Raw genomic sequence first — 72,089 nt, 5'->3', positions numbered from 1 at the left:
TACGCACTAGTAGGTCACGTACGTGTACTACTAGTGCGATCCCCTTACGTGTACGCACTAGTAGTAAACATACATGTACGCATGTGTACTACTAGTGCGTACACGTAAGGGGATCGCACTAGTAGTACACGTACATGTATGCACTAGTAGTACACGTACGCGTACTACTAGTGCGTGCCCGTAAGGGGATCGCACTAGTACTACACGTATGTATACTACTAGTACGTACACGTACGTGTACTACTAGTGCGTACCCGTAAGGGGATCGCACTAGTAGTACACGTACGTGTACTACTAGTGCGATCCCCTTACGTGTACGCACTAGTAGTACACATAAGTGTACTACTAGTGCGTACACGTACGTGTGTTAAATGGTAGCGGCAGTTTCAGTCGATAACCTTTCAAGTATTGCCCGGCGGTAATCGCCTCTTACACCATTCGATGATTAACCAACAAAAGAGGCAGGCGCCGGAGACTGGAAGGCAGGAAACAAAGTTTTATTCCGTCGGAGCAGAACACATCAGATCGGACAGCAAGGTATCGTTTCGAGGTGCTCTCTCTGCATCTCTGAGACCTGGTTTCTTATACACACGTTTATGACTTTATTGCAGGTTTATCATACATGGCACATTCTTGAGATCGCTTTGATACATGAAAGAACATCCTCAGAATCCCCGGCACAGATCCGCTCCCACACATACCTACAGTAGAAGTCCCCACCCCACCCACAGTAGGAGATGGCTATCACACAGCTGGACATTCCGCCAATTCCCGGGGGTGTGTGCGACTGGTCGGGTCTCAGGGGGTGGGGGGGCCTTGATCTACTGTAATCCCTTTGATGTGGGGTGTTTCCCTTACAGTAGGGGCAATAAACTGCATCCGCAGGGCTAGGTGATGGCCTGGGATCGGTTCGGACAGTCGGGCGCAGAGGAAGGGGGTTATCAAAGGGATGGATGACCATGTATGGGATGAAAGAAGGTGTCGGTCAGGCATGGGATGTGGTTCCATGGCAGGGTCGCGCAGAAGGAGAGGGTTTATGGCCCATGTATGAGAGAGCGGGGGTGGTCAGGCGCGCGGGGGATGTTCGCAGCGCCAGAGGGACGCGCTGGCGATCGGCAATGAGGTCATGGTGCCTAAAATGGCCGTCGCGCGTTTTTTCGCGTGTGGCGCTTGGGGAGAGAGAAGATGGCGCAGATAATGTTCAGTTACGAACTAAATTTCCACAGTCCTCCCTTTTAACATATCTCGCCAGCTTGTTTAGTTCGGATCTATCCCCATAATACCACGAACTTCTACCTCGTATAGAGCTTTCATATGTTCTGCTTCAAAGTTCAGAGTTTTAGGGCGGACAGGAATAATCTGACACATTTGTACATAATTACATGTAGTTGATGGGATAGGCGAGGAGGTAGCGCATACAAAATTACATCAGCTGCGTCATATGTCAGACCCGGAGATAGGAGGAGGGAAGCTCGCTTGAACACAAACATGATACCGTAAAGTAATAAAAATGTTCTGGCAAAACAAGGAATATTACGTACATTACTTAAGGCCTAGACTTCGTGTGGATCAAACTAGACAGCATAGTCATGTGCACGGCTGGTGTTATACAAGTGTCATTATACAAAGTTAAAGTTTCTTAACTATCAGTGTACAGTTGGAAGTGACCGATGCAATATCATGAAAACTCGATTGGAAGATAGTCAATCCGAAAACGGTTGGGAGAGATCAATTCAACTTAACATGAGTTACAGTCAGGGAAGGGAGTTCTTCTTTCCAGTGTCCTATTATAACGAGCCATCACTGGTAAGCTCTCATTGTTCTTCTTTCATTGGCACTGTTGAGCACCGGCGGTGGAGCTAAGGTCCAGCTCAAATCCAAGTTTTCACGTAGCAGGGTGTGACCATTCGTTGTTCTCGGATCACAGTCCTGTTCCCTAACTCATCTTATCATAGGTACCTTGAGACGGGGTACCCGCATTTTGTTCTTCTGTTGTCAAGTCAAATTCAAAATCCCATATAAAAGAGAGGGGGGGAATAGGGGCGTGCTTTGGGAGGCCGAGGGAAGAGGGGGTGGAGTGGGATCGGATCAAAAAGCGGACCAAGGAGAGCAGAATCTTTTAGCACTGAGCCCATCAATCGGGCTCGACGGGCTAGGACTTCAGGCACGAGCTGATCAGTGAGCAGGGGCTTCGGGATAGCCCTTCTTTCTATCGCTTTCCATGCTGAGAATGGTGCCTCGTCCCGCATCTTTTTGCTCCGTGGCTCCTCCTTGGTCGAGGCCATAGATGTTCCATGATCCGCAGCCAGGCTGTGCGTCACGTCCGACCCCTCTCCTCCGATGACCGCATGTTATCTTTGAATGAGTACAAGAAACAAAATCTTAGAGAACTGGTAGGGAAGACCTTTACACACTTCATTCTCTCTCCCAACCCCAAGTAGTGAGGGAAACGTTTATCGGTCACTCTATGGTGGATGTCTATTAACTCTTATGTCGGTGTACGCTACTAACTCATTAATCATTGCTGTGGTGCAGGTTTGCGAGTGTTCCTGCAAATTTCCATCACCAGGTCTGCTAGGTGTTGATTACTGTACCTTATAAACGTAGCAAGAAGTCTGACATCTATCAACTTCCTGGTCTATCAAAATTCGAACCGGCTTCTCCGGCAGAGACTCGTCTTTCCAATGCAAGCCCTGCTGATTCATATTTTTCTCCAGGGACTGCTAAGTTTATGAAAAAGTGCGAGGTGCTACTGTCATGAGCTCACAAATATCTGTCTCGGGGAGGAACACGCGCTAAACATTTTTCTTGCTGGAGACAATAGCTAACCTTTATCAGTTCTAGGTGATGTATCTTTAAAAACAAGGTAATCAGCTGTATTGCTTAAAATATAACTAGGACTATTCTGGAAGGACGGGGTGTTTAGGCGCTTTATTTCTGTGCAATGGGCGGGGCGATTCTGAGTGATGGAGGTGGAGTCGTTAGAGCCCAAAAACGACAAAAACCACTGACATATAGTTCCCGTATAAGGGCCAGATTGGGAGACATTAGTCATCTTACCTGTCCTTTCTTTCTCAGCCAATTAAGTTCCATCATCTACAGAAAGGAGAGGTAGTAGTGTGGCAAAATACGGTCGTTTTGCTTCTGTCAATTTGTTCGAACACTGTCGTGTTTAGGCCAATTATACATATACCGAGGCGGTACAGTGTTGTCATCTAATCAAAAGAGGGCAAGGGAGCCCTCAGCGAGAGAGAGAGAGAGAGAGAGAGAGAGGGAGAGAGAGAGAGAGAGAGAGAGAGAGAGAGAGAGAGAGAGAGAGAGGGGGAGAGAGAGAGAGAGAGAGAGAGAGAGAGAGAGAAAGAGAGAGAGAGAGGGAGAGAGAGAGAGAGACGTGTGCATCAAGTAGGCTATTGGGTACACGTACGACACAAAACGAGAGAGAGAGAGAGAGAGAGAGACAAACGTGTACGATAATAGGCCACTTGGTGTACACACAACATAGAGCAGCACGGGTCAGTTTTTCGTACAAAAACACAAGCTGGGGGAAAACATAAATTCAACGTTCACGTACACACAAATACCGGATAGGGTGTAACAGTACATACATCAAGCACAGCAAGTTTCCGGTGTAAGTCACCCTCCAATTTACTAGCTTCCGGGAGAGGGAGAGTCGTTTCTTCAAACGAGGAGTTACCATATTCAGGCTTATTTTCCCATCCCCTTGATTGATAGACAAGTATTTCAGTCATACAAAGACGTTCTTTCCAGCGACCCAGGCATATGCAATACATACACATTCATACCGTTCAATCAGGGCACATATGCACAGTCATACCATACAGTTTTTCATGTTCCTAGTGATGGTCTGCACTCCACGCACTATCTCACAGCGCATGTCTATGTCTTTCCCTACATGGAACACGGTGCGGTCTATGTCCACTCCATTCTTCAGTCGGAACTCCGATGTAACCTACAGAGAAGAGAAGAAGGGGAGGGGAGGGGGGCAGCATTCAAAGCACATCAGCGCGCAGAAACACGAAAAAAGTTCTACTTACCACGTACCAGACTAGCTGCAGGAACGTACAATACCACAGATCTTGACTATCCTTTTCGCATCTTTCTTTCTGTGTACTATACCCTTCTTTTCTACTATACCAAAATTTCTTCATTTTTATTTTTCCCTAAATTCGAGTTCCCCCTTCGTGCATTTGTTTCTCAATTAGCCGCATATTATTGGACAACATACCATACCTTCCATGGATACAAATTTTCATCAATCCAAAATTCAGGCAAAGGGCCTGCATTATCTGTCTTCTATTGTTTGGGAATGACAGCCGTTATTCAAGACCCTACCAACCTAGACGATTGTTAAGACGCTGATTCCATAATTCCTTCGAAAACCCTTTATTGTGAAAATGTCAGTATACAAATACGGGCCTACAACCGTATAGGCCGGCCACGATGCAAGAGGCGTCGAGTATCATGAGCAATACTACCTTAATGCGAAAATAAAAATAATCAATAATGAGAAGACCAGCATCAATAAGGTTGTCCGCATGTCCAGTCAGTACCCTCCCTGTCCCCCGCCCGCCATGTGTAAAAAGACCGTATACATATCCCTTAACATCAATGCTAAGTAACCTGGAACGCCATAAGGAGTTGTAGGCCCCTCCTACATCGGCGCCATTTTGGGGCGAGGTCGGGTGGGTCCAGTGTACAGTCTAGATGTTTCCACTAGCTAACGGTCGGACCAGAATCCCCTTTGGCAGTCCAAAAATTTCCATTAATGACAACAGAAAGAACAGACAGCATGAATCGTGACTCGAAGGTGGGGAAAGCAAAGTTGTTTCCTACCGGATCATGCTGAGGTTCCACCAGAACTGCTTCGGGTTGGTAGACTTCAGTGTCTCCTGGTAATTCAAACAGAAACTGGCGTCAGCATGAGGGCACCACCATCTTGCAGCGACGCCGTGGTCTTTTCGGAGAGCGGGACAGCAGGCGTGTCTCTCCGCCGATACCCTGAATCAGTCTCTCTCACGGCACCAAACGAAGACAAGGTGGCTGCCGCCCGGGGCAAAGGCAAGTTAATGTGGAATGATCGAGTGATAGTGGCGGTTGCCCCCACCGGAAGTCCGCGGGAGTCGAGGGCCAATGACTCTCGTAGAATCTGCAAAGCTGAGAGGACGTCTTCAAGGGTGGGGCCCACGCCCGAGCAGGCAAGCTTCCGAGTTCCGGGGTAGCCCAGAGCCATCTTAGTGGACCAGGCCGGAATCCGAAGAGCCGGCCGCCATCTTTTTTTTGAGACTCCTGTGGCAGTAGCAGTTCTCCACCACGGCCACCAGAGTGGGTCCCCGACCAACCAACTGCGGGGGCCCACTTCTTGGGTGGAACGTCAAGGGCAACCTTGGTGCAGAAAGGAACTTCCGCCCGGGTGGTCGTCCGGCAGGTGAAACGTTTAATGGCTGCCCTGCTGCAGCTGGCTGGTGAGTGAAGCGTTAAGGGGTGCCCTACTGCAGCTGGCTGGTGAGTGAAGCGTTAAGGGGTGCCCTACTGCAGCTGGCTGGTGAGTGAAGCGTTAAGGGGTGCCCTACTGCAACTGGTGAGCCTCCACCTGGGGAGGCGGGGGAGGCCCGTTCGCGTCGCCTCCCCCCCCCCCAGGGCACCCCTCGCCGTCTTTCGGTGCTGTATTGTAGGACGGCCAGGCCGGCACCACAGCTTACTGGACACCACCTCGATGCCGTCCGGGTATCGGCGCATCGTGTTGCCTCCGGCCTCTTCGCACAACGGACCGTCACTGATGCCGTCTCACAGGCGGATGGATTTTGTAGGCCCTTTTTATAGCCCAAAGCCGACTAAGAGACAGCAATGTTGCTACTTCGAAGAAGGAGGGGCGGGGACTGTGTTACGCGGACGGTGAATGCTTTGGGGGTGGATGTTGCAGCAGGCTGCCATGTAAATAGTTGTGTTTTAATGTGTTTTACCCTGTTGAAGTGTTGCATATACCTACAACTTATTAAAGCGTTTTAATCATACTATTTTGTTGGAGTGTGGCATATATATGTTGGGAGGGATCGTATGGAGGGGGCATATAGGCGATCGGAGAACCTAATAGTAATTTGTCATTCACTCGTTGCTTGGAAGGTAACTCAGGGTAGAGCATAGAGGGGGTCCTAACAGGGCACTGGCCTGACGTTTCAGATTCTTGTTTTTGTTTAGCTTCCTTTTCTCTCCTTTATTTCTTCCTCTAACTTTCTAACGACAAGATGAGCTGCCTTTCGTAGTTCTTTTTCTGCCTTTACTTCTTCTCTCTTTTTCCGTTGCGTTGTTTCTTTGCGCCACATGCCGAAACTGTCGAGCATAGTGGGCGTCGTTTTATTGCTACGTAGAGCTATTTCTAGCGTTTCTATTTTATGGTCATCAAAGGATCCCATCAGTGGCCACTGACTTTCGGAGTCCTTCTTTGTATATTTATGCCATAGTTTGCTATAGGCTACAGCGACTAGTCCATATTTAGTAAACATGTCCTTATTAGGGGTGCCTTCCAGTGGAGCCGGATGGTTCATCTCTAATAAGCGGTCCGGGCAGAACCAACTATCAATCAGTGGGGAGAAGATAGGCATGACGGGTTACAACGGGGACAAAAGTGTGCACTACCTATCTTTTCACTGCGTGCAAAGACTAGACAGAATATCTCTATTCCACGTTATTTGTAAGCAGAGAATACCTCCAAAGTACCAATATCGAACAACCAGTGTTCGGACAATCAATCAATCAATGGTGAGAAAGAGATAGGCACGACGGGTTACAACGGGGGACAAAAGTCCGCGTTACCTACCCTTCACTATCTGCAAAGACTAGACAGAATATTTCTATTCTACGTTATTTGCAAATAGAGAATATCTCAAAGAGCACTATTCTTCAAAAAAAACAATCAATGTTCGGACAATCAATCAGTGGGGAGAATAATAGGTACGACAGATTACAAAGGGGGACAAAAGTCCGCGTTACCTACCCTTCACTATCTGCAAAGGGAGAGAGAATATCCCCATTTGTAGACAGTGAATATCTCAAAAAGAACAATCAAATAAGCAATACTAGTATTTTCAATCAATCAATCAATCGTTTCGCAATTTGTCGTGTTATACGACCTTACCCGGACCACATGGACAGTTTCTCAACTTCCGCCTCCAGCGCCCGATCGTCCTCTACTCTCCGTATTTGCCACAGCACTCCTGATGGTTCCCAGTCAGGACCGTAGATCACTCGAGAGAGGTCTGCTCGGAACCAGTGAAGTTCGGATGATCGGCTGCCAGACGAGGGTCTATCAGGCAGGAGCTCTTCCCGATCGTTGCAGTCGTTCACTTTGTCGTCAGGACCTCTCCCACTGGATCCACGTGTCGCTGATGGGCCCCACGCTTGGGACGCCAATTGTTAAATGGTAGCGGCAGTTTCAGTCGATAACCTTTCAAGTATTGCCCGGCGGTAATCACCTCTTACACCATTCGATGATTAACCAACAAAAGAGGCAGGCGCCGGAGACTGGAAGGCAGGAAACAAAGTTTTATTCCGTCGGAGCAGAACACATCAGATCGGACAGCAAGGTATCGTTTCGAGGTGCTCTCTCTGCATCTCTGAGACCTGGTCTCTTATACACACGTTTATGACTTTATTGCAGGTTTATCATACATGGCACATTCTTGAGATCGCTTTGATACATGAAAGAACATCCTCAGAATCCCCGGCTCAGATCCGCTCCCACACATAGCTACAGTAGAAGTCCCCACCCTACCAACAGTAGGAGATGGCTATCACACAGCTGGACATTCCGCCAATTCCCGGGGGTGTGTGCGACTGGTCGGGTCTCAGGGGGTGGGGGGGCCTTGACCTACTGTAATCCCTTTGATGTGGGGTGTTTCCCTTACAGTAGGGGCAATAAACTGCATCCGCAGGGCTAGGTGATGGCCTGGGATCGGTTCGGACAGTCGGGCGCAGAGGAAGGGGGTTATCAAAGGGATGGATGACCATGTATGGGATGAAAGAAGGTGTCGGTCAGGCGTGGGATGTGGTTCCATGGCAGGGTCGCGCAGAAGGAGAGGGTTTATGGCCCATGTATGAGAGAGCGGGGGTGGTCAGGCGCGCGGGGGATGTTCGCAGCGCCAGAGGGACGCGCTGGCGATCGGCAATGAGGTCATGGTGCCTAAAATGGCCGTCGCGCGTTTTCCGCGTGTGGCGCTTGGGGAGAGACAAGATGGCGCAGATAATGTTCAGTTACGAACTAAATTTCCACACGTGTACTACTAGTGCGTACCCGTAAGGGGATCGCAATAGTAGTACACATACGTGTACTACTAGTGCATATACGTACGTGTCAAACGCACTGTACAACTGGTGCCGTAGGGGTACGTGTGAAACGCACAGTACCTGTGTGTGGATTTCAAAATTACATAGGGGACACATAAGGGACAAGTGTTAGGCCATACATTCATGCTGGTTGTCATGGATACCGAGTTTTCAGTTGAAATTTGTCCATCAGGTGTCCTGGAAAAGTCAGTTGGCCACAAAATACAATGTTCAAATTGGTTGTTGACTTGACATGATGCTCAAATTTTGAACGATGCAAATGCTGTCACTCGTGTATGTTTAAAGGGATTGGAGTAATTGTACGATGCGAATGATTCAGACCAATCACTATGTACTCCTCAAAATGAATGCCCCTCAGCAAGACAGATATAAGGCAGCCAGAACCCATGAGAGGTCACTTGCCTGTACAACTTTAGAGTCGACAACACTGCTGCTCACTCTGCTTCCTCTGGCCATGTCACGTGCTGTGGAGAGGGCCCAGCCATTCACCATGGAGGAGAATGAGGCCTTGCTGGACACCCTTCTCCCACAGTACACCAGCCTGTATGGGAGACCAGGGGAGCCTATGCACCTGTTGTGTGTCAATATAGTGTCCAGTTGGGACACACATGCAATGTTGTTTAGAGTGTGTCCCGGTGGGGTATGCTTATGGCTCTCATGCAGAGCATGATGTAGTTCCTGTGTGCACTTCTCACTTGCATAGTGCTTACAGGGACATTCACTGCATAGTTCATGACACATTCAGCCTGGCAAATTCTTGGTGGCTTTTTTTCCTGTTGTCCTGAGGTGATTCAGTGGTCCCCCCGGTGTGACAGGTGACTGTACCCACACTTGTGTATGAGTTGAGTGGACCTGTGGTGAGAGTGTCCAAATGATGTGTACGGCCTCATGGACATTGATGTGTGTGAATGTTCCTTGTCATGTGGGTGAGTGTCTATGTGAAGTGTTGCACCACAGCTGCATGGTGGAGGCAACAGATCTACCCATCTCATGTGACAAGTAAGCCGTGCTTTGTGTCTGACTTGCAGAGCTAGCATGACACCGGTGACTCCCCACTGGCAAATGGCACATGCGCAGAGTGAGGGTTGTATCCGCTGTTGTCAATGACAGGCGAGTGATCTGTGCCTGGTGTGTCTGTCTCGTCTGCTGAGGGTGCGTCAGTGGAGTGGGACATGTGACTGCTTGGCATGTGCTGGCCATCATCCTGCTGCTGCATGTGCTGCACAGTGTGTGGCATGATCAGTGAGTGTGTTGCACCCCTCATGCCACCTGTTGACTTTCAATGCCATGTAGTGCATTGGAGCTTGCACACAGGGCTATTTCTTGTTGTGAATGAGGCAATTCATGTCAGAATCTTATATCCTGTTCAACATCTCAAAGATGTTCTAATCTGTGTCTCTGGGACATGGAGCAGATGTATTGATGTTGTATCACTTTGTCATCCTGACAGGTAACTGCCTACGAGAAGGGGGTGATCTGGAACAACATCGTCAGGGCCGTGAGAACTGCGGGGGAGCGTAGTCGGCACTGCCACAGGTCCGCAAGAGGTGGCAGGACATCCGGTGCTGGACCCGGCGGATCGCCCACGTCCAGCTGGGGCTCGACCTTCCTCGCCCCCACGGCGGCCGCCGATGCCTGACCCCCCACATGAGACGTGTCCTGGTGGTGGTCTTCCCCAACCTCGATAGGCAGTTACAGGAGAGACTGCAGCAAGGAGGGGGTAGGTACATGGCTTTTGGTCGTGTTATGTGTCGCCAGCTTTTGAAAGTGCTCTTTCGCATGAATACACTCCCAGAGTTGATATGTGCAGTGCATTTTCTGTTCCCCAATGTCACCAGGGGCTCTTTTTCATCCCTTCCCCTCCTTGACATGTGTCCCCTGGTCTGTGTGTAATCACATTTGCACATGGTCATCTAGGGTGCCAGTAAATCTAAGTGTACAGAGCTTTCTGCATCATGTTGGTGGGTGGTCTGTGGCTTGTGTTGGTACCTTGCCTGTACCATCACTATGTTGGGGGTCCATATTTGTTGTCACTGATGATGATTCTCAACATAGGAGTGTGAGCTTTCAACTGAACCCCCTTGCAGCATGCATGACCAATGTTGTGGCCTTAGACATGATGTGCATGAGTGGGAGATATGCATAGTGCCATGACGGTTGAACATGGTACAGTCAGCTCATTCCAGGACCACGGAGCAATGTGCCCACTACAGTCCCCTGAGACACCCTGGCCTCCTAATCATGTGTGTCATCCAACACTGTGCACATTCACTGTGGGTTCAACATAGGTCTGCCTCTGTGGCATTGTTACCTGGCCTAGTTTGTATTTTTCAAATGTGTGCTACATGTGTCCACTGGACAGGGATACACCATTTTGCTTGTGCATACTCACACTGGGCAGTGACTGTGTGGCTATTCACAACAATCTGTTGATGGTTGTTTGTCACAAATATGTGTTGCCAGCCCCACAAGGTGATGTGGTGTCAATGAAGCAAGTTTTCAAGCACAGTTATTGTAACCCTGAATAAGAGGTGTCACTTCTTGATCTGGATCAGTCACATTAACTCAGGTATGGGGGGGTTGTGCGGGAGGGGCATAGATGTGCAACCCTGATTTTTCATTGCCAGGTCTGACTTGTGTGTGAGAATTGGCTGTACAGAAAATCCCCGTGCAGTGCACCTGTGATGGTGGCCAGTGCTTAATGTTCGTGCTTTGCAGCCTGTGTCAGGTTTTTTAGAAACATGTATCGTGCTCATACATTTTTTGCACCTGTATGTGGTTCAGATGCAACGCAGTTTTGACTTTGTGTGCTGACATCTGTGTGTACATTCTGGCTTGCCATGAGGGTGTCCCCACAGTACAACTAGGCTTTTTTTCAACCCAATTGCAGGCCCATTAGCTTATGCATTGTCCTGGGTGTGGACATGTGTGCCACTCAAGATGGCAGGCAGTAGGTCATATGTGTAGCCAACTGTGTAATCAGGTGACGGATGGCCATGTGACAACTGACATAATTCAAGTTGTTACTCTTAAACAATTGTACCTTGGCACTCACAGCACTTGTCAACAGTTCTTCATGTTTTAAATGTGGTAATTTGATGATTTGTGTTAAGAACACTGATGTGCCTGCATGAAAGATGTCTCCCAAGGAAGTGCACACCAAACAACATTTCCACTTTCATGGAACACGCTGGCACCTTTTCAAAGAAGCCACTGTTGGAATTAAATGGTGTTGCAGATTCTCCACATACATGTTCCCACAGTGGTCTTGATTTTGTGAGATACCTTTGTTGTTGGTGATACAAACTCACGAGTGTCAAGACATCAAGACCTCCTTGGGCACATGTATATGTACTTTCTGCAACACTATTTATTTCTAACTGTGGCTTCTTAGAAAAGGTGTCAGCTTCTTCAATGACAGGGTAAATGTACTTTTGTGTGCACTGCCTTGTGCGACATATTTCATCCAGGCACATGAGTGTTCTTTTCACGAGATGGCGAATTTCCACATTCAAAACATGTCGATTGTGTAAAGTATTGTGAGTCCCAAGGTAACAAAATTTTTTTGTTTTGTGATCCAAAGTACTTACAGGTCTCTGAGTGTGGTGACACCTTGAGTATTGAGGTGTGTTAGTTTACCTTGGGTGCACCACTACTTTTTCTTTCAGGGTAAACAAGAGGTGGCATGACTTCATTGTATTGCTGTGCTCACTGGTTCACAGACACTAGCTTCTCAGTGTATTTCTCATTCAAGTTGTGGCCTGGTGTGTTCTTTTTTTCATGGTGTCCAAGTGGCATAGTGGGTCTACCAACTGGGCAGTACAGGGTATACATATGTGCGGAGTAATGTAGCTGTTACTCATGATGCATTGCCCCGGATATGCACTGTGACCAATTGTTTTGTGCTCATGTGTCAGATGTATACAGGTGACTGATGCATTTTGGTTTCTTCTCCTTGCCCACAGCATCATCAACCGAGACCGAGGGAGACACCTACATGGACCTGGAGGAGGGACCCAGCAACAGTGCCGCCAGTGCTGTGGAGTCAGCAGGAGCCAGTGGCACGGATGACAAGGAGAGTCAGTTGGAGGACCTGTCTGGAGCCGAGAGCAGCTATGACGCCGACGGGTCAGAGGCTGAACACCCTGAGGAGGCGGAGGCTACAACACCAACTGGCAGCATCCCCACATCTGTCCCCGCCTCTTCCATTGCCATCTCCGCCCTCCCAGTTGCTCCCGTCCCTCCTGTCCATGCAGCGTCCCACCATGTCTCCTTCGTGTCAGACACCGCACCCCATGCCCCTGTCACCCCTGCTGCCCTCAGTGAAGAGTCTGTGGACATACTGCGGGAGTTGCAGGTTGGGCAGGCATCAATGCTGAATGTCCTCCATGACCACACTAGACTGCTCACACAGGTGGTGTCGTTCATGGAGGGCATGTCAGCAACGATATCTGACCAACGCAGGATTCTGCGGTCCATTGACTCTTCACTGACGGCAGCAGTTACTGCCCTGCAGCGCTCCGTCCCCCTACCCCAGACTAATACACACTGCCCTCTCCCATTCCTGCCCAACGTACACCCAGACAGTCACGGGCACGCACCCCAACAGACACATCCATCACACCCCCGAGTAACGCACAGCGCACACATCCTGGCACGCACACTCAGGGGGATGTAGGCACACCCACAGGGGAAGACGACAGACACGCAGCCAAAGTCATAATCCGCAGTCCTCACAACCCAGTTCCTCCAAAACCACTCCCCTTAGCTCCCCTGCAAAACTGTCACCCAAGGACATCTACATGGCTGATCTGGCCCTCACCCCCACTGAGAAACCACCCCACAAGCAGGCGAGGAAGTCCCCGGGCAGGGGAGTTGAGTCCCCCCCATGTCCACCCCCTCCCCAAAGAGCGCTGCACCCCATTCCTCGGCCACCACACCCTCCGTTGGCCCTGGGGTATCTTCAGGTGCAGGGGTTACTCTGGAGGCCCTAGCAGAAGTGTGCAGCGCCGTGCTCACCTCCACCTTTGCCGCTGCCCCACCCCCTGTGGTGGAGACGTCCAGCCCTGCACCCACCACACCTACCCAACCCCCTCCAGTCCCTGCGGTGCCTGGTACTGCCACAGATGATGCCCCCCCGGTCGACAAACCTTGAGGTTCGTTTGTGCAGGCGAGGTAGGGGTGGACGCGGTTCCCTACATCCACCCTTGGACTCAAGAAATGGACTGGCCATTGGCCTTTGTACATAGTCTTATTAATTTCTTATTTTTCTGTGCTGAATAAAGCCTTTTCTTTTACTTTCAACACTATTGCATTTCAGGTACTTGATGTTGGTGATGAGGCTCATGAAGTTGGTTTTCTGGTAATGTGTTAGGGTTATGAGATATGTTTTTGTATGATGGTCATGAGGTGGACCATGGTATCTGTGTGCCATCACAATGTCTGTGCAAAGAATCATTGGTAGTGTGTGTTCATTTCCTTTGAAGACATTGTCCCAAGGAGTGTTCCTTCCTCTGTGGCACCTGACATCGTCCCTGCAAACAGTTGCACAATTGTTGTGCTGACCTGTGTCAACATTTCCTTTGTTGGTGACAGATCCCTTCAACAATGGCCATGCCTGCTCACCGATGTCTCCTGCTGAATCGTCTGTGCCATCCTTGCTAGTCACTGTACTTGTGTTTTGGGTATGTAGGAATGGCATCAGGGACAAATTGCCCCTTTTCAGCACTATGCATGTGTGTAATCACGGCCTAACACACAAATGGTACGTGTTATGCAGGGTATTTGGTCACCTGACTCACAATTGTGGGCATTGTATCTAGTGGCATTGAACCCTATTCCTTCCATGAGAGACAACATCTTGGTGGCTGGACCAGCACCTGGACATTCCTATCAGTACTGGGATGTGCGTGACAGTGTGTGTTCCCTTTGGCTATCTTAGTTTTGTATGCAGTTACATGACTATACAGTCTGTTGGCATGAAATCAGGGTGTGTATTGTGCTGCATCCGCCATGGGTGGGTATGCATGTGTTATATGTCCTCACACCCACATGTGGTGTGTTCTGCAGTGTGTGAAAGACATCCATCCTCCTGGGAGTGGGAAATTGCTGGGAGTCCTCTGCACCCACCCCTCATATGTCTGGACACTGCTGGTAGTGATATGCACCCACCCCTCATATGGCTGGACACTGCTGGGAGTCATATGCACCCACCCCATATGCCTGTCCACTGCTGGAGTCATATGCACCCACCCCTCATATGTCTGGACACTGCTGGTAGTGATATGCACCCACCCCCATATGTCTGGACACTGCTGGTAGTGATATGCACCCACCCCCATATCTCTGTCCACTGCTGGGAGTCATATGCACCCACCCCTCATATGTCTGGACACTGCTGGTAGTGATATGCACCCACCCCCATATGTCTGGACACTGCTGGTAGTGATATGCACCCACCCCCATATCTCTGTCCACTGCTGGGAGTCATATGCACCCACCCCTCATATGTCTGTCCACTGCTGGTAGTGATATGCACCCACCCCCATATGTCTGTCCACTGCTGGGTGTCATATGCACCCACCCCTCATATGTCTGTCCACTGCTGGTATTGATATGCACCCACCCCCATATGTCTGTCCACTGCTGGGAGTCATATGCACCCACCCCTCATATGTCTGGACACTGCTGGTAGTGATATGCACCCACCCCCATATCTCCGTCCACTGCTGGGAGTCCTCTGCACCCACCCCTCATATGTCTGGACACTGCTGGGAGTCATATGCACCCACCCCTCATATGTCTGGACACTGCTGGTAGTGATATGCACCCACCCCTCATATGTCTGTCCACTGCCGGGAGTCATATGCACCCACCCCTCATATGTCTGGACACTGCTGGGAGTCATATGCACCCACCCACGCACCCCCTTGGAGCTGTACACTGCTGGCCTGGGCCTACACACACACCAATATGATGTTAACATGCTGGGCCAGTCCTCTAAGTCCACATTCCTGGCGTGAGTACGCCTCGTATCCCAAATTTACTGATGCTGTAGGGGTACGTGTGGTACACACCGTACCCATGCATTCATGCGTGGGTATGGTCCGTACCTGAGTTGTAATGGTGCCGTAGGGGTACATGTGGTACGCACCGTACCCACGCATTCATGCGTGGGTACGGTCCGTACCTGAGTTGTAATGGTGCCGTAGGGGTACGTGTGGTACGCACCGTACCCACGCATTCATGCGTGGGTACGGTCCGTACCACTGTTGTAATGGTGCCGTAGGGGTACGTGTGGTATGCACCGTACACGTCCACTTCCGTTGTTGGGGTACGCAGGGGTTGCTGGACACGCCCCCCCAAGTGACCAGACCCTGGTGGTAATGCATGGCCTCCATTTTATAGGTTTGGGTTTGAGTATGGGGTATGTTTCCTGCCCCTCACCCCCACCCTGGCCCCTGGGTGTTGTTCTCACCTTCTGCGGCGTGTGCGTCGGGTGCGGTGCACCAGGTCATAGGTCAAGAGGACTGGGATGACACGTACAATGGGGTTCATGGCGTATATGTCGCGTACCGGGGGTCCGTTGCGTAGGATTCTGCTTTCCCGGCTGTTTTTCGCTCCCATAATCAAAGAGACGTACGGAGTGACGTAGGGACGAATCGTACTTGCTGGGCCGGAAAACGCTGCTTAAATGCGTCCGGACGTCGCGTACAAGCAGTTCCGGATCAGAATCGTTGTTTTTTTTTAGCCGTATGGTCTTTTGTACGATTCGTACAGAAAAAGGCTTTCTGTAGGAATCGTACTTCTTAGGTTGTAAGATGAGTTTACCTGGTACGAGTCGTACGGAGATTACGCTCCGTACAACTATTCGTACAGCATTTTTACAGGATCAGAATCGAGCCCTATATGCATTAGTTATTATTTGTAAACATTTTTAAATATTTTTAAGCATGTTTCTTTTAATTATATGTATTATTTACTTTATTTTACATTATTTTTTTAACATTTAAAAAAACAATATTTTTAACAACGATATTTTTGACATCGATATGTTTTTTCTCGATATTTTTGTACTTACCATGATGTAGATAGGATGTCGATATTCTTGACTTCGATATTTCTGTCATGATATTTTTGTCCCTCGATATTGTTGTAGTCGCTATTTTGTCAGTGATTCAGTAGAAACATGGCTGCGCCAGGTGGCTCAGCTGGAGGGTTTTAGATGCTTGTACTGCATAAGGATCTCAATGCTGCGGGACCTTTGGGAGAAGTATCACTTAATCACCTTTGAACATCTTAGAGATTAGTTTCACTTACATAACTAGCAATTCTTTAAGTACTTGCAGGTGCACCATGCCCTGGAGACATATTGAGAACTACTCACAAATGTCCCCAAATTCAATACCCTGGAAAGAAAGCTTACCATGGGCCCACTCAGCCGACAGGGGACCTCCCATTTGTATAAATCCCTTCTACTTAATGCTCCAGACAGGTTGCTCAGAGATGATTGGTCGTAGATTTGGGGGCAATAAAGGACGACGAGTGGCGCAAGGCCAGGATTACCCCTCGAGTCTTGCCCATTCCCTCCAATCTGCGCCTGATTTCATTTTCTTACTTTCACTGAATATACTACAGCCCGAGTAGGCTGTGGATGATGAACCGTGTGAGATCACTATGCTATATGCGGCAGTAATTCTGAGGGGTCCTTCGATCACATAATCTGGACCTGTCCCCTCATCATGCCCTATTGGTCCTCTATCCACGCTCAGATTGCACAAGTACTACATTTCTCACTTGCGCTGTTCCCTAAAGTGGCACTGCTAGGCCTAATGGGTAATAGACACCAAGTGACATTTGCAGCTCTGGGAACTTGATAGCCAAATGGGACATAGTCCAGCACGGTCCCTGGATCCCCACACCCTATCCAGCTGGCGTACGGGTAAAAAACTCTGTTGGACAGTGGAACACGAAATATATAAATGGCGAGGATGTGTCAAAAAACACTTAAAGATCTGTGATGCTTGGCCCGCTCTTTCTTTGTAAACCATGATATGAAGCGTGATTTTGTATGTTTGAAATATGCTGCTTACTCCGCGACCCAGCGGAAACGAATGGAGTGGAGGCTACTCTGCAGGGCCCGCTGTCTAGCATATGTATGTAACCTTGCACTGTTATTGCATGTTCAATTTTGAAAACGAATAAAAATGATTCATACATTTTAAAGTCGAGTCCGCCTGGTTGTTTAAGAAAGGCCAAGAGTGCTTTGATTTTGTGTCCATGGCTGCATCTGCTAGCTTTGAGCCTGTGCACACTGCACTCACAAGACAAAGAAAGGAACAGGACAGCATGGAGAAAGAGCAGAAAGGCTAGTCATTGAGGTGGGTGCTAATGAGAGGCAAATACACCTACTTGACACGCTCCCAGAACAAAAAGAAACACTGACATTAATAGAAAGCTTACCATCACAATGTGAGAGTCAAAAACGGTTTTCCATCAGCAACTGTGAGGCCTTTCTGAAAGAGGGTTGAGTAATTAGACACTGTTTTATGTCATTCTAATTAACATGACCTCATATAATCATCAGATATATGCCAAATTACTCAGAAGTAATTGGAATGATTGGATGGCCACGCTGGCTGCCAGTCTGGAAGAGCTAGCGAGTGTGATGTCTGCCACTTCACCTCCGCAATCCTAATTTGCATGCTTCCGGGTCTGAATCAGGGAGGAGTAGCAGGGGTCTTCCTGCTCTGCAAGAATGAGAACAATTTCATACTTAGTTTATGTCTTGAATGGATGACCTCTATTTATTGGTCATTGTTGTACTCTTATCTGGTGAGACGTTTGGCGCTCAAGGATGTTCTCCAGCTCATTTGACAGTTTCTCTAATTTGCTGTGACATCCGCTATATGCTCTGGCTGCTATTTCCTTTATTCTTCTACTGTTCAAGCCTATCTGCTGTCTTCCTGCAAGTTTGGGCGCAACCCTTTTCTTCGCACTATTGTAGATGCTGCATTTCCTTTCAGGTTTGGGGGAATTGTTCAGCACATCTAGCATTGGGATCAGCGCGTTGAAATTTTTTTGATATTCGACAAGACCTTGATTTATTTGACATTCGGTCATTTGTCGATCCTGCGGACAAACGGAAATAGTAGCGCGCTCACCTTGTTTTGTTTTGAAAGCAACAGCGCGTTCACTCTGCACCTCGAGCGCCGCGCTATCCAGCCTCCATGTTCTGCTCGTCATCTCAATTTTCAGGTCTGACGTAAGCACAAGCTAGAAAGGGAAGGGCCTCCCTTTGGCTGCCTGGTCGTCAAAACACTGCACCCTAGCAACGCGTGTCGGTGATACGCACACCGTTTTAAGAAGTTACGGTAAGATAATATTGTTACAGCAACGCATGTCGGTGACACGCACACCATTTCAAGAAAATCTTGGGCAAATTGTTGATTAAAATAACGTGTGTCGGTGACACGCACACCATTTTTGAAATCGACGAAAAGAGGCTTATTTGATAAAAGAAAACATGCGTGTTTCCTGATTTCGGTGACATGCACACCATATTACAAATAAGTGCGTTCATCCTGATTTCAGTGACACGCACACCTGTGGGCAATTATTCTTCTAGGTGACACGTACCTCCTCATATAAACTACGTTCACACAGCGTTCAATAATTATCTTGTCCTCTTCAATACATTCTAGTTTACAAATATACTCACTGCCAATTAATCATTTAAGAAATAATTTTCTGAATTTGCTGTACTATACATTTCTTAAATGTATTCATGAAATTTATTCAATACCCAGTTTATCCATTTATTCATCTCACAGTATGACAAGTAATTGGATGATTGATTGACTTTATATTTATGCAGTTGCCATAAAGTTTTATACATAGTTTTCCAACTTAGTATAAAATAGTTTCAGTGTTTTATTGATTTATTTTTTCTTCTTTTCACCATTTCACTCTCGAACTTTCCAACTTTAGCAGAATTGTGCACTATGCAATCCGTTAATCCACCACCTTCATTCCTTGAATCACCGGGTGATACCCCAGTAAGATGGGAAATTTGGTACGACGCTTTCCAAACATATTTAGGAGCCATAGGTGCATTGCGTTTCAGTGCTGAGAGGAGGAAATGTCTCCTGCTACACTCTTTAGGATTTGAAGGTAGATCCATTCACAAACATTTACCTCCCCTTTCACAAGAAGAACTTGTTGGAAACGATGATTACCAAGAGTTGGTCATTAAATTAAGAACTAGATTTGATAAACAACCGAGCCTCATGGTTTTGAGACACAAGTTCTTTAAAAGGAAACAATCTGAAGAGAAGATGTTGATGCCTACATCTCTGTTTTGCCAATATTAGCAGCTGAGTGCAAGTTCGAGAATTTTACAGATCAATTAATCAGATATCAGTTTGTGTGTCAGTGCAAAGACAAAAACATTCGCCAAAAGTTGTTAACGTTAGGTGATCCGTCACTAGATGAAATTATACAAACATTGCAAAAAGTATAGAGATTTCCATGGTCTCTCTTAAAGAACTTGACGGCAAACCACAAGATGCAATTAATGTTGTAACCACTAACAATAATAATTTTAAACAGTGTGGCAAGTCTGCACAGTCAGTTCATCAAGCATCAAGACTTAACACAGATAGCAGTAACTCGTTTAAGTCTGTTTCCAAAAATATGTGCATTAGATGTGGTAATCCTCTACACATCAGAGGTTCACGTTGTCCTGCTAACAATGTTATATGTAACTACTGTAAAAAAATGGGTCACTTTGCAAAAGTGTGTTTAAAAAGAAAGAATGTGAGCAAACCGGTAGTTTGCAGTGTGGAATCTGATGGTGAGTCAGATTTAGAAGTGGTTTCCATCATAAGATGTGAAAATGAATCTGATCCTGTTGAGGCTAGTCCTGCTTCAAAGGTTGTTACTGGGGATCCTTCCACATGTGTTGATCCTATTGTAGATATCAAGATTGGCGACCACACTGTCAAACTCTTGGTCGACTCTGGGGCGAAGATCACTATGATCACGCAAAAGTTATTTAGAAGAAACTTGGAACGGTTGTCAGTCTTTATGTCCCCCTGATCGTTCTCTAGTCTCATATGAAGGGCGTAGGATAGATTTATTAGGTTATTTTCAAGACGAGTTACAATTCAAAGGGAGGAAAATTGAAGGAGAAGTCTATGTCGCAGTAAAAGGACTTAATATATTAGGTTGGTTTCATCAGGGCCTTTTTGGGATGATACTCAAGCCCGGCTAAAAGGAGCAAGTTTTAGTTGTTGGTTGTGAAGATATTGGATTGCGATGGAAAGAGAAGTATCCTGAAGTTTTCAGCAACAAACTAGGAAAAATAAAGGGTTCAGACACAAGATAATAGTTAAGGAAGGTGCCCTTCCCGTCAAACACAAACTCAGAGGAGTTCCCTTTAGTGTGAGAGAAGATTTGAGTACAGAATTGAAAGAGTTATGTAGCAAAGGGATCATTGAACCCACAAACTCTTCCCTGTGGCTTTCTCCATTGGTTGTGGCGAGGAAAAGGGGGGGGATCTTCGCGTTTGTGTGGATTTGATGTCCCTAAATAAGGAGATTTGGGTAGATTCCCATCCATTACCCAAAATTAATGACTTATTTTCCTCAACAAAGGGAGCGTGCTACTTCCCTAAATTAGATCTAGCGAGTGCGTATCATCAGGTAGAACTTGATCCGGAGTCACGTCATCTTACTGCATTCGTATCACCTCCGGGAACCTTTCGCTATTGTCGCATGCCTTTCGGACTTGCGTCTGCGGCGGCTGTTTTCCAGAGGATAATGAGTAGTATACTAAAAGATGTTGATGGTGTCCTCGTATTCCAGGATGACGTGCTTATTTTTGGAAAGGATGTTTCTTCCCATGATATTGCATTAGAAAAAGTATTGACCATTTTCAAGAAACGTGGTGTAGTGTTAAAAGAAGGAAAATGTAAATTTTTGTGCACTAAAGTGGAGTACTTGGGACATGTGATATCTAGAGAGGGGGTAAGTTCATGTCCAGGTCTAATTCAAGCTATAGCAGAATCACCTGATCCTGTAGATAAAGCGGGAGTTAAGTCATTGTTGGGATTGTGCGAGTATTATTCCCAGTTCATTCCTAATTTTGCCCCAGTTGTCCGTCCCATCAGTAATTTACTAAAAAAGGGAGTCAGATTCAATTGGTGTCATGATTGTGTAGTTGCCATTAATTCAGTGAAGTCCGCTTTATGTGATGGACCTATACTCAAACCGTTTGAACCGAGTTTGCCTTGTTGTGTGACTGTGGATGCAAGTCAAGTAGGAATTGGTGCAACATTAACGCAAATTGACAACAACAGTGAAAGCACCATATGTTTTGCATCGAGAGTATTGAGAGCTCCTGAACTTCAGTATTCCGTCATTGAACGAGAATTGCTTGCATGTACGTGAGCTATCGAGAAATTTAGACCCTATATTTGGGGAAAACAGTTCAAACTTTTGACGGATCACAAGCCATTAGTGAACATTCTGGGAGGAAGTGTGAGTAAATGTTGTTCACCTCGGATCATGCGTATGGTTACCAAACTGTTACAGTATCAGTTCTCGGTGCAGCACATTGCTGGAGGAAAAAATGGGAGAGCAGATTGTTTATCCCGTTTTCCTATTAAATCAAATGAGATTGACGATGTTAATCTTGAGGAATTTTCCTGTGAGGATTGTGATGATTGTTTAGTGGCAGTGCTTGACTTATCGGTTTTAAGTTTGGGTTCTGAGGATGATTGGAAAAAAGCTATAGAGTCTGACTCTATGCTGTCTGAAGTAGCTCATTTCGTCAAAACTGGGTGGCCAAGGGAAAAGATGCTCGCTGTTCCTTTGCAACCTTTCTGGAAAGTTGAGGATGAACTTTCCATCGAAGATGGACTGCTACTTAGGGGAGATAAGTTTTTCCCACCTGTTTTATTTCGGAAGACTATTATTGAGAGAGCTCATGAGGGTCATTTGGGTACCACGCTCACTAAGCGTCGCATCAGAGATGTCTATTGGTGGCCAAGAATGGATTCCAAGATTGATTCCATGGTATCTGGATGTTGTTTTTGTGGGGCTTCTGACAAAAGTCTTAAGGTGTCTGTTCCACCTCTGATGCCCATTGATTGCCCCAAAAATCCATGGTCAAAACTCGGGATTGATGTGATGGGTCCATATGAGGTCCTTCCAGGGGGGGCTCGTTTTGTACTAGTCTTAATGGATTACACATCAAAGTGGCCAGAAATTAAGTTGGTGAAAGATGTCAGTGCTCATGCTCTTATTGATTTTCTCAAAAATGTGTGGTTGAGAGAGGGTTTTCCAGAAACGTTGATTTCAGATCATGGCAAGCAGTTCGTCAGTGCAGAGTTTGAGTCATTTCTGATAGATTCTGGTGTTAAACACCATAAAAGCTCGCTATATGTCCCACAAAGTAATGGGTTAGTAGAGAGGATGAATCGGGTGGTGGGTGAATGTATTAGATGGGCAAGAGCTGGTGGTCATGATGTTTGTAAGGCACTTAATGCCATGATATTGTTCTACAGAACTACGCCACATTCTGTTACCAAGATTTCACCTTTTGAATTATTGAAACACTAGCTTCAGACCTGCTTGGATGAGCAGATGGGTAAGATCTGAGTCTGATGTTGCACATTTGTTATCCCTTGTTAGTGGGAATGTGTCTGAATCACAATCCAAACAAAAAATGTGGTTTGATGCCCGTAAAGGTGTTAAAATGACTCAATTAGAAGTGGGAGACACTGTTAAGATTAAAAGTGGTGTGCACTCTAAGAAAGGTGACAGCAAATTTAATCCACCTGCTAAAATTATTAAAATGTTGGGTAATGCTGTTATGGTTGATGGTGGGCATTGGTGGAACCTCAAGAGAATAGTTAAAGTTTGTGATTGTCCTACTGTTTCTCTTTCAAGAAGGAGCTCGCCTCCTTGTGTTAATCATCTTCCTTCGAGGAAAAGCTCTAGAAATATTGTTAAACCTGCCAGGTACAGGTCATAAGAATGTTTATTGTTATTCACAAGATTTCCTGTGTTTTGTTCATTGCTCAGTTTTGTTTTTCTTTATTTTTATTATTTGTGAGAAGAGAAGATGTGTTGTACTCTATGTTATGCTTCAGCTTAGTTAATGTACTTTACTGCAACCTATCTGTTGTTATGACGATCTAGAATGTTTATGGTTGCATAGTAATGTCATGTTGTGACATTTTTGCTGGAGCTGTTGGCAGAGCAAGACCTGCTCTGCTGTCCATGTAGCTAATAAAGTACCAACTCTCCTCAACTTGGATCTGCCTCATTACTACAGTCATATTTCCAGTTGTCGCGCAATAACCACCACAGTCTTGCACAGGCGCTAAACGACCATTGGGCTGCGAGGGTTTTAGCCCTTCCCTTCCTGCAATAACGGGTAAAGCCCCGACAAGCCACTGGGGGATTTTATTGCTTTCCATGATCTCTACTGCCTTCCTGTCTCATAATATATAATATGATCATTTAAATGCCATAGCAAAAAGCAATGACATACCCTTTTTAATGTGGACAGGTGGACGTCTGCAGGGGTAACAATACCATTATCACATCCCGCCAACAGCTAAAAGGCAGGGGTATCCAGCAACACTTCCACTTCAACATGTGAGCCACAATAAATACTTATCACATGGCGGTTTAAAGGCAATGGTATGCCAGAGGAATTGTAGCTTCCAAAGAAAAAGTCTATGAAATTAGCCTAGTGTATTGAATTTTAGCATGCATTGTAATATAGCTTTGTTTATTTCTTGATGCTGTGAAGCCAATGATATAGTGTAACACTATCTAGAAATAAAATGCAAAAAGGAAAGATTACGTTTTGACATCAATTAAAAAAAAGAGCCTTCTATCTATAAACCTGCTTACTGAGCATTATGTGCAGCTGGGTGTATGTAGGTAGTTATATGTGCCATTTTTGTGTTGTCTACAGACATCTATGCGCAACCTGAAGAGATTTTGAATTCACAAGCGGTGTCCAACCTTTCATCTTTCCGAGGCTGCTAAAATGGATATCACTGAGTTAAGCATAGAACACGTTATTTACAGTGATGCAAAATTTGGAGTACGAACAAGGCTGATTTGCATATGGCTGTTCCTGTCAGAGGTGGCATGGTGGACCAAAAAATGATGGACTGGAATGCAGGCTCCGGCAGTTACCATTGGCAGAAATTAATTCAAGCTTTACACCAATCACTTTTCCACTTTCTTTAGAGCCACATTCTAAGAGCCAAGACCTTGGCCCTGTGCTCACCATTATTATAGGAGTCAAGCACCCAGTTGACCAGGCCGAATGGGACTAAAAAATATTTAGTGTTGCTTGTGCTCCTGTTCAGAGCGGTCCTGGCATTTCAGTCTGAGTTGAACTATTCCTATCGGAGCAGGGCCAAGGCTGATATGCTCGATTCTGTCTGGGGGTGGTATGGTGGGAAAAAATCATGCATTGGAATGTTGCCCTGAGTAATTATCACTGGTTGCGATTAATTCAAAGATTCATACAGCACCTTTCTTCTTTTTCAAAATCTACCGTAGCAATCACAATGTAGAAGACAGCATTATATATGTTTTACATGATAAAGAAAGGTTCAATGGATTTTGCTTAAGTTTGTATCCTGGCCTTGCTGGTGCCTGCGGGACTTTTGTGACTTCCTGCCTTTATTTCATGTTCTGGCCTCTGTTCCAATCCTAACACACTGTGAGAAATGTGTGCTGAATGCAGAGTATTCACCATCTGCTGTGGGCTGGGTGTTTTAGCTACTACCTTGTTGCTTTCTCTGATTCTTGCAACCTTCACACCCTGATTGCATTTACCACCTTGACTATCTGCCATCTGACAATGAGGAGAGGAGTTGGCCTAACGGCTAGGGTGGTCGACCTCAAATCTGGGGAACTGGGTTCGAGTCTCGGCAATGACGCTGAACATCCTGTGATTCTGGGCAAATCACTTAGTCTCCCCGTGCCTAACAAAAATAAATGTGTCTTCATGTAATGCAACTGGTGCTCGTGTAAAGCAATCTGATACCCGATCTGGGTCAAGTTCCGGCTATATAAAACTCTATAAAAAAAAAACAATCTTCTTTTGTTCTCCTGTGATGGGATTTACCACCATACCTTCCAGCTGACTGATGGTGTCAGGAGGACCAGAATAAAACAATTTAACAGGCTGGGTTTAAAGATAAGCACTAAGGGGAGACAGGGATGTTCTGGAGGATGACAGCGGTGTCTTCAGAAGTCCAATGACCCAACACTCTGAGCTGGCATCTACCCCTGCTCTATCCTTTGGCATATATTGCTCGGGACCTCAAAGCAGGCTTCTACACCTACCCTATCTTCAAACACAAACTTTAATGCCGGCATGATCCAAAACCCTGCCCCTCTCACCAGCCTTCATATACTGTTGGTGTCAGGAGCTCCTAGGCTCATCTTTCTGCTGTCCATGCTGTACCTGGTATGTCTGTATTGCTGTTGCCAATGATGTACATGTTGTGGGTGGGAAAAAACATGCATCAATGGTATTTGATGTGCTGTACTGGTTTTGTGTGTTTTTGGAAGGTGCAAAGCTGTTACTACATGTCAAGTAGCATTTCATGTTTAGAGTGTGGAGTGGGGTAATGTACCACATAATATTGTGGTTGCACTACTACCTTTTATTTTAAATCAAGTTGCTGGCAGGGAGCATTGTGACCACCTGTCATCATGCATCCATTCCAGCTGGGTTGTTCTGCCTTAGTGGGATGTTTGTTTGATGCAAATAGCACTTGCAGCTTCCCTGAGAGAAACTTTCTCCCACGTTGCTTTGTAGCGGGTCCAGTAGGCCAATATGGTGGAGGTCTGAGGTAGAAATGGATGAAGTGAGCAAAATTATTTGGGGGTGGGGAAGAGGGGTTGAGGAAAGTAATAAGGAAGATGAGTGCAAGTAACTGTGGCGGAGGAAGGGTAAGTGATGAAGTTGGGAAGGAGAGGGATGGGATGAGAATAGCTAAGAAGAAGTAAAGGAGGAAAGACTCTTTGGTGGATCTAAAGAAAGAAGACTGAGTAGCCCAATGGATAAGGGGAGATTGAAAAATGGAGAGGAAGGGCTAAGTGATTGCAGGATGACAAGCAGAGGATGAACTCAGAGAAGGATGAGGGGTGTGAGAGAGAATGAGAGGGAGTGACAGAGACTGAAAAAAGTCCTAGAAAGAGAGATCCAAGGAGAGTGGCAAAAACCTAGAGATAGTGTAAGACCGCAAGAAAGATACCCAGGGGGAGAGAGAGCGAGAGAGAGAGAGAGGAAAAAAAGGGTGCTTCAGAGGTAAAAAAAAAAAAGGGTTAACTTGGAATGTTAGCAGAAAGGACTTAAGTTTTCGTCACGGTTAGCCTTAAGATGTTATTTTGCTTATTTGTCTCTGATTGCCATAAGATGATATTTTGCTTTTATGTATAGCTTTTTAAGCCATCATGTAATCACCTAGATGCACATAGGGAATGATTGAGAGAAAATAAGGAGAGAGAAGGAAGAACATAAAGCAGAAAGCCTTGTATATGAAGTGGGCATTCTTTAAGACATTGGTCTCTCGCCAGACAGGCAGCAGTGCTTTTTGGGTAACCAGCCTTAAGCATCTGACCAACAGCTATGCAGTACAGAAAACTAGAAACAATGAGTGGCAGGAGGTATCAGTTGTGGATGTTGTTGGAGTGATAGAAAAAAGAATCAGATATTGACAGAGCTTTGTAAATCTTACAGAGATAATTAGGTAGGTCAGCTAGAGACCCACTGAGGCAGGAAACGTTCCAACCACTCATGATTCCTACAAATAGTCACATTTCATTGTGTGCCCACTGTTGAAGAAGTGTTGGAAGAAGATCTGACTTGAGAGGACAGAGACCATTAGTTTTGGAGAATATAGGTCATTAATATCTCATTAAGAGGTAAGAGGAAGCAGGTTCGCTTCGCAAGAGGGGTCGTTCAAAGTGCTTCTATTTATCCAAAACCATATTCTCAATTGTTCTAATTAACTGCATCACTGCTTTAAGAGGCCGGACTACTATTTTTTCTAGAAGTAAATTATGTTTTCACTTAGCATTACCACAAAAAAATCATATTTTATAATCCTTTTGCTCCTACTCAAGGATTTCAATTGAACATATAACCCATGACAATAAAGTTCCTCCCTGAGCACTCAAATTTATCAATGAAAAGTGCAGCAGTAGTAAAGTCTCTTATTGTACTTTGTTCCACTTTTTTTCTTGTTCAGGTACTCAGCATCCTATGTTCAAATATATAGTGTCAATCAGTACACAGCTTCCAAAATGTTGATATGCGACAAAGCAATCTTCAGCCAACACGTGTTTGACATATTGCTTACTTATGGCAAAATATTCATATAACGTTGTTCACTAATGTACCACACACTGTAAGTTCTGGTAGGGATGTTTGTGGGGCGCAACAGGGGAACTTGAAAATAAAAGGCTTTTTCCATTTCGCTAGTGCTAAAACCATCCCCTATCCAATCCTACCCCCTTTCACTCCTCCTCGCAAGTTGAGCTCCTCTCCGTCGAGCTGCTGAGATCAGCGCCATTTGTTTTCACGTATTGGGTTTAGGCGGCACATTTCCTGGAAGGACATTATGTTTTTTTTTTAAAAGGCGACTGTTTCCAAGCTGCAGTGGCGTCACAGCTGAATGTAAACACAAGCGTGGGTCAGGGGGGTAGGCTGTGCGTGTTTGTTTTCACCAGAGAGCTGTGTGTGTGGTCTACTTCTTCCACTGACCATCTGAGTGGATGGATTGTAGTCATTTAAAACTGGATGGCCAAGAACATTTAAAGATGAAAGGCGATAAGATCCTGCTTGATCTCTCCGCTGCCTTTGACACGGTCCATCATGGGGTTTTGATGGATCGTCTATGGGGTTGCGGAGTTAGAGATAAAGCTTGGTCTCTCCTTAAATCCTTCCTCTCAGATAGAAGCTAGACTGTCTCATTAGGTGAGTTTGTTTCCAAACCATTCTCTCTTCCTTGTGGGGTGCCTCAGGGGTCTTCCCTGAGACCAATGCTTTTTGATATATATGTCTCCTCCCTGGCCCCCTTGATTGAATCCTTCAGCTTTGGTTTAACATCATACGCCGATGACACTCAAATTGTCATCTCTCTGCAACCAGGTCAGGAGGAGGCAACGGGTGTGAGGCTTCACGACTGTGTGGGGGTAGTGGGAGACTGGATGTTGCACAACTGTCTAAAATTGAATGCTGGCAAAACAGAAGTGATTCGGTTTGGGAACAATGTTAATCTCTGGACCCCTGGTTGGTGGCCTGAGGCCATGGGTACTCTCCCAGTACCCTCCAGGAAAGTTAATAATCTGGGGGTGGTGCTGGATGAACACCTTGACATGCGTGATCAAGTTAGTGCCGTTGTCTCTGCTACCTCCTACACTCTCAGGACCTTGAGGAAAGTGTTGCCCCTGTTGCCGGCAGACTGCAAGCGGACAGTGGTCTCGGCCTTGATCAGGTCAAGACTTGACTACTGCAATAGCCTCTACTTAAATATTCACGAACGCAGCGTACAAAAACTTCAGATGCTCCAGAATGCAGCTGCTAGGTTGCTTACGGGGACTCCGAAATTTGCTTCCATCTCGAGTTCAATAAAAAAACTTCACTGGCTGCCAGTAAAAAAACGAATACTTTTTAAATCACTCTGGTTTTTCGAGCTCTCCATGATATAGGCCCATTCTATCTGAACCAACAATTCCAATGGTATGTGCCTGGAAGATCTCTACGCTCATTAGGAGCCAAACTCACTGTAGTGCCCACCTCTACAAGAGGGGAGGCAGAAGCTTTTCCGTTGGGGCAGCCAAGGCCTGGAATAAACTTCCTGTTGGCCTAAGAAACTGCAATGATTTATTTAATTTCAGGAAGGCGCTTAAAACATGGCTGTTTTAACTTTCTCTGGCCAAATCTTAGGAGGACTGTAGCAAGCGCCGGGACACCTTTGGGTAGCTGTGCGCAATATACGTTTTTCTAACATAACATTTTCTAACATAAGACCATTCATCTTGTCTTTGGCTCACAATCAAGTGTGGTAGCCACGTGTTGGTCCTGACATCACGAGGAGTGGGGACTGAACCCTAAGTGGTTATGAGGGGTTCTTTCTGGAAAGGAGTGAAACTTTGACTACATTTTGATGAAGTACCATACCTGATATGAATCTGTGGAGGTGACTGTATGTGATATCTTTGAAAGGGAGTTTAGAAACTTACAGACACTGGACGTATGTGGGACATAGATAGACCTTGTGAAAGGGGGTCCTCGTAAACACATGCTGACTGGCTGTAATTTGAAAATTTGATGATTTCATTTGCACCTATGGAGAAGAGTACCAAGGAAAGACTGCACATCTTGAACTTTTAACTAAGAAGTGCATTTGGATTAATTAACTTTGATAGTAGATTTATGACATTCGACATCCGGTGGCGGTCACTTTGACAATATCCAAATAAAGACAACATAAACAATTACTGAATGAAGAAATGAGAGCATAGGCATGCACTTTGTCAGCTCTGCTGGCATGGTAACAACCATACAAAAAGAAGCCCATTGTCACCTTTCGATGACTATATATTAACCAGGGGTCAGTTATTAGGCACAAAAAACATTAACATTTTCCTATAAATGCTCAGGACATCACTTCTTCAGATTATTCTCAGCTAATCGCTTGCTAACTAACTGAACTATTAACACTTTTCTGCAAATGATAATTCTTTATGCCTGCATTCTTCTAGATAAGAACTGTATATCTCAAAGTTCTTCCACCTCTAGATGCAAGTCTTAAAGCATAAGATTCACGACTGCAAACATTCACCATCTTTATCATGAATCGCGTTCCAGTGTTAAAAATGTGCCTTTCATTCTGCACGTTAACTTTTAAAGTATTGCAGACATGATATGCATCACACGGATTTGGTTCATCACAGATATCAACCCTATAACAATACATTTAGTCTCGCAGCAGAATGAAATTTACACGCAATAAGAAAGTCTAACTTTAAATGTGGCCGTTTGAATTTTCTTTTTTCAAAAAAGGATATTTTCTCAGTCTTAAACTTTCTATTCGGTTTCTTGAGCAATCATTTCCAATCCTTTTGTTATCAATGTACACGTTCTGCTGATCTATCCAGGCACAGGAACTGCATCAGAAAACTAATTAACTGAAATCAAATTAGTATCAATCATTTGTTCCATGGTCAAATTATACCTATTAAAAACAAACCAGACCAGTCAGATTTTGACACATGTCAACAAATGCATACGCCAAATGAACAGTTTTTGTTCAAGCTAAAATGGAAGGGTGATAGATAGTTAATGTCAGTCAAACTCAACGTACAGTAATTTCTTATTAGAAATCAGGTCTTTAATTGGCAAAGGTATGCACTCTGTTCAAGTAGGGACCATAATTCTGGTCCAGGTAAGTCAGTCACACACTTAAATCAGCCCCCTGCTCACATCTGGTAGCTTGGCACAGAACAGTCAGGCTTAACATAAGAGGCAATGTGTAAAGCAGTTGCGCATACGTGGATACAGTAACAGAGTGAAAACACCACAAAAGATACCACAATGAGGTATGAAAATAGTATCTCTCTTACTTTTCAAAACAAGATAAAAATGATAGAAATCCAATTAAAGCATCTCACGGTACAAATACTTCAAGAATGTACAATGCTTGTTTTGCTTTAAGAAAATGGAACCGTACTGTGGGCATGGAGCTGTGAGGCCTGCACCATTGATCACTCCTGTCTTCCTACTGGGCACCGCTGAGAAAGTTTTTTGCTGTATGTATGTAATATGCTTTTGATGCTCTAGCGGCCGGCCGTGTGGTTGTAGGCCCATACCTGTAACTTCTATAAACTGCAATAAACGGTTTCAAAAAAAAAAAAAAAAAAAAAAAAGAATGTACAATGCTGAAGAAGCCCTTGCGCTTTCAGTAGGTTTTTTATGCTTACTCTGGGGACATGACAGCGATCTTTGCTGTGGATCAGGAACAGACTTTCTCACCGGGTCAGCATGAAGCAATGCTTCCAAAGTTATTACAGTTAAAATGCAATGTCAAGTTTGTGGGAGACTGATCTACTCAATCCATTCGGGGCCGCCCACGAAAGCACTGGTGGGCGGCAGGGACCTCGTAAGTCCTGGAGTGCACAGTACCTTTCTCAGGGGATTGCAGTAGTGTCGGTGGCCTCAGGATTGGTAACCAGGTTGCTGGAGTCTCCACTTGCTGGATACAATATGGTAATGCGAGTCACGGAGGACAGATGCCCATCTTTCCTCGATGCGTGCAGAGTGTGCCCGGTCGTGCTGGACTGCCTTCGGGCGTTGCGGCTTTGGCGAGGTTAACAAACATGATGGTCTGCACTTGAGCAGGTAGACACCGCAGTGCACTGCGCTTATGTGTGTGGATGCCCAAACGTGCCTGCCGACACTCTTTGAAGGCCCAGGACTGGTTGAGCGCAAGGCAGAATCATACCCTGGATTAACAGAGCCTAGTAGCTGTCATTTGTGCGAATCAAATCTTTGATGGCCCAGAGATTTCCTGGACAAGAAGCAAGCCAACAACCCCTTGGAGTTATTTAGGTTTCAAACGGTTTTAGAGAACAGGTCCAGTCCTTCTCAGCACCCAGGTAAGAGGCAGCAGGCCAACATAGCAGAGCAAGGTAGCAGTCTCTCCTGTAGCCCAGCAATTAGCAAGACAACAGAGCAAAGCAGTTACCAAAGTGGCAGCCCTCCCTGTAGCCCAGCTCCTCCTCTTGGCAGAGTCCCCAAAGTGAACTAGTGAGAGGGGGTCATAGACCCAATACTTCCACCCAAATGTGTCCTTGAAGTGGAGAGGACTACAAAGCAAAGCCTTTGTGGTGCACAAGTCTCCTCTCAGCCCAGCTGTCTGCCAGCATATCTGTGAGGGGTAAATCAGTGTTTTGTGTGAGGCCAAGGCACTACCTATTCAGGTGTACGTCAGCCCCTTCCATCCCTCTTTCCCAGGAAGACCCATCAGTAGACAGATAAATGCAGATGTAGCTTAGTGTCCAGTACTTCTGGCTGTCTAGAGGGAATAGAGTGTAGCAGTCACCCTATCCCAGACATGTATTGGAGACAGACTGTGAGGCACACAAGAGAACTAAGGGCATATAAATGTATATTTTTCTAAAAGTGGCATTTCTAGATTATTAATAACAGATCCGACTTTACCACTAAAGAGGATTTGTCATTACCAATCTAATGATATAAAACATAAAGAAACTACTACTCTGCAATCAGGAAATACACATAAAAAGGTATTTAAGGAATTCCCAATGTTAACCTATGAGAAGAGAAGGCTTCACAGTAGTGAAAATAACCTTGGTTGGTTGTCACTACCAGGACAAGTAAAACAAAAGGGTACATGTCCTACCTTTTATTCTGCCTCTACCAAAAAAACATTGATGCAAACTCTGGTACTAAGTCGACTGGATTATTGTAACACACTGTTAGCATCGGCCAACGAAGCCTCCTTAAACAAGCTGCAAGTTGTGCAGAACACGGCTGCCCGTCTTGTAGCAAACGCCCCACCTAGAATGGCTTCCATTCCCCTCCTCAAAAAACGCCACTGGCTCCCTGTGAGAAAGCGGATAAAATTTAAGATAGGCTGCACTGTCTTCAAGGACCTTAATGAACAGGGGCCTTCCTACCTTTCTGCTAAACTTATCAAGTATACCCCCTCACGACCTCTTAGATCAGGCTCTAAACTCCTCCTCTGCACCCCTAGAATCAAAAAGGCATGCAGCGGTGGCAAAGCTTTTTCACACCTTGCCCCTGCTTTCTGAAATGAGCTTCCCCTCCAGCTTCGCAACTGTCAGAGACTATCAATTCAGGAAGTTTCTAAAAACTTACCACTTCTGATCCCCTTGTTCTGGCTGTTGCCCCCGTCCTAAGAGCAGAGATACCCCCTCGGGGTGATTCAACGCTATATAAATTATTAATAATAATAATACTTGCACAGCACCCTGCCCTTAGGGATACCCAGTGCCTACCTTAGGAGTAACTGATGAGTAATAAAAGGGGAGTTTAAGGCTTGGCAAGTAGATGGAATGCCAAGTTGAGGTGGTATTAAACTATGCCCACAGGCCCTGAAGTGGCAAGCCTGCGTCAGGTTTGAAAACGTACTTCTGTGGATGGCACAACCAGTGCCGCAGACCCACTGGTAGCATTTGGTTTACAGGCCCTGGGTATATGGTATACCCCTTTACTATGGATTTATAAATGAACAAAATATATCAATCATGGATAAACCAATTGTCATCACAATTTAGATAAGAGCACATGGACTTTCGGGTTAGATGGAGCAAGATGGCACCTGAGTAACACTCCGCTTCCCCGCCTCCCGAGCCACGAGTAGTTTTCGGCCATTGGCTATGCCTCCTGGATCGGGGACGCCGCTCCACAAACTCCTGCTCCTTCTTGGAAGAAGCCGTCACCGTTTCTTAAACGGGACTTGTACCGGTGCCGATATGAGCATTTTTCATCCAGATACATCAGATACACCAGATTGCTTTTGCCTCTGGTCTGCTGCCGCTCTGCTTCTTATTTGCTCCGTGGCCCCCGCGTACAATCTGTGGACTCTGCAGAAAAAGACAGGCTGCGATCTAGGGCGGAGTATGGTGGCCTGCGATGTGAGGGGGACTAAAACAAAGACTGCCTCAGCTAATACTGGAATTTCCAGCACAGGCATGTTGGCCTCTGACCCGGACTCGGCTCTGAAAGGTAAAAGGGAAGTCGAGGCAGCAAAAAACCCATAGAGAAAGTTGCTGCTGGGGGGGCGCAAAGAGCCTTTTCTGTGTTTTTTGGCAATTATTTACTCAGACAATTGGTGTATGAACATGCTCGACCAAACTCACAGAAAAGGTTTGAGGTGTCTTTCTTTGCTAAGCAGGATTTCTGCCATGCTACGGTTGAGCGTAGATGGCGTCTTCGTCAACTATTTACCCCTTTTCAGCAGCTAGGCGCACAAGTATTCCTTATGAACCCTGCTAAACTGAAAATCAATGTGAATGGTTCTTCCCATATCTCTATGTCAGAAATCAGTGCCCAAGAGTACCTCAATGAAATCAAGGCCAGGAAAGGGTAGAGCTAAATAATGTAATGTTTTAAGGTTTGACAGTCTCAGTCTTCTCTTAGCCCTTACTTTCTAGTTGAAATGTCTGAACGGGGGCTCTTAGAGGGCTTGGAGAAGGAAGGAGAGGACGTCCCGTTATTAGTGGGTTAGTGGGTTCAAGTTTTGGATGAGTTTGGGGGTTCTGTTTTTGTTTGTTTAACTTCTTTTTTTTTCTTTTTTTTCCTTTCTCTTGCTGTTTTTATTTATTGGTCTAAAGGGTTAACAGCCTTGATTGAGTACGCGTCGGGTCGGGTGGCATGATCTTACTATAGGCCTTCATCATTCAGGTTAATCCAGATTGCTTTATTGTGTGTGGGGGTCGGTGTTTCAGGAAAGGGAGGGGCAGAAGGGAAGATGAGTGGGTTGGGCTTTGTTGGATCCTTCATGTTTTTTATTCAGGTGCTATTAGGAGAATGTACTTCTGTCTTGATCTAGAAAGTGCACGAATTTGGTATTGTTGTATTGTTAGATTTATGGTTTTTTGTTGTCGGGGACTTTCTTTTTGGTATGTTCTTGATGTGTGTTTTTTATGTATGCTGCTTTATTGATGACATCAGTATGGAGCTAATATGGCGAACGTAATGCACTTTAGAATTCTTTCTTTTGAATGTCTGTGGTCTAAATGATGCATGAAAGAGGCAGAAGTCTCACAGGGCTTCCGCATGCTGGGGGCTGACTTAGTCTGCCTCCAGGAAACACACATTAAAGGATCACAGACAAACCTTTTAAATACTATGGGATAGTCCCTGATTGGAGGGACATCACAGGGTGTACATGTAAATATCTTGACATAGCGCAATTGTCTGTTTCAGACCATCCAAACTAAATCTGATCCTCAAGGGAGATGGGTTTTGGCAGAATGTAGGTTAGCACCTAAGTTTTCTTTTACCCTATGTTCGATCTATGGGAGTATAGCTGATGATCCCGGAGTAATTAACTGGCTTTCCGGAGAGCTAGCTCATTGGCCTCTCCCTGTTATAATACGTGGGGACCACAACATAAACTTACCCTGCGACTGGAATATAAATACCCATCGTGTTCTACAGGTCGAAATGAAAGGTCTTGCAGTCCTTAAAGAACTTATTGTACACACACGGCCTGGGTGATGTCTGTTCCTGGTTAAAACCGAATCAACCAGGGTACACCTACTATTCTGTGCCCCATCAAACACTTGCCCGACTTGATTTTGTTTTGGTTTCCCCTTCTTTGATTCAAGATATTAGTATTGATATTGTTCCACGGTTCATGTCGGACCATAATCCTTTAATTTTAGATGTTAAGGGAATATCTTTTTGAAAGGATGCTTCGACTTGGAGCTTTGAGAGGGCGTTGTTGTTTGATAAAGACTATCAAAATCACATGAAAAGCTGGTTACAGGACTTTCGAGAGGAATATTGGCTCTGCTTCAGTTGAGGTTGTCTGGGACGCCTTGCAGGCGTGTATTTGAGGAGAGACTCTGCAGTTTTCTCTTAGAAAGAACAAACAGGAGAAACTGCAGACAGATCTTGGAGCTTCAAAAATAATTAGCAAAGGCAGAGAAAAAAGTATTTGTGCCATCCAGCAGGGGGAGGAAATTGAGCCAGCTCAATTAGAAGCAGCAACAGTAAGAGCAGAAATTGGTGCAATTTTGGCCGAGAAAGCTGCCGCTGAGAGGGCCGCTGAAAGCAAAAAAAGTATGAGCAACTCGGTCACCAGCTAGCCCTGAGAACTAGCCAATACCTCACGAGCAACGGCATACATTCCATTCGCTTCCTGTCAGCGGGGGATTACCAGTGAGCCGAATAAAATTCAAACAGCTTTCCGCCAATTTTATAAAGATCTATATAATGAGGAAGACACTGGCTCGCAAGCTGCTAGACAAAAAGCTATTGACAACTTTCTAGACCTGGTTTTGATATCACGCCTTAGGACAGAGGATCGCGATCAACTAGTGGTTCCTCCCTCCTAAGAAGAGATCGCCACGGCAATGTCCAGCTTATCGGATGGTAAGGCAACAGGCACTGATTGTATACCGGTTGAATTTTATAATGTTTTCTCTACGCAGATTAAAGATATTTTTAAAGACCTTTTGGTCCAAATTTTTAACGGCGCGACCCCACCTTCATCTTGGTCGACAGCCAAAATTATTATCTTTCCTAAAAAGGATAAATCTCCCTTGGAAATGGGCTCTTATCGCCCTATAAAGCTTATCAATGGAGATTCAAAAATTTACGCCAAGATCCTTGCTTCCCGGCTATCTACTAGTATTGAAAATCTTGTTTCCAAATGGCAACATGGGTTTATTAAAAAAAAAAGTACTACCGACCATATCCGTAGTACCATTACTCTGTTTGACGTGGCACAGTGCACGGGAGAACCGATGGCGTTATTACTTCTCGATGCTGAAAAACCTTTTGATCCGGTCTCCTGGCTGTTTCTGTGGAGCGTCATGCAGAGAATGGGTTTCGGGCCCGGGCTATTCAGGGCGTCAAGGCTCTAGATATAAAACCTACGGCTAGGTTGCTGATCAATGGGCAACTGACAGAGCAAATTGTAATAACTCGCGGGACTCGCCAGGGGTTCCCTGGTCTCCGTTGCTCTTTGGAATGTAAATTGACCCTTTCATTAAAAGACTTGCAAACAACGAAGAAATCCCGGCCATAGATAGACACGGCTTTGAAACAAAAATCATGGCCTACCTGGGTGACCTAGCTTTTGCGACCTCGGACCCTGGCCAAGCTATAGTGGCTATAGAACGAGAGACCCAGAGTTTCGGGGAGGTTTCTGGGTATGCTCTAAATAAAGGAAAGACCCAGATAATTGTAAATAATAAAAATCAATTGGATTGATAATAGAGTTGTCACTAATGCAAGGTATCTTGGGGTGAACATTTTGGCTGAAACAGATTTGATAGTCAGAGAAAATCTAGTCTTGCTAGGCTCAGAGACAAAGATAGCATTGAATCTGCTTAATAATTTACATCTGTCCATGGTCGGCCGGTGCAATGTACTCAAAATGATTTTTTTTCCTAGAATGTTATACTTCTTTAGAGCTATCCCCCTCGAATTTACTAATTCAATGCTAAAGTAGTTTGATGGTCTTTTCTCACGATTTATATAGGCCTATTCACAGCCAAGGAGAGCTCTTAAATACTTATCACTTCCCCGTGAGAGAGGTGGTTGGGCGCTTCCAGACCTGAAAAGATACCTCATCTTGTTCTTTGTATTGCCTGTGAGTGTCCATTCTGTAGCTAGTTTCATCTTCAGGTCCTCTTATGTTCTCCAGGTCCATGAAAATCCAGTTGTAACACATACGTAGTCACCAACTCGTCGCCAAATAAATGTAGTAACAAGGTCTATGCAGGTAGATGTAGCTCGAGATGTTTTATTGTAGATAGTTACAGGATATGTAGATCAGCCCCACCAGGAGCAGCCAGCATGCTGCTCAGCCCACTCTCAACTGTGACTTCTCCTCACAGGCTCATAACATTCCTAAGCGCATCATCACTGCAACATTCCACTGGATGAGTAGATGGTTAAAATGGTATGACATTAACATGGACAAGATACTAGGATACTACAAGTACCTACAACGGAACTTCCGTCTCCATTCGAACTATTACTTGGGTCAGACGCTTTGGGGTGCTTTTGGCGCCAGCTCGAATTCTGGTATTACAAGAAGGTAAGGTTCAAGACCCTAATGGAAACCTAGAAGGTTTTTACCGCCGGGCCCAAGGTATTGGGAATCGGTAGACTGAACTATTACACCCCTACTAGTAACAATGAGAACCTACCAGATATATTTGGGGGATTTTATTTTCAAAATTGGCTCAACTCTGGAAATAATAAACTGGGGGTCCTGTATCCGATCAAGGGCATCCTGGCAGTTGAGGATCTTAAAATTCAATTTAGTTTGAGCCATAAGGAGGCCTTTAAATATCTAGCTATCAGGAACTTTTTATCTCGTAAGGCAGGAGGGCCCTCGGGGTTCATGAAATGCGAACTATCTATCTCAAGATATCCTGCTCACTACCACAAAAGTTCTACTGGGTGTACAAGACTCCTTAAGAAAAGTGGAGGGGCTCTAATCTTTATCGCTATGGCAATTTATAGGCCTTGTATAACATCTGCTTGGGTAGACCCCAATCCCTCTTCCTTTTCACAGTGGTTGGCCCGGTTGTATTCAATATGTAACCTTGAGAAAGCTATCTATGCTAAGAAGGGTATCCGGGCCAAAATGAAAGGCTTGGGTATTTGGGAACCTTTGTCGAGCTGGCTTTGTAAGACAAACCCTCAAGAAACTTAGGGAGCGGGGCAATGCTACCTATTTCCTGAGTTTGTACAGCAAACCGATAGAGGGGCGGATAGCTTATTTAATTGAAGACTAGAAGAAGGGCTTTGCCATGCTATCTTTATGCACCTTCTGTATTTTCTCCAAGCAATTTGCACTTTCGCATGTGTCACTTTATATTTGTGTATGTATATTTAAAAACTGATTAATTACAATTTTGCACTTTAAGAATGGTTGGGGCCTGAAGGATGGTGCTATGATTAATGTTTTTTACGTTCTTGATGGTCTAATATTTTGGATCATGCTTTAATGCAAAATGGATTACTTGTTTTTCCTTTGGCTCATGTTGAACCGGGAGAGTAAAAAAAAAGAGAGCACATAAACTTTAGCTCTGGTCAGCAGTGGTAAAGTGCCAATACTCCATAATCCAGCAAAAACGAATTCAAAAACATGAGATCAGAAAGCAAAACATCAGGGAAAACCATGCCAAAAGATGCCAGGTCTAACGCAGACCAAGCATATTATCAGACCTTCCTAAGCCAGTACTCGTGCTTAGAAACCTCAAGTTTCCAATTGATGTGAAGCTACAGTTATTGTCCCCTATTCAAACAGTTTAAAAATGTGATTCTCCCAGATTAAATCTCTGAGGATAATTTTGTGTTTCCTCTTTTTGGCCCAAGGTCATGTTTAGAAATAGGTTTATTATGCTATAGCTCCTTGATTGTAATGTGGCTTACCAAGGTCTCCCAAGTCCTATGTTAACCAGCTCCAACGTGAAGATACTCGCATCTTTCTAAGCTGAAGGTTCGGGGACCACTGTCGACTTGTCTTTGAATCTTTGCATGGGTTTTCTTTTGAGGAAAAGATTAAGCCCCAAGTCCCTCTTTAACCCAGAAAGCACTTTAGGACAGTAAATCACATGTTCAAATTCAAACTAATCCTTTGCACCAGTGAATGAAAGCTATGTTTGAAAATTAATTGGATGAGAGGCAATATGATGACACAGGTAATCCAAGTAAACAATAGTGTTTCAACATAAAACATATCACATATGAATGTTTTGTATCTTCCGTCTTTTTATTTTCCTTGTTGCACTTCATAAAAAACAGCCAGCCAACGCGTTTCGCCCAAACATGGGCTTCTTCAGGGCTGTAATGGCATACAATATAAAACCATTTGTAGAAAAAGCAAAGCAAAAAAAAAAGGAAACAAAAAATCATTCTTAGAATGACTATACATTTGTGGTAGGATGAGAGGAAAAAATAGTAAAAGACCCAAATGTATCGAGCCAATAGTTATGTAACAGACCACATTTCAAAAGCAAGAGTGATATCAACCCAAAATAGGCATAACTACAACACATCTACAGTGGCTAGTAAACCTAGCTTACCAAGATAGTATGAATGTAAGGTGTGTCTTCTGGCAAGCGAGTCAACGAACAATTGGACACGAATTCTGTCGAACTATATCAGTCAGAAAAACTATTAATTAATAAAAATGTTCGTGACCAATTATAAAAAGAAAAGCACAGACTGAAAAGCAAATGTAAATGCAAACATACCTAAAGTATGATGAAATGGCTCACAATGAGACAAGAGTATTCAACCAATGTCTGTGGATAGAATTATCTGTAAGGAGAAACAATCTCAAATAAGGAGACGTCCTAAGAATTACAAAAAAGCATAGAAAAATTCCAAGTAAAAAGATCTGCCCTTCTCATTAAAGGAAACTCCTGTATTGCACGTATCACTCTACTAAAATAGCACAGGCACATGTCTTCAGCAAAATCGTACAAAAGAGGAAGAAGAAAAAAGACTGCCATCATCCAAAAGCTATATGCATAAGAAACGACAGTAAAGAGTAGAACTGTTAAGCAACACGAACGGCTACACTCCCTAATATAAAGCGTTTGTCTCAAACAAGACGTACAATATGAACGCACTATTTGTGTAAGCATCAAAATATGTCATAATAAAATCCAACCTAACATAGTGATGACTCTCCATTTATAGATTCTAAATTATACGCTACATTGCATCTAAAACAAGAATGAGACTGTAGCCAAAACGAATGGTGTAGGTAAACCACCAGTCTACTAACACCAAAAGGCGGGCCCACAACCAAAAGGCAAGAGGCATCCGACCGAAACCAGCAAATGCCCCCGTCTGTTCTGCTATACTCTATGCCGCACAACAACTTTTACAGACAACGGGGGTTTCATAGAAACTAATAGTTACGAGCTATACCACGTGCCCAGTAAAACGGTACAGCCAGAGTCAGGGTGTCAGTCCAAATAACTTTATTACAACTCGTCAGCCAAATCGGTGTAAGCCGAGGGGCTGTCGAGAACAATCATAAATTTCAAAAACTATGTGTAATCAACTTACTGAATGTCGGTATTGGCCACATCCAAGAGACTGTCAGGAGCCGTCTCCGTCTACGGCGTCCCGTATCCGGCTCGATAAACAAGAAAGTGTGCATAGCGACTAGAAAGCCCTTTAAGGCGTCAGCAACCCCCGGGCCGCTACACAGGAAGTGAATGTGGCAATACCCTTCCGGGATCAAAACGTGAGGAAATGACAACTAGACCGAAAACAAAGGGGCTGGCAGCAACTCACTTCCAGTTCCATGCCTCCATCAAAAGTTGGTCACCATCTCATAATCGGCGAACGATTCAAAAACACCAAGGGCCATATGTAGGTAGCTAAATACCGGTCGGTAACGGCCGAAATTCGGTAAATATCCCATTACCGACCGGTATTTAGCCAATTGAGTTGTAGGAGTCCAAAAAGAATGAATCGGTAATTATGAATCGGTAGATACCAATTCATCTTTACCGAATTCTAAATTTCCGATTCATAATTACCGAATTCATATTTACCGATTCGGTAAATATGAAATGGTAAAACGAGAAAAGAGATGTAGGTAAATTCGGTATTACCGAATTCCATGAAATTCGGTATTTAAGAGTCGGTAATTAACACTGAGTGAAAGCAGGTGGTAATCAGCCACAGTGCATATAAGCAATCCCAAAATGCAACAGCGTGAACACCATGGCAGCTCTGTATGTGATTGCAAGGCGCCTACGTCTACAGGCAGCAGGTCTGAGGATTTGGAGACGGGAGGAACGCGTTTACAGACAGCGCATCACACTCTTTCAACAGACTGAGGTTGAGATACATGAAAGGTACAGGCTACACCCCCAAACCAACATGGACCTGATAAGGGACCTGCACCCACTCCTGGACCATCCAACAACAAGGGCGCATTCCATACCACCACATGTGCAGGTGCTCTGTAGCCTACATTTACTCGCATCTGGCAGTTACCAGGGAGTGATAGCTGTGGTAGGCGGGGTATCCCAGAGTTGCCTGTCCCGTTTCTTCAGGAAGTTCCTGGATGCCATGATGCAGAGAATGCAACACTACATTAGCTTCCCAAACACACAGGCTGAACTGCTGAAAACAAAGACCGACTTTTACCAGATGGCACAGTTCCCGCATGTCATAGGCTGTATTGATGGCACACACATTCCAATCTGCCCACCAGCAGCCACTGAGCACATCTACAGGAACAGAAAGTCCACCCACTCCATAAATGTGCAGGTAATCTGCGATGCAGGCAACATAATCACTGATATCGTAGCTAAGTTTCCTGCGAGCACCCACGACTTCTACATCTTCCAGAACAGTGGGATCTACACACGCCTGGTTGCTGGATAATTTGGAGAAGGATACCTGCTAGGTAAATCACTGTGACACTCCCTAATACTTACCGCATATGAATGTGTATTGAGGTATGTGACTAATGGTACTCTCTTACTCACCTAGGCGATAGTGCATATGCCCTGCGGTCATTCATCCTCACTCCCTACCTACACCCATCAACCCTGAGTGAGAGACGATATAATGTGGCACACAAATCAACACACAACGTGGTGGAGCGCACGTTTGGACTACGGAAAAGCAGGTTCCACTGCCTCCACAAAAGCGGAGGCGCACGCCAGTACACACCCATCATCTGCTGCAAGATCATTGCCACTTGTGCAATGCTGCACAACCTTGCCACAAAGACAGGTACAGAGGTGGAAATAACAGATTTTGAGGACAATGATGATGAGTTTGCACAGCCTGAGCCCAATGCAGCAGGAGTGGCAGCAGCAACAGATGGGAGAGTGAGACGGGCAGAGATCACATGCAACTATTTCTAAGTAAGGGGACACAGCCAGTAGTTGGATGCCATGACGTAGTTTTAATTAGCCGGCACTACGCCACAACACAACGGCAAAACTGGCTTATCACATTGATGACATCCATAGTTGGAAGTCAAGGGTTTCTTCACCCAACTGTGTCCTGTAATTGTGTGCTGCATCAGCGTCTGCGCCCACGCACTACAGTGCGGGATGCCAGTGATTGAGTGTCCTCACTGGCTGTGGGACCAGTGGCAGCCCCATGCCGTCTGATGGTCCTCCGTGTGTCTGTGACAGGGGGGGTATTGCTGCTCCTACTGGTGGTGTCCTCGCTGTCCCCAGCATCCACAGCACCAGTTGTGGCAGACTGGCTTGTAAGCAGCACCTCAAGTGCACTGGTCACCTTCACCAGCCCCCTTGAAACATCATTGCTGCAGTGCGCAAGCCCCTCCTGCATTGCCACGGAGCGCCTGCAGAGCAGAGAAGTGGCAGTTGCTAGGCGGTTCACTGCCCTTGTGTGGTGATCAATTTTCTGCCTCTCCCTTCGCTGTGTTGCTCTTTCCTCATCCATCTTTGTGCACAGCAGCATGACGGACTGGGACATGTCCCGCATTCCCGCAGCCATCTCCCTCATGCCCTCAGCCATTGAGCTTATGCCCCTGTCAATGTTGCCCATTGTGTCATTGAGGCCCTTCATTTGGCGCTGTACTGACTGGATTGCCTTGCCTTGTAGGCACTGCACCTTCACCATGGTGGCCTCCAGCCCTAAGAATACACCATGGCTCTCACCCTGTGGTGGTGGACTGTGCACCCGAGCCCTGCGGCGGCGTCCGGCACCTGTGTGTGCTCCCTCAGAGGCAGAGGGCAAACCGGCATTGCTACCATCCAGTGGCACAGTGGATGTTTCCGCCCCCCTCGAGTCTTCTGATGAGGACTCTGACACATCCAGTCTGGCAACAGCACGCCTCCTAGACCTGACCAATGCAGGTGGTGTTGATGCGGGTGAGGCCAGCAGGAGTGGCGAGGCTGGATGTGGTGGCGAGGCTGGCTGTGGTGGCGTGGCTGGCTGTGGTGGTGAGGCTGGCTGTGGTGCTGTTGTCTGCCCAGCACTCGTGGTGGCCTTCTCTGTGCTGTCCTTCCGGGGTGCCCTCTCTCCCTTCTCCTGAGCAGTCCTGCGTGAAGTATCGCCTGTGGACAGAAATTCAACATCAGCTCAGTGTACCTGCAGCCCTGCATTGCTAACATCATAATACATTTCTGCAACACTATCTCATTGTCCTCTGCCTGCTTATCGCTGATGTGTGTCACATGCCTTGTTGTTCTGTGCTATTCTTGTCATGATAGGGGTTTCACAGACTACATCTCCCATAATGCATTGCTGGTATGCACAAACACCTGTACTGGAGTGGGATTCACATTGCCCAATTGGGGATTTGGGATAGGGGAAGGGGGGGCACAATGCTGTGCATGCGTCTTACCTTGTTTGGTAGCAGCTCTGGCAGAGCTGTCTGCATCCCCAATCCCAACGACACTTTCGGGCTCAATCGTGGACTCCACGAGCTCCTCAGGTTCAGTCAAGGCAGGTGCCCTGTTCCTTCCTCCTCCTATCCTGCTGGCCTGTTTCTTCAGATCAGCCATCTTCCTCTTTGTGATGATACGGATGTCGTACCACCGCTTCTTCAGCACAACAATGTCCCGGGGGGGTCACTCCTATGGCATTTACCTGCACCTGGTTTCCAAGCCAGATCCTCCTTTTCTCTGATTCTGCCACTTGCAGGGACTGCTTTCCAAACAGCTTATTGTGCGTCTTCACCACCTCCTCCTTTGGACTGAATTTGAGTTTCCTCTTCCTTTCCCCTCCATCTCTCTCTGTGTCCTGGCTGGCCATTGTGTCAGGTTTCTTGTGCAAGTTCCAGCACTGGCTCTGTTGCTCTCCTCTGCACTCCCAGCCTCTCCAGAGTCTGCTGATTGTGTGCACCTGCCAGGGTGTGGCCACTTCCTGGTTCGGTGGGGTGGGGTTTGCACAGGATTGGCTGATTCCTCAATTGCTGTTCATTTGAATTACCGATTCGGTAAATTCCGAATCGGTATTTACCGATTCGGTAAATACCGGTTCGGAAACACCTGTCGGTATTGTGGATTCGGTAAACATTTACCGATTTTTACCGAATCGGTAAGAGTTACCGAAAAATTAGGTACATAGGAAATACCGATTTCTAAATACCGATTCGGTAAAATTCGGTATTTAGGAATCGGTATTTCTAGGTTACCTACATAGGGCCCCAAGTAACTAATACAAAATTTTACATGCACATTGCGTTTTCAATGACAAGGAAATGAATACTAAAAAAAAAAAAAAACTACCAAAAAACTCAGAATAATGAACACCACAAGTTCCTCACTCCTTAGTTGAATGACAGTGTTAGCAGCACAATAGACACCTTACTATAGAGAGTGCAATCGACAAAGAACAACACACAATATACTCACCACTAAAAGCAAAGAGAAAATTATTTATCATAGTGAAATGTATATGAATGAAAAGAGGAGAGACAGAGCAGAACCAGCAGAAGCGTCACATTAGATTCCGTCGATAAAATTAAAAAATTTAAACATTTAAAAAATGTAGGACTGTGGCCAATATTAAGTGATGATTAAAAACTAGAACCCACTATTGTGTATTAATTCCAGAAAGTAGAAACAGAAAAGCACATTGAATCAAGAACAATACAAGTTGTCTTCCACAGAGCTGGAACCCACAGTGATGTGTGCATCAAGAGTGTTCAACCAATGTGTTGTGTGGATTCCAGTAAGTAGAAAAAAAGAGCTCATTGGGTCAAGGACAAAGATGCGGTAAAACATTAATTTCCACATAGTTGGTAGTTGAGTTACAAATCCATTTGAAAAATCTTGTATCAATCAGTGTTTTTGAGGTACATGTATAAGAATGAACAAGAGAAGGTATAAGGACAACACAGATCACAAATGACAAAAACCCTGGAGCAGTAATCTGACATTAATCAACGATACACAAGTGGACACATCTGATGGGGACATAACGTTCTAATGACGATGGCCACATTATTTAGAGAAAGTAATGTAGTTCCCTATCAGCATTCAGGCCCTGAGTTGAGGAACATAATGTACAAATCCATCTAGCCTCCAATTGCCTCAGCATGAGTGCCCTTGTTGAATACAAGCCCCAGCTAGGCCCGCAAGAGACAAGGGTTCGCTCTTCTGTAACGAAGTCTATAAGGAAGTTGGCACGGAAACTGCAAAGTACAAAAACACTGTTTATTAACCCTTAAGGGTGGTCCTACAATCCACACAACACTCTTCAGTATTGCAAGGAGTAGCACAAAGAACTTGCGTACATTGTCCCCTTTTATACACTACAGAGGGGCTCATGAGTGGGTGGATACCACATGAAGTCGAAGAACATTACCATTTAGGGTCATTCTCGATACCAATTCAATACATGGGCGGAGCTAACACACTCCTTGGGCCCGCGAAAACACATGGTCAAGCAAAGCTAATTATAACAGATGTGGTCAAGTCTGGGCATGCGCCAGATGGACAAGAGGGCTATTTATAAACTGTTGCTAGGCAGATTACAAGAGCAACTAACACAGAGGTCGGACTCTCCTCGTGGTGAGCACGTGGCAGCATGTCAATACAAAATGGAGTCCGGACTTCGGCCAACATAATGAGGAAAACACGATAAAAGGGAAACACTAATGTTTTCAGTGAATGCTTAATCACATTCTGCCTTAATTTACAACAGACGACCCTTTCAGCATTTACTGAAGACATCCGGTTTCCAAGAATAATCATCATATATGTCAATTATCATCATTCCTTTAACCTCTTTAGCTAGACCCTTCTGGCGGGCAACATCGGCAATAGCTTTCTTATCTGGAATGCAAAATGAAATGCATACGGAACAGCACAATGGTCCACATTGAATACACATACAGAGAAGGAACAGAATTGCTACAATAATGCAGAGACCAGTTAAGACCTTCCATCCCCAGGCAGTAACCAACGCCCAAAACCATCCAGAAAAGGACCAAGTGCCGTTTTCCGTGTGGATTTCAGCTGCTATTTTATGCAGCTTATTAATGGCATTATAAACGGATGGCGTATGATCAGGGATGAACACACAGCAGCTACTTCCGATAATTTTACAGGCTCCTCCTCGATCAGCTAGCATCACATCCAATACCATACGATTCTGTAATGCAACAATCCTGGTAATCTGTAATTCTTCCGTAAGATTCCCAAGAGCAGCAGCAGTCTGATTAGTCACAGCTTCTACCACTCTCGTTAATCTCCGGATCTTCCTACTATTCAAAGCAGCTCCAACAAAGAAAAACAGTCCTAAGTTGAAATCAATATACTGTTGCAAGCTAGTATCAGTTTGATCCACCTCATTAATAGATAGAGTACGTTTATATCTATTTACAGTCACATTATTCAACAACTTCAAATCCTTATGATATGACGCGGGTGCTAGAAATACAGGAGGTAATAGGAATGATACATAGCATACCCCAGACCATTCAGCCGGCAAACGGTAATAACCTTTATTTCCACATACGAAATAGGTATTATGGGATGCTAGGAAGGTGCTGTTGTTCAGCCCATCGATGTTTAATACGGTTATACAATCACTGACACCAACAGGGATAAAACCCACACTCTGGACGCACAGGTCCGCTTGGGCTTGGGCCACTTGGATCACAAATTTTTCCTTCCCCACAGTGTCTCTGGTATTCGTGAAGATATAGGGAATGGATTCATTGTCCGGTCGGTACTCTTCCCATTCCCAAATTGTCCCATTCGCTTGTGGATATCCATTCTTGTCCTGATGGCATTCTTTATTAAGTCTGAAAAGCAATCGTCCCACTGTCGGTTTTCGAGTGGCAAACAACAGAGTGTACCATGCTCTACAAGAGCCATTATGAGAGAAAGGAAGTGGTATGAATGGCGTACCTCCTTTCTTCTGATGGGCTGGCATCATCCCACATATCCAACAGTTCGTAGCGTTCGTAGCAACGTGGGTGTGATGCAGCATCTGAATGAAAGTGTTATTCAAATAGGATTGTCGATGCTTCAACTCTTGGTATGGCAATGTATAAAAGTAGTGCTCCGCAGGCACTGGAGTCGTCAACACAAGTGTCTCTCGGGCAGGAGTTGCCTCCTCCACAAACCATGTGGTTATACCAACGATAGCTACTGTTAGCATGAACCCCAACGCACAAAAAATTTTCTTCTTCTCCATGTCAAAGGAAACAATACCCTGATGTCTTCCTGAAACTAAAAAGTCTGTCAGAACTCTTCCCCTTGGGCAGCGGTTGATTTCTTCACCAGCGGGCCAAGACGGGTGTCGCTACACTAATGCAGGGCTGATCCCCCCCCCTTGCCTCATCGGCTCTCCGTTTCACTAACCCAAGGGCCGTTCTGACAGTATGTCCCGGTACTGGAAACCTCACTTCCTTGGTCGCAGATGATATCGCCTTCCTCCAGAAGTCGTGTGGTCCGAAAAGAGCTCCTCAGTGTCGTTTGGCCTCGCAGCACGGCCTGTCTCTGCTGCTAGGACTTCTCGTTGATCGGTCAGCACGGCAGACTCCACCAATCCGGGCGGTACCTTTCGACAGTGCAAGGAATGGATCCAATTCTTCCTATTCGAGACTCGCACTGCCGTCCTTGTTGCAAGAAGAACTTGCTCAGGTCCGACCCATCTCGGCTCCAAACTGTTCGATCTGTCGAAGACCTTTATCATCACATGATCTCCGGGCCGGAGACCATGTCCTTCGCCAGTGGACCGATCAGGGAGCGCCTCTCGGACCTGTTGATGAATAGAAACCAAGTTATCCGTTAACTGTGCCAGATAATCACTCATCATCACACAAGGTACATCATACACAGCCTTAGGTCTTGGTGGACCCCAAATATTCATTGGGCGTCCAAATACAATCTCATAGGGTGTAAGGCCGGTTCGAGAGTGTGGCACCGACCTAATTGACAATAACGCCAGTGGCAAAGCGTCTGGCCAAGTCAAAGACGTTGAAGCTTGAATTTTGGCGATCTTAAGCTTCAGTGTACCATTATATTTCTCGACTAGTCCTGCAGACTGAGGGTGGAACACGGCGTGGAACTTCTGGGTGATGCCTAGGCCCTTCAAGACATACTTTATAACATCTGCTACAAAGTGAGGGCCATTATCACTCCACAGAAGTCTACAGACGCCGTATCGGGGGAAAAACTCTTTCAGCAATAGCTTCGCTGTAGTCATTGCAGTATTGTCTTTCGCAGGGTACGCCTCGACCCATTTACTAAAGGCGCAAACCACTACTAGAACATACTTCAAATTGTTACAGCGCTCAAGCTGGATGTAATCCATCTGCAGAACCTCAAAGGGTGCAGTGGGTGTCGCAAATCCTCCTGCTGGAGTTCGCGTGCCTTTCCCTGGGTTATACTTCAGACAGATCATACAGGTCTGCACCACCCTCTTTGCCGTGCTAGCAATCTCTGGATGCTCCCAGACTTGGGTAAGCAATTTCACAATTGCGGAAGCTCCAACATGTGCTAGCCCATGTGCCATCTGGACCATAGGTTGTACAAAAGCCGTGGGTAATTTCCATCTATCCATCTGCTTATTTCTCCAGCAACCCTCGTCATCCAGTTCTCCTTCGCTAGCCCATTGTTCCCGCTCTTTGTCAGAAGCGGTCTTTTGTATTTCTCGCACTTCCTCCTTCGCATCATGCCATCTCTCCACCTGTGACTTCACTACATACATGGCAGTAGTACCGGGCTGCATCGCAGTCTCCCGTGCTACTCGATCCGCTAACGCATTCCCTTCTCCAACCTTATCAACCACTTTCCTATGGGCACTACACTTAACAATGGCAATTTTCTTTGGGTATGTCAATGCAGTTAAAAGATTGTGGACTAACTCCCCATGCATTATCTGCACCCCATGTGACGTTAGAAACCCTCTCTCCTTCCAGAGTAGGCCGAAATCGTGCGCTACTCCGAAGGCATAGCGGCTGTCTGTGTAAACATTCACACACAATCCTGTACTAAGCTCACACGCTCGTGTTAACGCTATCAGTTCCGCTGCTTGGGCTGATTTCTGTGGTATGCGTGCTGTCTCCACTATCGTCTGTAACGTGGTAATTGCATATGCTGCTGAAGTCGTACCATCTGGTAGCTTCAGGCATGATCCATCTACCCACAACTCTCCATCTACATCTGAAAAGGGCGTATCCTGGAGATCAATACGTCCCTTTGTTTGTTCCTCAGTCACAAGAATACAATCATGCGCTTTCTGTGCCTCAGGCTGTGTCTCGGGGTATGGCAACAATGTGGCCGGGTTTAATGTCACGCACCTTTTTAACGTAATATGAGGAGCCAAAAGCGTCAGCTCATATCCCGTTAAACGGGCACTGGTCAAATGCTGCGTCTTTGTTTGATTAAGCAGAGCATCCACAGCATGGGGAACTAACACCAACAGTTTATGGGACAATACAATTCCTTCACTCTGCCGTATTGACACAGCTGTCGCCGCAACCGAGCGAAAACACCCTGGTAATGCTCGGGCGACAGGATCAAGCACAGCCGAAAAGTATGCACAAGGGCGCTGCTTATCACCATGCATCTGTACTAAAACTGATAATGCACATCCATCTTTCTCATGCACATACAACGAAAAAGGTTTTGCATAATCAGGGGTCCCTAACACTGGTGCTGAACAAAGGGCCTGTCTCAATTGCTGAAAAGCAGCATCACACTCATCTGACCAAGGGATTGGGATAGGCGTGTCTTTTGTCAAGAGCGCTAGTAATGGCTTAGCTATGTGTGAAAACCCCAATATCCACTGTCTACAAAAAGAAACGAGGCCCAAAAATGCACGCACATCCTTCTGCGTGGATGGCCTTGGTGTGTCCAAGATTACTTGGATACGATCTGGTGTGAGTGCACGCCCCTCCTTAGACAAAAGGTGACCCAAATAAGTCACCTTTGGTCTACAGAATTGCAATTTCTTCCTAGAGACCTTGTGATTGTGGGATGCTAAAAAGGAAAGTAAGGCTATCGTGCTTTTCTCGCACAATTCCAGGGTGTCAGCCGCCAACAAGATGTCATCGACATATTGAATGAGGGCGACCCCCTCGAGTAAGGCAAAGGAATCCAACTGTCGCTTCAAAGCCTGACTATAGATACTAGGGCTTTCTGTATAGCCTTGGGGAATTCTACAAAAACGATAAGATCTATTGTTTAATGTAAACCCAAAAAGAAATCGGCTATCAGGGTGAATGGGAATAGAAAAGAAGGCATTTTTCAAATCAATCACTGAGAACACGGTCGCCGTAGGCGGGACCAAGGTAAGCAACGTCGTGATATCGGAAACCACCGGGTACTGAGGTATCACGATCTTATTTACCTCCCTTAAATCAATTATAAACCGATAGACTTTTGCATCCGTGTCCTTTTTCAAAATTGGGAGAATCGGACTGTTACAGATAGTATAGGGAACTTCTTCCACTACTCCCACTGCGATCAAATCCTGCACAATCTGTATGAGAGCTTCCTCGCCCTCCTGGGAAATACGATACTGTGGGAGGCGTGGTAGCACCGCCCCCTCCTGAACACTAATGTGGACCGGGGGAATCACCATTTGTCCGACATCTGTGTCCGAAGTCGCCCATAAAGCTTGGGGGAGGGTAGCCAACAACGCATCCTCTGAGATCGTACACATCCGCCCAGATCGGGGGTAGTTGTCATTTAAAATCACCCTCACACCCTCAGGGGAACAACGAATTGTAGCCCTAAAGTACTTTAACATATCAAGGCCCATAATGTTATCCGGTGTGTACGGAGCAAGCAGAAACGGACAAGGCGCAGAAAGACAATCAACTTTAAATGCAAGGGGCTGTGAAAGAGGGCTTCGGGAGAGTGTACCGTCAAACCCTACCGATGTAACTATTGAGCCGGATGGGGGAGCCCCCGGAACCAAGTACCTAGACAATGCACTACGTGTCGCTCCTGTATCCACTAGGAACTGATCAGTAGAACCTAAAACCTCAGCCGATACATAAGGACCCGTCTGATCGACCGGCACCTCAACTGATTCGGACCCCCATCCTACGCATTCCTATGCATGCTGAGAATCATGATATCCCGAGTGATCGATGTCCGATACATGATACTGATGCTGGCGATCGAAAACGTTTGAGCTATCTCGGTGCTGTCCAGCAGTGTCGAAACGGACATTATCGTTAGAATTCCCTCTAAAGTTCAAGAAGCCCCCTCTACCTCTCTGGCCACCCGGAGTGTGCCCCTGCCGCGAAGCACGCAATGCTGGGCACTCCCTGGCCCAATGGCCCAACTGCTTGCAATACGCACACTGGTTCTTATTCAAATCAGATCGGCCCGAAGGGGGACCATAAGATCCGCCCCTTCCCCTGTTATTATTACCCCGGCGGGGCGGGCCATATACTTGTGCTAACATCACTTTGGTTTTGAGATCTTTCGATTTCTTCTCCTCCTGGCCCTTCGCCTCGTGCTCCTGACGCTCATAATACTGAGCGATGGTCAGAAGGGCCGTCGGTGTCGCGGAGGACCAAGAACTCTCACTCGCTTTCAACCGGGCCGCAACTGCCGGCAGCAGATTGGCCACATATTTGTCCGCGAAAAGGTGGCGGCCTGTGTCGTCGGTAAGCGACTGGCCACTAAAGTCATGGAACGTTTCTTCGAAGCGCGTGAAGAAATCTGCAACTGACTCATCAACTTTCTGCTTACATGCCGCTAACATATTCCAGTCAATCTTTTTAGGGGGGATTATTGTTTTCAATTTAGCCACAATAGCAGCAGGGAGATCTAGAATATTCTGGGGTGGTTTCTGTGCAGGCTTCCGCTCCCTATCCTCATCCTCAAGGTCAGACCACCGGGCCTTAAAAGCAACTGCATCATCCACCTTTCGGACAGACCGCCACGTGTCCGGTGGTAGAATAAGGCCAAAGAACAGATCTATATCCGCTAAGGTCATAATGCAAGAATTCAAGGCCCCCTCGACTTCTTCATAGAAGGCCGCTGGATTCTTGCGGGGGTCAGGCAATGCATTCTTTAACGCCATAACATCGGCCCTATGCCAAGGAGTATAAACCCAATTATACACAAAATATCCCCTAGCATCGGCGGAGTTAATGTCCGAGCTAGTCCCTGCTCCTTTCGGAGGGACATACAAAGGTGCCGCCTCTCGCATCGGTTTAGCATGCACTACATTATCCTTATCTGACTGGGAGGTGGATGGGTGGCCCCCTGCCGCAACTGAATCCGACCGCTTCTCCTCCTCCGCTCGTTGGCGTGCTTTCTCTCGAAGGGCCAGCACCTCGTCCCGCAAGGCGAACAGCCGCCGAGCCGCCTCAGGAGCCTTAGAGGGAGAAAAAGCACCGTTACGTATTGCTCTGGCATCCGAAGACACTTCGTCAGGCTCAAAAACATGAGAATATTTTCGGAAAGCATTAATCACTTCATCCGCGAAATGACCCAGAAAATACACTTTATCTCTCTCCTGCCATGGCCCCCAAATTTGAAATAATTCCTCCATGGATACCTTGCCTTTAAGCGCACGGAAAGAAATTTGCCGAAGCTCAGCCATTTGCTCGGCCGGCAGCATGGACCGTGTGTCTACCTTACCCGAAGCCGGGTCAGAATCTTGCGGCCGTGGAGCGGATGCGCCAACATAAGGGGGCGGAGAGCGATCTAGCAAAAAAAAATCATCATCAGGATTATTAAGGACAGGATAAAGCGGCTGGCGAACAACATATTGACCCGAAACTTGTAGCCTACGCTCTTTCTCTTGTCTGTCCGTTTGCTCTTTGTCCTCCCGATGCTTCGCTTCCTGCGCTCGCATATGATCATTCTTCCGTTGTTCCTTATCAAACAGCGCTTTCTCACGTTTCTCTCGCTCACGCACTTCCTTCACCCATAATCGCACACACTCAAACATATCCTGACGAGCACGTCGCTTACACATACACTGTTCCACATACTCAATCTTACGTATATCAAACGATCCATACAAAGGCCATCGCAACTCAGGATCCTTCTTGGTATATTTCCTCCACAACGTGCTGTACATTATGGAAGAAAGACCATGCTTCACGTACATATCCCTATTAGGAGTCCCCTCTGGGGGAGCTGGAGCAGATTCCTCGAGGTTCAACCGGTTACCCAAACAGCAGCACCACTTACGGAGTGCGCTAAAAGCAGGCATGCTAGGAATAATGCAAAATATGCAGTATTATCAAGTAAAATGGCACTTAATCGTTGCGCCGTTCCAAGTTTACACAGCTCCGGAGAAATTTCTCCACATTACCTGCCTATATGTGTTGCAACGCATATATTTTCACAAAGACAAATTCAAAATATGACTAGTCACCATCAATCAAACTCAAATAGCCAGACCAGGCTTCAAAACTCGGAGCAAGTACCGTACAACGGTTCTTACCAATCAAGAGTCCAGGTTCCAACTGCCAAGCTCCACAATCGCCCAAACGGCTCTCACGGCAGGACCGACAGAAGAGGTCTCAGTCGATGACCGGCGCCACCCAGATGGTCAGCTCGGAAGGGAAGGAAGAAAAAACCTCGGGATGCCAGGGCTAAGACGCCGCTGGCAGTGATCACGTCCCCGGCCAAACTCCTCACCTTCGTCGCGACCAGTCCTTCGAGCATCCGAGTCGCCGATGAGCCCCACGTGACGGGCGCCAATTGTTGAATACAAGCCCCAGCTAGGCCCGCAAGAGACAAGGGTTCGCTCTTCTGTAACGAAGTCTATAAGGAAGTTGGCACGGAAACTGCAAAGTACAAAAACACCGTTTATTAACCCTTAAGGGTGGTCCTACAATCCACACAACACTCTTCAGTATTGCAAGGAGTAGCACAAAGAACTTGCGTACATTGTCCCCTTTTATACACTACAGAGGGGCTCATGAGTGGGTGGATACCACATGAAGTCGAAGAACATTACCATTTAGGGTCATTCTCGATACCAATTCAATACATGGGCGGAGCTAACACACTCCTTGGGCCCGCGAAAACACATGGTCAAGCAAAGCTAATTATAACAGATGTGGTCAAGTCTGGGCATGCGCCAGATGGACAAGAGGGCTATTTATAAACTGTTGCTAGGCAGATTACAAGAGCAACTAACACAGAGGTCGGACTCTCCTCGTGGTGAGCACGTGGCAGCATGTCAATACAAAATGGAGTCCGGACTTCGGCCAACATAATGAGGAAAACACGATAAAAGGGAAACACTAATGTTTTCAGTGAATGCTTAATCACATTCTGCCTTAATTTACAACACCCTGTCTCCACCGCTACTGCTACTGGTGATAGTATCAATACCATGGAACTTGAACCGAGCCCGGTCCACAGCCACTGTACTTTCATGCGAGACAAGGGCATATGAGTTGTCCCCATTTAAGGCAGCTCTACGGTGTTCCTGTATTCGAACCTTCAATTGTCTGGTCGTGCTGCCTACATAGATTTTACCACAACCACAGATGACAGACAACAAAGGTAGTAAGACAATTGATGAAATGTTCAATCTTATGTTTAGCATTACTGTTATAACTAAACGTTGATGTTTTGTTACATCCCAAATGACAGATATTACAGGTACTGCATGTATAAAATCCAGTGGGTTTACTCAACTTTGAATGTTGTTTGGAGATCTCCTGTAGGGTATAGCTAGGGCATAACACATCCCTAATCGTTCTGCTTCGTCTGAATGTCATGGATGGTCTTTCAGTAATGATGTTATCAATTCCTGGTACCCCTTTCAGCAGCGCCCAATGTTTACCCAGAGACTTAAAAACCTCATGGTTTAATGTTGAATAGGTAGTAATAAAGGACAATCTCTGTGTCTCATGATCAGTTTTCTTTTTATGGCAGGTTAACATGCCCTCTCTTTTGATGTTCTGCACTTTACTAACGGCAGTCTCAAGTAACTGTGCATGATAGCCTCTTCTTTTAGGTCTATCTGTGGTCTTTTTAGTGTGTTCAGCAAAATTACCATCCTCACTACAGTTTCTGCGAATCCGCAGAAGTTCCCCATAGGGGATTGCTTTCTTTGTAGAAGGAGGATGTGAGCTGGTAAAATGTAGAATACTATTGACTGCTGTTTCTTTCCTGTGTAAAGTACTGTGGATGGTCCTCCCTTTAATGTACAGTTCCAGATCTAGAAACTGAATTTTTATTTGGGACATTTCAAGAGTAAACGAGACATTCAGTGCGTTGTCATTGAGGAAATTGTGATATTCCTTAAGTTCAGTGCCTGTACCAGTCCAAATGATAATGATATCATCAATGTAGTGGCCCCAGAATTGGATATGTTTAGCCCAATCTGAGGCCGCTGCAGACCATGCATGGGTACGCTCCACCCACCCCATAAAGAGGTTGGCATACGAGGGCGCAAATTTAGAACCCATAGCGGTACCCTGCTCCTGTTTGTACCATGCGGTGTTGAACATGAAAAAGTTATTATCAAGGATTAAATCTATCATCCCTAATAACATCAAATTGTGATCAAACAGACTGGCATGTCTACTGAAAAGATAAAAGTCTACAGCTATTTCGACAAATTTGCGTTTAATAAACCCCATGTTGTCATCTCATTCCAGATCTGAAAAGTTGTTGAGTAGGTCAGTACTGTCCCTGATATACGAGGGCAAATTAGTGACTAATGGCTGCAAGAATGTATCGACAAACTTAGCCAGTGCCTATGTCATAGTGCCAATACTTGAAATGATAGGTCGTCCCGGTTGAAATGGCATTTTCTTATGTACCTTCGGGAGCAGGTAGATGCAAGGGTACCTAGGGTTACTTATGGACAAGAACCTGTGTTCTGTGTCGGATAAAAGACCAAACTCTTTCCCATGTGTTGATTGCATGTTGATCTTAATGGTGGCAGCAGTGCAGGGGTTTTGAACAAGCTTAGTGTAGTGTGTGATGTTATTGAGTTGTCTTTCAACCTCCTTCTCATAGTCAGTCCTGTTCATAATGACAACGTTCCCTCCTTTGTCAGCCTCTCGTATTATTATGTTACTATTTTTGCGTAGATTCAGCTATTCTCTCCAATGATGTAAGGTTATCTGGCAAATGTTTTTTGAAACTACTAACATGTTTGTCTTCTAGGTTGTATAATTCCTTAGTAACTAACTCATGGAAAACATCCAAGGTACTTAAATGTGCACCCTGGGGTATGAATTTGCTGGTATTATGAAGACCACTATCACATGTATAGTCTTGGGCAATATTCATACTTGCCAACACATGTTCATAGGAGGAATCATTATCACTATCCAATGATAATAACGTCGCTACATTTTTGACGTGTGAAACAGTAACATCAGTGCATACTGCGGGTGCTGGCAAGATATAACGCTCATAGTTGTTGACAGAAAAATGACATTTGAGTTTGGCATGTCTTGCAAACTTGAATAGGTCAACATGCAAATCCGTGAACAACCCCCCATACACGGGACCAAATCCAAGACCTTTATTCAAAACATTGACTTCATGTACATTCAGATTGTAATCAGAAAGATTTATAACCAAGTTGTCAACCTTAGAAGTTTGGGCAAAATTGGACAACATATCATGTTGATTTAAGTCTCTGGGTAAACATTGGGCGCTGCTGAAAGGGGTACCAGGAATTTATAACATCATTACTGAAAGACCATCCATGACATTCAGACGAAGCAGAACGATTAGGGATGTGTTATGCCCTAGCTATACCCTACAGGAGATCTCCAAACAACATTCATGGTTGAGTAAACCCACTGGATTTTATACATGCAGTACCTGTAATATCTGTCATTTGGGATGTAACAAAACATCAACGTTTAGTTCTAACAGTAATGCTAAACATAAGATTGAACATTTCATCAATTGTCTTACTACCTTTGTTGTCTATGTCATCATCTGTGGTTGTGGTAAAATCTATGTAGGCAGCACGACCAGACAATTGAAGGTTCGACTACAGGAACACCGTAGAGCTGCCTTAAATGGGGACAACTCATATGCCCTTGTCTCGCATGAATGTACAGTGGGTGTGGACGGGCTCGGTTCAAGTTCCATGGCATTGATACTATCACCAGTAAAAGTAGGGGTGGAGACAGGGCACTCATGCTGAGGCAATTGGAGGCTAGATGGATTTGTACATTACGTTCCTCAACTCAGGGCCTGAATGCTGATAGGGAATTACATTACTTTCTCTAAATAATGTGGCCATTGTCATTAGATTGTTATGTCTCCATCAGATGTGTCCACTTGTGTATCGTTTATTAATGTCAGATTACTGCTCCAGGGTTTTTGTCATTTGTGATCTGTGTTGTCCTTATACCTTCTCTTGTTCATTCTTATACATGTACCTCAAAAACACTGTTTGATACAAGATTTTTTCAAATGGATTTGTAACTCAACCACCAACTATGTGGAAATTAATGTTTTACCGCATCTTTGTCCTTGACCCAATTAGCTCTTTTTTTCTACTTACTGAAATCCACTCATCACATTGGTTGAACACTCTTGATGCACACATCACTGTGGGTTCCAGCTCTGTGGAAGACAACTTGTATTGTTCTTGATATAAACGTGATTTTCTGTTTCTACTTTCTGGAATCAATACACAATAGTGGGTTCTAGTTTTTAATCATCACTTAATATTGGCCACAGTCCTAAAAAAATTATTTTATTTTTTTAATTTTAACGATGGAATCTAATGTGATGCTTCTGCTGGTTCTGCTTGGTCTCTCCTCTTTTCATTCATATACATTTCACTATGGTAAATAATTTTCTCTTTGCTTTTAGTGGTGAGTATATTGTGTGTTGTTCTATGTCGATTGCATTCTCTATAGTAAGGCGTCTATTGTGCTGCTAACACTGTCCTTCAACTAAGGAGTGAGGAACTTGTGGTGCTGTGTCATCTCGTTTATTTATGTTTACAGTTCCGATTAATTCTCGTTATTCTGAGTTTTCTGGTATTTTGTTTTTTTTCTAGTATTCAGTTCCTTGTCATTGAAAACGCTTTGTGCATTTAATATTTTGCATTAGTTACTTGGTGTTTTTGAATCTTTTGCCGATTACGAGATGGTGACCAACTTTTGATGGAGGCATGGAACCGGAAGTGAGTTGCTGCCAGCCCCTTTGTTTTCGGTCTAGTCATTTCCTCACGTTTTGATCCTGGAAGGGCATCGCCACATTCACTTCCTGTGTAGCGGCCTGGGGGTTGCCGACGCCTTAAATGGCTTTCTAGTCGCTATGCGCACTTTCTTGTTTATCGTGCCGGATACGAGACGCCGTAGACGGAGACGTCTCCTGACAGTCTCTTGGATGCGACCAATACCGATATTCAGTAAGTTGATTGCACATAGTTTTTGAAATTTGTGATTGTTCTCGACAGCCCCTCGGCTTACACCGATTCGGCTGCCAAGTTGTAATAAAGTTATTTGGACTGACACCCTGACTCTGGCTGTACCGTTTTACTGGGCACGCGGTATAGCTCGTAACTATTAGTTTCTATGAATCCCCCGTTGTCTGTAAAAGTTGTTGTGCGGCATAGAGTATAGCAGAACAGACAGGGGCATTTGCTGGTTTCGGTCGGCTGCCTCTTGCCTTTTGGTTGTGGGCCCTCCTTTTGGGGTAAGTAGACCGGTGGTTTACCTACACCATTCATTTTGGCTACAGTGTCATTCTTGTTTTAGATGCAATGTAGCGTATAATTTAGAATCTATAAATGGAGAGTCATCACTATGTTAGGTTGGATTTTATTATGACATATTTTGATGCTTACACACATAGCGCGTTCATATTGTACATCTTGTTTGAGACATACGCTTCATATTAGGGAGTGCAGCCGTTCGTGTTGCTTAACAGTTCTACTCTTTACTGTCGTTTCTTATGCATATAGCTTTTGGATGATGGCAGTCTTTTTTCTTCTTCCTCTTTTGTACGATTTTGCTGAAGACATGTGTCTGTGCTATTTTAGTAGAGTGATACGTGCAATACAGGAGTTTCCTTTAATGAGATGGGCAGATCTTTTTACTTGGAATTTTTCTATGCTTTTTTGTAATTCTCAGGACGTCTCCTTATTTGAGATTGTTTCTCCTTACAGATTATTCTATCCACAGACATTGGTTGAATACTCGTCTCATGGTGAGCCATTTCATCATACTTTAGGTATGTTTGCATTTACATTTGCTTTTCAGTCTGTGCTTTTCTTTTTATAATTGGTCACGAACATTTTTATTAATTAATAGTTTTTCTGACTGATATAGTTCGACAGAATTCGTGTCCAATTGCTCGTTGACTCGCTTGCCAGAAGACACACCTTACATTCATACTATCTTGGTAAGCTAGTTTTACTAGCCACTGTAGATGTGTTGTAGTTATGCCTACTTTGAGTTAAAGGCAATTTTCTTTTCTTTTTTCCCCCTTTTTCCTCTCCCATCTTATTTTTATTTCCTTCTTCACACTCTTTCTTTTACCTGGTTCTCATCACGATTTTCCCTCGATTAAAAATGTTTTACTGTTTAGGTATTTTTATTCTCACGAGTGAATTTTCAGCCTAATGGATCTTTTTGATATCATTCTTGTTTTTGAAATGTGGTCTGTTACACAACTATTGGTTCGACACATTTGGGTCTTTTACTATTTTTTCCTCTCATTCTACCACAAATGTACATTCATTCTAAGAGAATGATTTTTTGTTTCTTTTTTTGCTTTGCTTTTTCTAAAAATGGTTTTATATTGTATGCCATTACAGCCCTGAAGAAGCCCGTGTTTGGGCGAAACGCGTTGGCTGTGTCAGGACTGAAGTGGGCGATACTAGATTCCCGATGTTCAACATACACCCCAGGAGTCAGGCTTGGCGTTTGGTAGGTAGGCGAAGAAGTGTTTCTGTTAGATCGCTCACTGCCTTTCTGCGATCCTTTAGCGTTTAGGTCCTTAGTTCCCTCCCCTCAAGATGGCCGCTGGCTAGTCATCTACTTTCCTTTCTACTCTGGTGTGTGCAGCGGTGTAGTTTTTTTCCCTGGTTTGAAGTGCGCGCGCGCGTCCTGAGCGCGGCGCACTTCAACCGTCAAATTTTCAGTGACGAGACGGAGTTTCCTAGTGCTCCGTAATTTTTCGCAGTTTTCCAGTCATAGAATCACCAGTCACTTAGGAGATAACCTAATTCCCCTAAGTTCCGATTCCAGTTCTTGGGGTCCTTAGCATTTTCTTTCTCACCTCATGTGGTGCAGGTTCGAGTGCAAGGGACTGCAAGAGAGTGAAGAGGTAGTGACCTCTTCGTGTTCCTCGGCGCCTCTGCGGTCAAGGAGAAGGTAGAGGCAATACTAGAACTTACTCAGCTCAGAAGTAAGTGCTTTCTTTCCTGTAATCTCGTGAAGCCAGCGTCCACTGTAAGCAATTGTGACTTTTATTATTATTGAGAAAGAATCCAGTCAATCTCCCTGCTGGCGAAGTTATAGCGTATGAGAGAGAGAGAATCTTTATAACGAGACTTCTATCTGAGTACAGTTCGTAGCAGGAGCAGTACACGAAAGAAAGAAGACTCAGAGGAACTAAGTAAAGAACTTCATGAGAGATCAAATGTAGATGCAGCGGTGCATATATAATATATATATATATGAATACGAACTTTCAATTTCATTCTTTTGCAACGCTTTGGAATCTGAAGAAAGAATTGTCAGCAATATTTACGTGAGAACATTAAATGAAAAGATAATAACCTACTAGTTTGTAGACAGGTAATGAAGGACCTCTTGGGTTGGTTGAGGGATTTCAGGCAAACAAGGATTACATGTGCTTCTATTTGCAGGAGTCGTTACCACCCAACAGTTCCACTCCTAATCCACTAGAAGGTATCCACTAAGCAAGAGCAGAGAGCAGCTACCCACTGTGTCAGGACAGGTATAGTTGGTAAAAGCTAATGCCTTTTAGAGCTTAGACAGTAGAAGTATTGTTGCTAAGTAACTCTCGTTGCAGGAATCGGAAGAAGAAGTCCCGAGTCCAGTCCAGGAAGAAGACGCAGTGCAGTCTCTCTTTTCTGTCCAATTCCCCTTTCCCCCTCTCTGCTGCTCGCGAGCTCTCTAGCTCGCGGTAGCGGAGTGGAGGAGTGGAGATCAAGCATCGGCTCCTGTGGAAAAGGCACGTTCAGCTCAGGTACTTGATAGATTGAAGTGCCCGCAATTTATTTCCACCCGAGCACGATGGCTGAGGGAATTGATGTAAAGGCTCTTGCTACTGTGCTAGATAGTATACAAAAACAGCTAAGTGATACCTTGGAAGATAACAAGTCCCTTAGAGAAGAGGTTAGGAAGTCCGCCCAAGAAGCTTGTTATTTGCGTCAGCAGTTTGAAGAGTTTTCCGGGGGTCCTCATCCAACAGTAAAGGAAGATAAGCCTCCCTCTTTTGCTCCTGCCCCATCTGCTGCAGAACTCACTACACAGGTAATTCATGCTATCTCCCCGACTATTCCATTGGCAGCTCCAGAAAGATTTAGTGGGGACCCAAACAAGGCCCAAATTTTCCTCACACAATGTTCCTTACACTATCTCTGTCGGCCCATCATATTCAAGGAAGATCAGTCTAAGGTGGCTTTCATGCTGTCGTACCTGAGTGGAGATGCTGCCGCTTGGTCCATGCCATTGGTGAACAACAACGATCCCATTTTGTATGAATTTGAAGGATTCAAGAGAGAATTTTTGAGGATTTTTGACAGAAGATCCATCTCCCAATCCACGGACAATGAGCTTTTAGATCTTAAGCAAGGGAACCGTGAATTAGTGGCATACTTGGCTCAATTTAACAAACTGATCGTAGAAACAAGTTGGCCGGAGGCAAAGCGAGCTGCAATTTTCTATCGTGGTCTTAAGGATGAGCTAAAGGATGGTCTATCTCAGATTCCGAAGCGTCCTACAGAGGTTTCTGAATTAATTGACTTGGTTCTTCAGATTGATCAGAGACAAAGTGAAAGAAAGAATGAAAGACGAAAGGAAACTAGGGATGTCCCGCCTCGGTTTGACAGAATAAGATCAGAAGGATCCAAGCCAAAGGAAGCTGTGTCAGAAGATGAGCCTATGCAAATTGGTTCTGTAGGAGGACCTCTAACGAAGGAAGAAAGGGAGAAGAGACGTTTGGGCAAGTTGTGTATGTACTGTGGGAACTCTGGTCACTTTGTGCGGGAATGTCCAAAGAAGCCCAAGAGCAATTTTGGGTTAAAAGATCGGCTCCACCAGTAGAAGGGGTTGCCCTGGTGGAAGCGAAGGAACAGTCAACTCCAGATCCAAAATTAGTGGCAAATACCTTGCAATCATCGGCGCCACATTTGATTCTATCTGTTCAAATAAGATTTGGAGGTCGGATCAAGGAAGGGATTTCTGTCCTGATTGACTCTGGGGCTACAGGAAATTTTTGCGATATAGGTTTTGCCAAGACTCTCGGAATTACCTTTTTGAGGAAGGAAAGACCTGAGCCGGTCCGCGCAGTGGACGGAACAAGTTTGTCCTCCGGACCGATTGTCTTTGATTCCGAGGAAATCTTGTTTTGTGGACCCGGTCAACATCTTAGTTCTTTGCAATTTAGTTTGATCGATGCTCCGCAATTTCAGCTGATCCTGGGTCTGCCTTGGCTCACCGAGCATAATCCTCTTATTGATTGGGCCAAACGTTCGATTCGCATGAACTCTGAGTATTGTCTACGTCATTGTTTTCACTCGGGTCCTGATCCACCAGAAGTTTCGCAATCCCAACTTTTAGCAAGCTTCCCAAAGACAATTTGTGCGTTAGACACAAGAAATTCCACAAGAATATGAGGATCTTGCCTCGGTGTTTGATGAAAGAGAGGCTGAACGTTTACCTCCCCATCGAGAGTATGACTGTCGAATTGAGCTGAAGCCTGGAGCCTCCCTCCCCTGTAGTCGAATTTACGCGCTGTCTGAAGCGGAAAATGTCCATCTCAAGGAATATCTGAGCAGATATTTGGCCAACGGGTTCATACGCCCTTCCCAGTCACCAGTCTCGTCCCCACTCTTTTTCATCCCAAAGAAAGATGGTCAATTGAGAACTTGCATAGACTACCGCGCCCTTAATTTGGTTACCAAGAAGAATCGTTACCCTCTCCCTTTGATTTCTGAGCTCTTGGACCAGGTAAAGGGAGCGAAGGTATATACAAAATTGGATTTGAGAGGGGCTTACCATTTGGTACGCATGGCTGAAGGCGAAGAGTGGAAGACGGCCTTTCGTACCCGTTTTGGTTTGTTCGAATACCAAGTCATGCCATTTGGTTTATGCAACGCTCCGGCTGCCTTCCAGCACTTTGTAAATGACGTATTGCGAGAATTTTTAGATCGTTTCGCAGTGGTTTACATTGACGACATCCTCATTTTCTCAGCCAGCGTGGAAGAACATATCCAGCACGTTAGGTCCATTTTGAAGAAATTGCTTGAGAATCAACTTTTTGTCAAACTGGAGAAGTGTGTTTTTCATACGACTCAAGTTGAGTTTTTGGGGTTCGTTTTGTCCTCAAATGGAGTATCTATGGATGAATCAAAGGTGCGAGCAATCAAGGAGTGGCCCTCTCCGCGTTCGGTAAAGGAAGTTCAGAGTTTCCTTGGCTTCGCCAATTTTTATAGGCGATTTATCATCAACTTTTCTGAGCGAATTTGTCCACTCACGAGATTATTGAGGAAGAAGACCAAATTTGAGTGGAATGCAGAAACGGAATTAGCATTTAACGAGCTCAAGAAAATTTTTGTATCTTCCCCAGTCTTGCTCCATCCGGATCCGAGAGAACCATTTTTTGTGGAGGCTAACGCCTCCAACTTGGCCATCGGAGGGATTTTGTCTCAGCGCCATAAGCAGACGGGTCAGCTACATCCAGTAGCCTTTCGTTCGAGGAAGTTAACTGTGGCTGAAATCAATTATCCCATTGCGGATAAGGAACTGTTGGCAGTCAAGGATGCCTTCTCTGAATGGAGACATTATTTGCTGGGGGCCAAACATGTGGTGACGGTATTTACGGACCTTCGGAATCTCCAGTTTTTTAAATCCACCCGAACACTTACCCCACGCCAATTGAGATGGTCCTTATTTTTTGCAGATTACGATTTTGTTTTAACTTACAAACCTGGATCGGTGAATGGAAAGGCAGATGCCTTATCTCGTCTGAATGTGAGCGCCGATGTCAAGACTGCTGAAAAAGGAGTCATAATTCCTGTAGATCGGATTATCGGAACTCTCACCTACTCCGACATTGAACGAAAGCTACCTAACTTGCGGTCTCCAGAAGAAGCTAGAGATTGGACGGCGAAAGGGAAGGAATATCAAGTCAAGAATGGTAGGCCCTTCTACCAAGACAAGTTGTTCGTGCCAAATCTGGATTTGCGAGAACAAATCATAGAACACTTCCATGACGAGCCGCTGGCCGGACACAAGGGTGTGAAGAAAACTACAGAGCTGATCCGAAGAGAGTTTTGGTGGCCTGCAATGGAAGCTCAGGTGCGGCAGTATGTAGCCACTTGTGAGTCATGTATCAAGGGAAAGACACCTAGAAGGGCTCCCCAAGGGTATTTGCAGCCTATGCCCCCCGCCCCGTACCCATGGCATACTATTTCCATGGATTTCATCGTGGATCTTCCGTCTAGTGAAGGTCTTTCAGTCATTTGGGTGGTGGTGGACCATTTCTCCAAGATGAGCCATTTTATTCCTTTAAAAGCCCTCCCAAATGCTACACAGCTGTCCAAACTGTTCACACAGCACATTGTAAGGGCCCATGGTGTTCCAAAGGTCGTTATTTCAGACAGAGATCCTCAGTTTGTCTCTCGTTTTTGGAGATCCTTTTTGAAAAAATTGGGTGTGGACTCCCGTCTGTCTTCCAGCTTCCATCCAGAGACGGATGGACAGACGGAAAGAGTAAATCAGGAGCTGGAGCAGTACTTGCGCCTGTTCCTGATGGACCAGGAGGGAGAGTGGCCAGACCTGATTTGGGCAGCAGAGTTCGCTTATAACAATGCCGAGCATGCTTCCACTGGTTACTCTCCGTTCTATTTAAATTCTGGTCGACATCCAAATGCTTGGGTAGATAATGAGACTAGTGATGTTCCTGCAGTGGAAACAGTGGTACAGGATTTACATAAGGCTTTTCAATTAGCTTCCAGAAATCTGTCTAAGGCTAAGGTTTCCTACAAGAAGCAGGCAGACAAGAAGAGACGTCCAAATCCAGTTTATGAAAAGGGAGATCTAGTCTGGTTGTCTACTAGAAATTTACGCCTGAAGGGGAATAGAAAGTTTCAGCTGAGGTTTGTGGGCCCCTTTCAGGTAGACAGAATGGTGAATTCAGTCAGTGTGAAGGTTTGTCTTCCTCCTAGGTTGAGGATACATCCAGTTTTTCATGTTTCCCTGCTTCAGCGTAGTCCAAAAGGGTTTAGGGCCAGAAATTCACCCTCCCCAGTCTTAGTGCAGGGGCAGGAGGAATTTGAGGTGAAAAGAATACTTGATTCTAGATTTCAAAGAGGGAGAATATTCTATCTAGTAGATTGGAAGGGTTGCGGGCCGGAGGAGAGATCTTGGGAGCCCCAATCCAATATCCATGCACCACGTTTGCTTAGAGAGTTTCACCACACACACCCCACTAAGTCCAAGGAGGTTGGGGGGGGTTTTGGTGGGAGGTACTGTCAGGACTGAAGTGGGCGATACTAGATTCCCGATGTTCAACATACACCCCAGGAGTCAGGCTTGGCGTTTGGTAGGTAGGCGCAGAAGTGTTTCTGTTAGATCGCTCACTGCCTTTCTGCGATCCTTTAGCGTTTAGGTCCTTAGTTCCCTCCCCTCAAGATGGCCGCTGGCTAGTCATCTACTTTCCTTTCTACTCTGGTGTGTGCAGCGGTGTAGTATTTTTCCCTCGTTTGAATTGCGCGCGCGCGTCCTGAGCGCGGCGCACTTCAATACATTTGCTTTTCAGTCTGTGCTTTTCTTTTTATAATTGGTCACGAACATTTTTATTAATTAATAGTTTTTCTGACTGATATAGTTCGACAGAATTCGTGTCCAATTGCTCGTTGACTCGCTTGCCAGAAGACACACCTTACATTCATACTATCTTGGTAAGCTAGTTTTACTAGCCACTGTAGATGTGTTGTAGTTATGCCTACTTTGAGTTAAAGGCAATTTTCTTTTCCTTTTTCCCCCTTTTTCCTCTCCCATCTTATTTTTATTTCCTTCTTCACACTCTTTCTTTTACCTGGTTCTCATCACGATTTTCCCTCGATTAAAAATGTTTTACAGTTTAGGTATTTTTATTCTCACGAGTGAATTTTCAGCCTAATGGATCTTTTTGATATCATTCTTGTTTTTGAAATGTGGTCTGTTACACAACTATTGGTTCGACACATTTGGGTCTTTTACTATTTTTTCCTCTCATTCTACCACAAATGTACATTCATTCTAAGAGAATGATTTTTTGTTTCTTTTTTTTTTTGCTTTGCTTTTTCTAAAAATGGTTTTATATTGTATGCCATTACAGCCCTGAAGAAGCCCGTGTTTGGGCGAAACGCGTTGGCTGTGTCAGGACTGAAGTGGGCGATACTAGATTCCCGATGTTCAACATACACCCCAGGAGTCAGGCTTGGCGTTTGGTAGGTAGGCGAAGAAGTGTTTGTTAGATCGCTCACTGCCTTTCTGCGATCCTTTAGCGTTTAGGTCCTTAGTTCCCTCCCCTCAAGATGGCCGCTGGCTAGTCATCTACTTTCCTTTCTACTCTGGTGTGTGCAGCGGTGTAGTTTTTTTCCCTGGTTTGAAGTGCGCGCGCGCGTCCTGAGCGCGGCGCACTTCAACCGTCAAATTTTCAGTGACGAGACGGAGTTTCCTAGTGCTTCGTAATTTTTCGCAGTTTTCCAGTCATAGAATCACCAGTCACTTAGGAGATAACCTAATTCCCCTAAGTTCCGATTCCAGTTCTTGGGGTCCTTAGCATTTTCTTTCTCACCTCATGTGGTGCAGGTTCGAGTGCAAGGGACTGCAAGAGAGTGAAGAGGTAATGACCTCTTCGTGTTCCTCGGCGCCTCTGCGGTCAAGGAGAAGGTAGAGGCAATACTAGAACTTACTCAGCTCAGAAGTAAGTGCTTTCTTTCCTGTAATCTCGTGAAGCCAGCGTCCACTGTAAGCAATTGTGACTTTTATTATTATTGAGAAAGAATCCAGTCAATCTCCCTGCTGGCGAAGTTATAGCGTATGAGAGAGAGAGAATCTTTATAACGAGACTTCTATCTGAGTACAGTTCGTAGCAGGAGCAGTACACGAAAGAAAGAAGACTCAGAGGAACTAAGTAAAGAACTTCATGAGAGATCAAATGTAGATGCAGCGGTGCATATATAATATATATATATATACATATATGAATACGAACTTTCAAACTTCATTCTTTTGCAACGCTTTGGAATCTGAAGAAAGAATTGTCAGCAATATTTACGTGAGAACATTAAATGAAAAGATAATAACCTACTAGTTTGTAGACAGGTAATGAAGGACCTCTTGGGTTGGTTGAGGGATTTCAGGCAAACAAGGATTACATGTGCTTCTATTTGCAGGAGTCGTTACCACCCAACAGTTCCACTCCTAATCCACTAGAAAGTATCCACTAAGCAAGAGAAGAGAGCAGCTACCCACTGTGTCAGGACAGGTATAGTTGGTAAAAGCTAATGCCTTTTAGAGCTTAGACAGTAGAAGTATTGTTGCTAAGTAACTCTCGTTGCAGGAATCGGAAGAAGAAGTCCCGAGTCCAGTCCAGGAAGAAGACGCAGTGCAGTCTCTCTTTTCTGTCCAATTCCCCTTTCCCCCTCTCTGCTGCTCGCGAGCTCTCTAGCTCGCGGTAGCGGAGTGGAGGAGTGGAGATGAAGCATCGGCTCCTGTGGAAAAGGCACGTTCAGCTCAGGTACTTGATAGGCTGGCTGTTTTTATGAAGTGCAACAAGTAAAATAAAAAGACGGAAGATACAAAACATTCATATGTGATATGTTTTATGTTGAAACACTATCGTTTACTTGGATTACCTGTGTCATCATATTGCCTCTCATCCAATTAATTTTCAAGTATATATTTACGTTCTACAAGCAGCAGAACGTTTGAGGGGGGCAATACTGCATATTGCTAGTGACTGATTCTGGTGGTGCAGTCTCCTTTGACCCGGCTGCTTCTAATTCTTTTCAGTGAAAGCTATGTTCCTGGAGTTTATTGTATCCGACTATTCCAAGGAATACATTGTATCAGACAGTCCCAACATGTAACATGCTCAACAGGGTGGTAAATCCGAGTCAGTACTAGATCCCTCTTTGTAAAACATCGTTCTGGACAATACCAGAATGCATATAAACACACAGATGTATAACCTGGCTGTACATCAAAATGTGTAGTTGTTTGTAATGTCCAACAGTTCCAGCTTCATGAAGCATTCATGCAAACGTTAAGGTTTAAAAGTGAAATATCATAACATGAAAATAGAGATTGGGACACTTTTATTGGGTGTAAGTATAGAATGTTAAACATGAAATACATTCAGTGTTCTTAAGCTTTCAGGCATGGATGCAACTCCAGACCAACTCAGTGATGGCATACGAATGTGGTTTATGAAAATCTTTGTGTACTGTACACTAGAGGGGGGCCCCTGCCTGCACAGACATGAGTTGAACACTACAAACCCTACACATAAATTACTACCTGCGAAGAAAACCCTAAAGGGGTTATAAAATGACTGTCACCCATATGCTATGTGTGACATACTTCATCATCAAAAACCTCATCCAGAGTGACAGTGCATCTGGATGGGTTCAACCTTTCTGAGGAAGCTCTTGAAATTGATATGTTCGGATCTAAAAAAAAAGAGAGAATATTACCTAGGGAAGATCATGTACGATTTTTTTGTTTATGGGTTTCCCGGGTAAGATTAAAAAGAGTGATAGGGAATCTACCAAAGTGGCATAGGGAGCTGAGTAGTGTGCCATTGTCAAGGAGTCTACACATTGCGGTCGTTCATTACCTCAGTCGGCCTTCATCAGGACGAAGGGATCCGTATTCATTTTGAGTAAATTAATTCAGTCATGAATCATGAGCCCCTGCTGTTTTACCTGCCTACATCGCACTCTGCACTTTATGGACTCCAGGGTCCACAGTGCCCTGCGGCAGCAGCCGCCTTTGAACCTGGGAGGAGCGCACCAGGTTTTTTAAAAGCGCGACCGTGTTCCCACAGTGCAGGAGCCCCTGCTGTTTCACCTGCCTACATCGCACTCTGCACTTTCCTCACTTCAGGGTCCACATTGCCCTGCTGCAGGAGTCGCCTTTGAACCTGGGAGGAGAGCACCAGGTGCTCTAAAAGTGCCACTGGGCTCCTACAGAGCGGGACGCACACGGGCGTACCCGGGCCACGTCTGGGCAAAGCCCAGGCCAAGGGCGGGCCCATCCATGCACGTCTTCGCCCAGGAGAGGCCTGGCTGGGCCACCCCCCAACATTCAGGACCCCACATCGTGCAGTGATTCCCCTTTTTATCCCAGGTGGCCAAAAGGAAAACTAAGGTGGTGATGGAGGAGACAAAGTTACTAACACCTTAGATGCCTTTCTCCTGAGAGCAGCAGATGTTCTATCAAAAGAGATTGCAATCACAGAACGGTGCCTCTCACTAGAAGAGGTAAGATCCTGTCCGGAACTCTTTAGTCAAGGTCCTTTGCTTTCCTCTAATTCTGTAGTCCCTGATTCTGCCTTATCCTAAGAAACTGGCTTAGAAACTGCATCATCACCCCAAGATAGCCCACTGACTGAACCCCCTGAAAAAAGAAGGGGAAGCCTCAAAATCTGCTTCTAAACCTGCAAAGTCTTCGAATTCTAATGTTAATGGCCATGGCACCGGCACCTTTCCCGTGGCTAATGGGGGCGCGGGGGGCACCGCTATCACTACACGACTTATGCAGAAAGTTGGAACATTCCTTTTCTCGTCTTCTACAACCGCTTATAGCAAGACTCGAAAAAATTGAGGACACGATTACTGTGTTGTGTAATAACTTACACTCTGGTGTGGTAGGAGTGGAGGGCGAGGGGTAGTATAAGACAGGTACCAACAATCGCTCACAATGATTTGAAATCCTCCCTACCGACCCCAAATTCAAATCATTCAACATCTTCTAATGCTTATCCCTTAATGTCAGGAGTCCTCCCCAATCCACCTAGTGAGCGTAGTAATCCTAATAGGAAAGTTCACGAAGTCACAGGTGACTTGAAGCAGAGATGTCCTCTGAACGTGCTTTACATTAACCTTCAGGTCTATCATATCCGGTATCATATCCGGTTTTGTTAGGAAATGAGAATGATTATGTTCAACAACCTTTAACCCCTTCCCTGCTCATGACGGAACCACTCCGTCATGAGCCACGTGCGCCGTGTGCTCATGACGGAGTGGTTCCGTCATGCTGCGGCCGTTGGCAGCCGCTCCGCCCACGCGGCACTGATTCCCCGCCTGTGCGGGCGAACAATGCAAGTGGGCGGAGTCGTGACAGAACCACTCCGTCATGAGCACAGCGCGCCCGTGGCTCATGACGGAGTGGTTCCGTCACGAGCATGGCGGCGCCACAAACACCCCAAACTCCCCCAGCGCCGCGGCAAAATTCGTGCCGCGGCGAAGGGGTTAAGTGATACAAATGTTGTTGCATTGAAAGGTGGTACCTTAGGTTCTCACTCTGGGAGGATGGCTAATAATTGATCAGCTTACGCAACAAAATTAGGAGTAACCCTAGACCTTCCACCAGCCGCCTGCCCCATGTTATAGTGCTAGTTAATGTGCAAGAGCTAAAAGTGAACCAATATGAAACTACAGAGCAACGAATTCATAAAGCCCAGCACTGGCTCTTTAAGTATACAGGGGATAATTTCAATTTATACAAACATCTTATAATGGCCAGAAGGGTGAGTTGGGTAGGAAGGGCCCCTAAAACCATCAAAGGG

Source organism: Triturus cristatus, chromosome 6, assembly GCF_964204655.1.
Source record: "Triturus cristatus chromosome 6, aTriCri1.1, whole genome shotgun sequence".
Taxonomy (NCBI): domain Eukaryota; kingdom Metazoa; phylum Chordata; class Amphibia; order Caudata; family Salamandridae; genus Triturus; species Triturus cristatus.
This window is presented reverse-complemented; position numbering follows the sequence as displayed.